The 60,948-nt window shown below is 39.5% G+C and overlaps 8 protein-coding genes and 1 long non-coding RNA gene across 13 annotated transcripts in view; 5 read left to right on the top strand and 4 right to left on the bottom strand.

The window, feature by feature from the left end:
- The first annotated feature begins 318 nt into the window (after positions 1 to 318).
- On the top strand, positions 319 to 17,934 carry epn1a (epsin 1a). 5 transcript variants are annotated; one of them, XM_085423175.1, is made up of 15 exons: positions 344 to 389; positions 1,130 to 1,179; positions 1,337 to 1,382; positions 4,782 to 4,942; positions 5,221 to 5,322; positions 5,701 to 5,859; positions 7,174 to 7,302; positions 7,633 to 7,753; positions 7,858 to 8,015; positions 8,182 to 8,253; positions 9,446 to 9,529; positions 10,758 to 11,037; positions 11,676 to 11,840; positions 12,076 to 12,318; positions 15,860 to 17,934. In XM_085423175.1, exons 5-15 carry the CDS (start codon positions 5,254 to 5,256, stop codon positions 16,324 to 16,326), a joined length of 1,947 nt encoding a protein of 648 aa, XP_085279301.1. In that variant the 5' UTR covers positions 344 to 389; positions 1,130 to 1,179; positions 1,337 to 1,382; positions 4,782 to 4,942; positions 5,221 to 5,253; the 3' UTR covers positions 16,327 to 17,934. The 5 variants fall into 5 exon arrangements, with proteins under 5 accessions (XP_085279299.1, XP_085279303.1, XP_085279301.1 ...); XM_085423176.1 differs by lacking the exon at positions 344 to 389 and adding an exon at positions 396 to 617; XM_085423173.1 differs by lacking the exon at positions 1,130 to 1,179 and having other exon boundaries at positions 319 to 389.
- A 4,278-nt stretch (positions 17,935 to 22,212) lies between these two features.
- On the top strand, positions 22,213 to 26,706 carry LOC146659234 (uncharacterized). The gene is made up of 10 exons (XM_085423185.1): positions 22,213 to 22,513; positions 22,662 to 22,694; positions 22,791 to 22,880; positions 23,292 to 23,363; positions 24,035 to 24,137; positions 24,217 to 24,269; positions 24,377 to 24,455; positions 24,677 to 25,173; positions 25,373 to 25,566; positions 25,675 to 26,706. The coding sequence occupies exons 1-10, from the start codon at positions 22,301 to 22,303 to the stop codon at positions 25,817 to 25,819; spliced, it is 1,479 nt and encodes a 492-aa protein (XP_085279311.1). The 5' UTR covers positions 22,213 to 22,300; the 3' UTR covers positions 25,820 to 26,706.
- Positions 26,707 to 29,059: 2,353 nt separating this feature from the next.
- On the bottom strand, positions 29,060 to 32,793 carry LOC146659233 (uncharacterized). The gene is made up of 6 exons (XR_014913787.1): positions 32,563 to 32,793; positions 30,950 to 31,859; positions 30,585 to 30,681; positions 30,101 to 30,211; positions 29,486 to 29,652; positions 29,060 to 29,153 (listed from the first exon to the last, which is right to left on the bottom strand). It is a non-coding gene; the product is annotated as an uncharacterized LOC146659233 (long non-coding RNA).
- Positions 32,794 to 33,047: 254 nt separating this feature from the next.
- Positions 33,048 to 38,676, bottom strand: foxj2 (forkhead box J2). The gene is made up of 10 exons (XM_085423178.1): positions 38,332 to 38,676; positions 37,653 to 38,018; positions 37,466 to 37,540; positions 37,274 to 37,366; positions 36,543 to 36,701; positions 35,953 to 36,454; positions 35,702 to 35,863; positions 35,508 to 35,609; positions 34,006 to 34,341; positions 33,048 to 33,688 (listed from the first exon to the last, which is right to left on the bottom strand). The coding sequence occupies exons 2-10, from the start codon at positions 37,974 to 37,976 to the stop codon at positions 33,576 to 33,578; spliced, it is 1,866 nt and encodes a 621-aa protein (XP_085279304.1). The 5' UTR covers positions 37,977 to 38,018; positions 38,332 to 38,676; the 3' UTR covers positions 33,048 to 33,575.
- Positions 38,677 to 38,813: 137 nt separating this feature from the next.
- On the bottom strand, positions 38,814 to 41,856 carry isoc2 (isochorismatase domain containing 2). Its single transcript, XM_085423182.1, has 7 exons — positions 41,722 to 41,856; positions 41,426 to 41,538; positions 40,938 to 41,062; positions 40,636 to 40,848; positions 39,998 to 40,068; positions 39,762 to 39,879; positions 38,814 to 38,950 (listed from the first exon to the last, which is right to left on the bottom strand). Coding segments are annotated over exons 2-7 (594 nt in total). The 5' UTR covers positions 41,427 to 41,538; positions 41,722 to 41,856; the 3' UTR covers positions 38,814 to 38,884.
- atg12 (ATG12 autophagy related 12 homolog (S. cerevisiae)) lies at positions 41,787 to 46,493 on the top strand. The gene is made up of 4 exons (XM_085423184.1): positions 41,787 to 42,015; positions 44,116 to 44,252; positions 44,360 to 44,422; positions 46,281 to 46,493. The coding sequence occupies exons 1-4, from the start codon at positions 41,925 to 41,927 to the stop codon at positions 46,338 to 46,340; spliced, it is 351 nt and encodes a 116-aa protein (XP_085279310.1). The 5' UTR covers positions 41,787 to 41,924; the 3' UTR covers positions 46,341 to 46,493.
- A 119-nt stretch (positions 46,494 to 46,612) lies between these two features.
- LOC146659229 (germ cell-specific gene 1-like protein) lies at positions 46,613 to 53,586 on the top strand. The gene is made up of 6 exons (XM_085423181.1): positions 46,613 to 49,156; positions 52,234 to 52,416; positions 52,548 to 52,595; positions 52,704 to 52,856; positions 52,997 to 53,108; positions 53,209 to 53,586. Exons 1-6 carry the CDS (start codon positions 48,961 to 48,963, stop codon positions 53,579 to 53,581), a joined length of 1,065 nt encoding a protein of 354 aa, XP_085279307.1. The 5' UTR covers positions 46,613 to 48,960; the 3' UTR covers positions 53,582 to 53,586.
- Positions 53,587 to 54,965: 1,379 nt separating this feature from the next.
- Positions 54,966 to 57,995, bottom strand: rcvrn2 (recoverin 2). The gene is made up of 3 exons (XM_085423183.1): positions 57,469 to 57,995; positions 55,490 to 55,601; positions 54,966 to 55,101 (listed from the first exon to the last, which is right to left on the bottom strand). The coding sequence occupies exons 1-3, from the start codon at positions 57,847 to 57,849 to the stop codon at positions 55,013 to 55,015; spliced, it is 582 nt and encodes a 193-aa protein (XP_085279309.1). The 5' UTR covers positions 57,850 to 57,995; the 3' UTR covers positions 54,966 to 55,012.
- A 2,377-nt stretch (positions 57,996 to 60,372) lies between these two features.
- LOC146659227 (uncharacterized) overlaps positions 60,373 to 60,948 on the top strand; it is a 2,626-nt gene continuing 2,050 nt past the window's right edge. Inside the window, exon 1 of the mRNA XM_085421847.1 lies at positions 60,373 to 60,629. The gene's annotated coding sequence lies outside the window, so the exon portion shown is untranslated. The remainder of the gene's footprint in view (positions 60,630 to 60,948) is intronic.

Raw genomic sequence — 60,948 nt, 5'->3', positions numbered from 1 at the left:
TATAGTATCAAACAGTTTTCTTTTCTATTAGCCACACAAAATCTTTTTTTTTAATCTCTGAGAAGTCTGGAAAACGTGGAACAAACGTCTCCCAAATCAAAAATAATGACAAAAAAGAGGATGTGAGTTCTTCCCTTTGACACAAAATGAATATTAAAGAGGAAATTTATCTCAGATGTAAAAACGTACCCCGTATTACGTATTAAACGGTAATAAACAATCATTTCGATGTCTCTTTATTTGAGACTTTCATTTCATCTCAATTAATAATTCATGAGTCTCCTACTACCATCACAGGAAAACAAAGCTACAGGGGGTGCGGTCTTTCCTGTAGGCGAGAACGGAAGCGGAAATTCGGCCATCTCCTCGTACATTCAAGCTACAGCAGGGTCAGTAGACATTTATTTTAGATATTTATTGTGCCGGGTTGTCAGCCTTTTTCGACTCTTGAATGCGTGTATTCAGTAGTGTCCCAAAGCAGGACGTGAAGCTGGAGCTCATACGGTCTGTCAGTCATGTAGCGAACTAGCAACAGCTAACTGCTACCAGGCTAGCTGGCTAATGTGTCCGAACAGCAACAGCAGCAAAGTGATTTCTTTTATCAGTCAAAGTGGCAGGTAACCTTCACCTTTTTATCGATTTTGGGGTAATTCAGCGCTGGGACAGGAGCGACTCGTTCTGTTTAGTTACCCCGCTTTTTTGTGCCTAACTAAACCCCTCCGTGCACCTGTTAGTACTACACCCAGACTTTTTGATAGCAAAGTGATCGCAAACAGTTTCGATTAGCTTAGCTGGGAATAAGAGAGTTTGGTGCTCAGCTTTAGTCGATAAATTAAGCCTCTGCGACATAAAAATGTTCGCTTAATACCCGTATGTGCCATTTTACAGCGGGCATTATCGTTTGCTTGCAGCTAGAAAAACGTTAGATGACAGTTTGGTTGCTAACATGTCATTTAGTTAGCCTGCTATCTTAATAGGTGTGACAGGGAGCTCAGCATCTGCCTGGCAGGGTCGTTAACGTTATCTGGGTGGGGGTCACGTCTTCGGGAGGCTGTGCAGTGTTAGCTGGATATGAGTGATAGGAGGAATAAATCAGTTAACACTTATGCCTGCTTTTCGCCTTTTTTAGTTGGCTTCAACCATACAATCCATCCTTCATATAGAGCAGCTTCCTGTGACGTGAGTTATGAGTAAATAAACGCTACAGCAGATCGTTTATCGCTTGTTCTGTATGTGATATAAGTGAGAGATCTGTGTATTTTTGGCGCTTGAGGCTGATAAAGTGTGTACTGTAGTGCTTCTGATGAAACTTTGTGGGGGATCTTTTTCCCTTCAGTGTGGCTTCAGACTGACGATATCCGAGAAGAGGAGCTATATAAAAGGTATGTTATGTCACTTATCATGGTTATCACGGATTAGCTGGCGTGTCTGAACTTTGGCACTGGGCTTCAGGAGTCTCTGAACTGACTTTTGCAATGGTTGCTTTCTGTTCAGTTATGCAACATGCTCTCATGTTTATCTGACCTACAAATCTGAACCCCTTATAGCTGTCAGGCTCATGTAAAACACTTAATGATCTTTGGAACGGTTATGTTTTTCATATAGTATCCAAACTAAAGGCTTTAAGTTTGTGCCATTTAAAATCCATTTAAAATGTGTAATCGAATGGTTTTCACACAGCTGAAATGGTGTGAATGACAGTTTTAGCTGTGTGGTCAGATGAAGGCATTTTTGAACGTGACACTGGGGCCAAACCATCCTAAATCATCCAATTGTTAAGAACATTTTCTGCTCAACCTTGTCCGATGTGCCTGTCTTTTTTTGTACATTTTCACTGCATTTTTAATATTCTTTGTATATTTTAAACCTAACCTGAGTCATACAGGGCAGTAGGTCTTGAAAATTAAGAACGTGCATGTATTTAACAAAATTTTCTCAGTTGAAACTCTGGAAACTATAAATTTACTATATTTGGATTATGAATTAACTAACAATTTCATGTCAAAACAATATTCTACACATTTCATTTTGTGTAATTGTGAAATAAAATTATATATCACTCAGAAATTATTAATAGTTGGCTTTTGCAATGTGATTTTTTTTTTAATTTTTTTTTTTATCAGTATGTGAATAAACATGGGAATTTACAAGATGGCTTTCATTTTCCCCCTCCATATTTTAGTTAGAAAATACTCTGTATTTGTCTGAAATTACAGATCCCGATTCATCATTTGATATAGTAAATTTCAGGTATTTATCTTTAATATTTGCTGAGGTATGCTCATTCAAACATGGTCCCAAATTTCAAAGTGTAAGCTAGAGAAGTATTTCATATATTAATATAAATCCAAACTTTGGACCATCTCATTTTTAGGGATATCTGCGATGTTCGAGCAGAAGGCCCACTTTGTTTTGTGATGGAATGACCCAGCAGTTTTCAAACTTTAAACCAGTGTTTATATCTGCAGAAACTAGCCTTTATGTCAGCTAAAATGGTGTGAATGACTGTTTTAGCTGTTGTGTCAGATGAAAGCACTTTTAAGTGTGACACCTACAATTTTTTTTTATTTTATTTTTTTGGTCTCCAGTAAGCTCCACAAACATGCAACTTAGTAGTCGGAGTTTCTCTCAAGATCTGGTTTTCAGGTGTGTCTTGCTTGTGTGGCACAGCGTTCACATTTGTTAATACCTTACAGAAAATAAAGGCCTATTAACATCCCAGTCCAGCTGAAGCTATAAAAAAGTATATTTTTTTGTATTTTTTTTTTTCCTCCTAACAGTTCTTGATCTTGAAGTGGTTGTATGTGTTTTTCTCTATACAAAAAAGTGATCAGTTTTACCACTGTGCAAATTTGATCCTCCTCACTCTCAATCAGGTCATTTCATGTCAACTAATGTAGTACATTTGAATTTCATTGGTTACTTCTTGTGCAGTTACAGTAATCATTTTTTTTATCCAGCCACACTATTTGGGAACCACTGGTTTAAACATTGTCAGCAGGTTGATTTATTACTGCAAGTTACAACTTATTTTAATAAGTAACAAGTAGTCAGAGCTAAAATCTTATTTTTCTTTCGTTCTTTAACTAATCTCAAGTTTGTAACCAGCATGCTGTTTGTAGAAGTCAGTTTCTTTACTTTATTGGTTCAGTATGAAGAAGGATCTGCTTGAATCTGGAGAAACGGAAAGAGCGGCAATGTTTCTTGCCAGTGCTGGTTTGCCACCTGGGGGAAGGTCCTCATACAGTGGGTGGGGAAAATTTGATATTTATTATATTATAAAGGAAAGACAATGTGCTTCCTTTATTTTGATCTGTTTTATTGCCTTTATTCAGTTAGATCCATAAGTGTTTTGAGAGTGATAGTTTTTGTAATTTTGCCTCTGTTCACATCAGAAAAGTGTAGCTAGCCCCTTCAGTGCTTCTGTCGGTGTCCAAATACTTATGGACCTGACTGTATTTTTGTGGCACAAGCTGAGGTAGCATCTGTTACGCAAGGAAAATGCAGATTGTGGCAGTGAGAGCTTGCATCTGGTCAGCAACAGTGTTTCAACCTGATGCGTGAGCAATCGGATACTAAAAAAAGCTCAGCAGGTAGTGAGGGATGTGCTGTTGATCCACAAAAATCATTCTGCGTGCCTTTTTTTCTTTCTCCATCAGCAAACAGAATAAGTCCATGGTTTTTTGTTTTTTTTTTCTTAGACCAAATTCAGGAACTGTCAGTGGTGTTGCAAAACAGAAACTATACGTTATTGCACCATAAGGTTTCCCACACTTGTGGGTATCAATCTCTTCGAATTAAAATACTCATTTAAAATCCGTCTCAAGTTTATAGTTTGTTTTAACCATGCGTGTCATTTTCTTGACATCCATACGTGACTCTGTCTCTGATTAGTGTCAGCACTGGTTGATGATATGTTGTTTTTAATAATCCGTGGTTCTGCTCTTGAGGCCTGCAAATATGGGTTCAAGATTAAAGTTTGTGGCAGTGTAATGATTAGAGTACCTGAAGTTAAGTAAACGGATCCCTTCTAAAATATTTATCTTAGTGCAACTCTTGTATAAATTTAGTCTGGTGTGAAGCTGGAAGTTGCCTAGATGTTTAGATGTGAAAACTAAATTATTGACTTTGTTAAGGAATCAAGGTTGAGGAGCCAAAATGGTTTGCCTGAAAGTGTGAACGCCATCTTTTTCTGTAAAATCGCATCCAGTTAAATTCACTGCTACATTTCTGTCATAAATTTACTTTGTTTTCATTCACGCTTTCTTGCTCTTTTTACTGATTACTTTTATTTTTTGCTTCTAAAGATGGAATTTAACATTGTCAGTAAACATTATTTATCAGTTTGGCCTGGGGTAAATCTTCAAAGAAGATGTAAAGAAGAGAAAACAGACTTTAAAACTCACTGAATAATTATTTATAGTTAGATTGTAATGTTTCTCTTCACTTGACAAGTAAATAAAAAGACAACCTGTATTAGCTTTCAGTCAGATGGTCATATTTAAAATGACTGCATTCCTATTTTTAAGCTGTTTGCTCTAATAAGAGAAAAAGCTTGTAACTGATAAGTTGTGTCTCTGTGAAGCATGTGTGGATCAGCAACAGATCATGTGATATTTGTTGCTGAATATCTCCTTTGTCCTTTTGTTTTTTAAAATTTTTATAAATGGTTACTTTAGATTTAGTGACAGATTAAGTTTAAGGCTGCTTGCTGTGCTGTAGCAGAAGTATCCAAGTCACAATGCATTTACACTTACATTAATCTCAATCCTGCTCCCTAGTTTTCATCCCCCTTAGTCTGTGGTTTTGGGACCCAATGTTGCCACGGGAAGAAACAGACAAACCGAGACAAAGCACTCCATGAATGAGTGGCAGCCAAGATAGAGGAACGGCAATATACCAAGAGGAGAGACCCTTTTCCTGCATCAGTCTTGTGTAACAGGTGTGCATGATATTGTCTTTATTCCTCGTTTGATGCTGATTTGGGTTACCAATGCCATCTTCCACTCACTGATTGTTCTTCTTAAAGTCTGCTGCTCTTTCTTTCAGACTCTTGTATACGCACACTTCCTTACGAGTATTTCAAGTCTTCATCGTCTTTCTTGCTGGTTGTTTTATTGGTTGTAAGTCTTGTTGATTTGTGTGCGCTGGAAATAAACTTGTATTATTTGTATTGTACTAACTATACTTTACATTTCGTCTTGCCCATCTGCTGTTCAGATTTCAACAGAGCTCAGTGGCCAGACCGTTGCCATGTCGACCTCATCGCTACGGCGACAAGTAAAGAACATCGTCCACAACTATTCAGAGGCTGAAATCAAGGTTGTCTCTTGGCTTCTTAGCTGGCTTTTCTTCTTCTTCTGTTTCATTTTCTGCACACATTCCCATTTTGTATCTAGGACTTAAGTGTAGCAAATGCATCTCTGCCACACAGATGATGAGATTATGCGGATTCCGATAATCTAATATTTCTTTGGAGAACCTCCTCACTCTTCCCCTTGTTATGTAGAGAATGAGCTAATCTAATCATATCGTACCCATTCATTATTCTCTGCAGCTTGTGATCTGATTGAATTTATTTTGTTACTCAGAACACTGTGCACCAACATGTCACAAAGTAATGTCTGAAATAATTCCCATCTCAGTCGGTTTGAGTGGAATAATTAATGGTTTATCCCTTTTGTGTGTTCTTGTGTCCAGGTTAGGGAGGCAACGTCGAATGACCCATGGGGCCCCAGCAGCTCCCTTATGTCAGAGATCGCTGATCTTACCTACAATGTCGTGGCCTTCTCGGAAATCATGAGCATGGTGTGGAAGCGCCTCAATGACCACGGCAAGAATTGGAGACATGTGTACAAGGTTTGTGAGTCCAGAAGTGAAGTTGGGGAATAACAATACAGATTAAACACAAGACCGTAAACACAATGGGAAAACTCCAAAATATAGCATATCATTATCTCATTATTTCATCCAAAGGAAATAAAGCATGCTACTTAAATTGTGAATATTTAAAAGTAAGTTGTTTGGAACAGTTCATCAGATATCTGGTTTAATAAAAAGGGCGAATCTGGGACTTTGCAGTGTGCAACCTTTTTTTTTTCTGCATATTTCTGTCTTTTTGCTTAACCGAGAGACCCAAAATGTTCCTGCAAGTATTATTTTCATACTAATCTCGTGGTATTTACACACACAGAGCACCACTGTGACTATTGGTTGACATAGTATTTATGCCACCCCTCCTTCATTAGGTGCCTTGGTAAAAGCTGACAGTGGCGAACGCAGCCTTTTTGAAATGTGTAAAAATATGGCACAATTCTTACAGACCTTTGGAAGGAAAGTGCCTCAATTATAGGAGAATTCATAGTCACAATTATTGTATTAAATAGTAAGATTACAATTAATTTTTGGTTTTGCAAAAATCGACTGACTAAACGTAAAAGAAGAATGTCTTTTATACAAGTGTATTTCCATTAACTTTAATTCAACTGAAAAACTAAATAAAGAAATAAATGTGAACCAAACTAAATCTGCTGCCTGGCTGGAAGTAAATGTGGACTTTTATATAGAGGTTACAGTAAAGGAAAGGAATGTCCAAAACAGAGTGCAGCATAATAATCTTTCTATCAGAATCAGCTTGTGTTAATAAGTCGTGGAAACCGAAATTAAGGTTCACCTAATTGCACAGCCATAGTCTTTAAAAAACTGCTTGGTAGACACATCACCCTTAGATGTTTTGTAGTTTCAGTGTCTGCAAGTGCGCTGCTTGGGTCCAAGCAACAAAAAGTCTCCCATCAGACATTTTGCTTGAAGCTGTGTGCAGTTCTGTTTTCTTTTCTTTTTTCTTTTTTTATGACTGCGCAGGTTTGTTTACAGGACATTACCAAAGAGTGCACTACCTATGTGCCCTTTAAAAAAAGTTTTCCAGGAATAACTACTTATCCGCAATGTCTGAGTGTCTGCAGCAGGGAATAATTGCCACCTAAAAAGGTTTGGGGCTTTGGATGGGAATCCATGGCGTAGTTATGTCTGTAGTACAGAGATGGTCAGTAATTATGTGCGGGATTTAAAAACCGAAAGCTCAAATATTTGTTTTTATTTTTGTGTGTAAGATGTTTATTTTCTTTTTGGGAATTTTTGTATTTGAAAATTTACAGTTCTCTCCATTTTCTCTAGGCTATGACTCTTATGGAGTACCTGATCAAAACTGGTTCAGAACGTGTTGCCCAGCAGTGCCGAGAGAACATTTACGCAGTCCAGACCCTCAAGGATTTCCAGTACATAGACCGAGATGGCAAAGACCAGGTACACAGACACACCCATGCATTCAAAGCTGAATGGAAAGGAGAAGTCAGTGGTGATTAAAGTCCACGTTTGTGGAATGCAGGCGCACTCTGTAAAACGTCCTTGACTAAACTACAAGCAGCATGTTTGACTAGGTGTCTCTGACCTGTTGTGCAACTACACAAAGCCAGCCATAAAAGTTTTATTGGTTGTTGATAAATGAGCTTTGCTTGAGTTAAAACATTTTTTAAATCAATACAGTATGCTGTGTAAGTAACTGCTTTTATACTTGATTTTGTATCTGTTTTATGTTATGTATTAAATTAACAGTGGTTCGCTTTGTTTTTCCAGGGTGTGAATGTTCGAGAGAAAGCCAAACAGTTGGTGACGCTGTTAAAAGATGAAGAGAGACTAAGAGAGGAGAGGATCCACGCCCTGAAAACCAAAGAGAAGATGGCACAGACCTCCAGTGGTGAGACACCTACTCTAAGTAGTTAACAGACTGATCCAGTGGTCACAGTTGCAGTATTTATAAGAGGGTTTGGTCCCTTCTGTGCATATTTATCTCCACTTTAGCCTCCTCAGCCCCCTCAGCACCCAGCCTGGGGGGCAGCCTGTCGCTGGGCTCACACTCTGGGGGTGCTGATAGTGAGCAGGCTTGGCCACAGAGCTCTGGAGAAGAAGATCTGCAGCTCCAGCTGGCTTTGGCTATGAGTAAAGAAGAGGCAGAGCAGGTAACACCAAGTAGACCTGTTGAGCTAAGCTTACTGGTCCTTTACTTCAGATAAGTTTGCAGTCAGTCTAATGTACACGTCACTTATGTACACAAAGGCTTTACAAATATTGTACATGCAGCACACCTAGCTTTGCTCTCACCATTTAACCCCTGAACTCCCCCAGAATAGCACGGACCCTCTGGAGGATGCAGAGCTCCGCTATGCACTCACACTCAGCAAAGAGATTCACCAACAGGTCAGGGGCAGAGAGTGTGTCCAGCTGGCTGGAGAGCCAGTCATCAACTATCTGTCTTTCTGTCAAATGGAATTTCTCAAGCAAATGTCAAGTATTGATCGATCAAGAAAAAATGAATTAATGCTCGTATTTGCAGTAATCCTGTTGCAGTAATTCAGTTTAAAAAGTCGCATCCTAAGAGGCGCTTTTCAGAACCTCATCAAGATGTGTTAAAACTGCAAGAAAAACGTGCACCTAACAAATTAATCATCTGCCATCTAGAATTTGCATGTCACTTGCAAATATTTGCCATAATTTATTAACAATGAGTGGCTTGCAAGTATTGATTATTCTTTCTTTCTCATTGCCGTCTCTGATAGCATGCACTTAACCCTAGTCTTGATTTGAAACATTTCTTTCCTAACCTCTAACACCCTCCTGCTGTTGTAACTTCCTGTTTCTGTGTTTACTGAGTGCTAACCTTGTTTGTCTGCATCAAGTGTTTGCAGTCCTGCACTTACTGTAAAACTAGACTAGTTTAGCCTTTCAGATTTAATGTTAATGTTGCTTACTGGCATTAAAGACGATCTGTTGTCTTGCAGATAAGTCTGTGTTATGCTGTCAGTCCTCAGTGAAATGTGTTAGAATAAAGGTGGCAATAGGCAGGATCTTAAGTTGATGTTCAAGATCTCCATCTGAGCTGAAATTAATTGTTATTGATTTCATATAAAAGGCTTTCTATTTCTACTATAAAAGTTTTGTCCTTCAGGTGATAAAGAAGCTCTGCTGTGCGCAGCTACCGAACTGATACCATTGTTGGTGCAGGCAGTTAAAACCCACACAGCAGTTGGAGTATTCACCATGGCAGCATTTGATAGCAAACAAACGAACCACAGCTGCTTTTGCACCTGTATCCTCCCTCTCAGGAGCCGTTTTGCCTACCCATGTCTAAGACATCTTCCTGCCACCGTCTTCAGTTTTAGGATGCCGCGTGACAGCGCTTGTAATCTAAATTGTGTTAAGCTGTGTAAAAATTACAAGCTCTTCACACACATTGTGTGAACAGCCTTATCTTTTGCCTTTGAATCATGATTAAAGGTTAGGGTTTCCTCTTTCGCTCATACTGACCTTCAGTGTGGATTTAATGAATCTGTGCCTGTGGTGCGTTTTTGGAGTTTGCTGATGGATATAATTGTGTGTTTGTGATTGGCAGGAGGAGCGGCTGCGCAGAGGTGATGACCTGAGACTGCAGATGGCTATTGAGGAGAGCAAGAGGGAGAAACCAAAACCAGAAGAGGTGGGTGTTTTTGTTTTGTTTTAATGAATATAGATAAGCTGCATTGGATCATCTGCTTTACTTGGGTCTGTGTGTGTCTCCATGAGTAAATTCAGCTTTGTTAGCTGTGTGTCTGATTAACAAAGTGTGACTTGACTTGAAGTGAAAACTTTCAGATACTAAAGGTGTTGGTAAAATACAGATGGACTGTTCAGCAAAAAGAAAAAAGCAGATGGTACGTGAAAGCATTATCAGGTGTCTTATTTGACTTCATGTGTAAGCAGTGTTGCTAAGGATTCAAATTTGCATGAAGCTTGGAAACACAATGTTTTCATTGTACTGGGGAGACACATTGTGCTCCATAAAACGCACAGTGCGTAGATTTTATCATGACTGATGCAATAATCCGCTCGTTCGTAAGAAAGCTTTGGGTCCAAAGCTACTCCTCAGTGTTACACAACCCTTCAGGTCTTTCAAGTTTCAGAGCTTAAGACACATTAATCATTCTCTGAAATGTGAGATACCTTTGTGCTTTCATTCAGTTTTTTTCTCCTCTACAGTAATAAAAATCAGTTCAGCCGTTGCCAGAATTTTCCACCAAAAAGGCATCTTTGTTGAGACTGCAGATGGTCTTCAAAGCATAACTAACAGCTATTATTATTTTTAATAATAAATTAATTAATATTTCTAATTTTCAATTTTCTCCTTTATCAGAACACTATTATCTAACCTCAGAATGTCACCTGAGGTTCTACTCCCCTGATCCTTGGTTCATACAAGCCAACATTTGAGATTATCCCAATTTTATTCATGTAAAATAGTTGCTTAAAAAGACCAAACACGCATAAGAAAAATGGAAGCCTCTGCAAAAACAATGGAGAGGAAGAAGGCCTTTAACCGCCCACACAGTGAGCAGTTTGGTTAAGGCTTACTTCCCTAAACTATTTGGAAAACTAAACTTTTGAAACAAAGATTGAAATCACTTTCATTTAAGTCCCAACTCAAGTAATAAATAATTTTAAAAATGTGCAAAAAACAGCGAAAGAAAAGTTGGTGCTGACAGAGGAGAGATGCCAACAATTCTCCTTCTGTGGTTTTACATCTCATCAGCACTATTGATGAATGCCCGAGAGAGAGAACAGGCTAATAAGACTGATAGAAAATGATAAATGTGCTGGCATAGTGAACCGTGTGTAATGATGTCCATCAGCTGTGCAAGCATTAATTCATTAAATGTTCTCTTGTACAGAGCGCTCTGATGGAGCTGAGTGCTGTGGACCCCTGGGGGACCCCTGCTGCTCCTGTCGTGAGCTCCGCCGGGCCCTCACCTCTACCCACAGTTTCTGCCTCTGCCGCCTCGGGCCCGTGGGGCACAGCCACCACAGATCCATGGGGGGTAGCATCACCCACATCCCCTACAAGCTCTGATCCTTGGGGTGGGGGAGCTCCGCCTGTTATAGCTCCTCCTCCAGATCCATGGGGTGAATCGTCCAACAAAGTAAACAACGTCGACCCCTGGGGAAGCTCAGGTAAGGATCTTCGACCCGTGGTCATGTTTGACCTCTGTCGGCAGTCAGGTGGGTGGGACTGTACTTGTTGCTGGTGATTAAAACAGAACCTTGTCTCTGTGGGTGAAAGAGGATGTGGAGACTTTTTCTCCCCTTCACTCCACGGTTGCATTTCCCCTCATACATGTCACCATGCTGTCATAGCTGATCTTTTCATCCGTCTATACATGCTTTCTCTTTGTAGTGATGAAAGCAAGCATGCCATTCCCCCTCTGTGTCTAAACCAGGGATTTTTATCCTCTTGTTTTTACTCAGGACTGACTGTGGCTGTCTCAACCAGAGCTTTCTCTTCTCTTGCCCTCTGTATGCCTTTTTCAGTTATTTATCTATTTTTTTATTTTATTTTTTTTTTTAAATGTATAAGGTTGCTTCTTATCTCTCCTTTACCTCCGATAAGTTTCAGATTATCTTTAGGAGTAAGTAATGTGGCTGTCAGTTGCATCAGTCCTCCTGGAAAGTTAACAATGGAGAGGTTGAGGAGAGAGAAACACCTCTGTTGTTGCCCAGCCCAGCTTCCTGTCCCCGCCTTATTGTGAGTTGTACCTGTAAGGTGTTGTGTTAACCCTCCCCTCCCTTGCGTGTCCTTCCCTCCCCTGTAGCTGTGACCCCCCCCAGTGCTGACCCCTGGGGTCCTCCATTGCCTCCCAGCACTTCCTCCTCCGGGGGGCCAGTAGACCCCTGGGCAAAGGACGGGCCTGTCCCTGCCTCTGACCCCATCACCTCTGACATCTGGAGTGGCTCCGCCAAACACACTAACGGCACAGGTACATTGACACTTAAAACTACGTGAACTCTCACATGCTCGGGTTCTGGCGCAAAATTGTAAACAGAATTGACATATTTTGCACACAAATTTCCAAATGCATGCACTCAGCAGCTGTCCTGTCTAACATTTCATCCTCCTTTGTGTGAGTATGTACTCGGATATTGTTTTTTGCTGTTATGAGTGCGTTTTTAAGAGTCTGATTTACTCTTTCTGCTCCTCATTACCTCGCTTAGGAGATCCAGAGCAACTAGGATCTTCAGGAGCAGGCGCTGACAGCACAGGCTCACCGGTACCCTTTGACCTGTCCTCTCTTGGTTCTTCACTTCCTGTTCGGAAGACTCCCGAGTCCTTCCTGGGCCCCAACGCAGCACTGGTGGATCTCGATTCTCTGGTGCCGTCTAAACCCAAACCCAAACAGCCACCGCCTCCCTCTATCTCGTCCTCATCAGCACACAACCCCTTCCTTCAGAACACAGGTTAGTTACAGCTGAACTTCATGAGCTCGACGTTTTGTGTCCAGAAAGACAAATTCAGTCTCGCTGAATTCCTGTGACTCGTATTTAGGGAGAGCCTGGAATATTCATGAATTTCTGTAAGCATTTATATGAAAATGACTGACATTAACATGAAACTGCTGTGTAATGGGGCTTTGCAAACTTTAGGGGCGTACCTTTTATCAGCCTATGGAAGCATTTACAGAAATTGAAAAAGGAAAGAAAATCATTGAGTTAATAAATCAGTAGAAAATATATAACTTATTTGTTTAAATGTAAAATTAAAATTTGAGTAACTGTAAAAGTAAAATGTAAGAGCAAATGTTTGCGTTTCCACCTTTATTTTGTGGGACTGAAACAAAATATGAGTATTTTATTTGAAAGATGAAAAATGAATTTAAAACATGCTTGTCAGGGAAATAAAAACAAAATGAAGATGTAAAATGATTATCACAGTGGTTTCTGATTAATTTGGTCGATCAGTTTACTAATTCAGCTCCCGTCTCTTCATTTTTATTTATTTATTTTTTTTGCATTTGCCTCACTTTCATGCACATGTCACAATATCATAATATCTGATCAACATGCAGAAACCAGGCTGAAGTCCAAAATATTGTTTTGCTTTTTTGTTTGCTAAAATTTTAAAACTTCTAGGTTAACATGGCGAAAATTGATTTAATCTTCTCTGCGAGATTTTAACTCGGAGATGTCAAACTGTCTCCATTCTTTTATTCATTATTGTGGTTTACAAATAACGTTTGTGGCATTTTCTGATTCGATAACGAGAAACTTCTTCTTAATCACAATCCACACATCGTTACCGACCAAACACAGACAATAATGGCAAAAAACACAGAAGTTTCAGAATGAACTGCTCTTTTAGAAAGTGCAATGTATTAAAAATTAATTCCATAAAACGTCTGTTAGCAAAGCAAAGACAAAACGCAACCCTTTTAATTGTATGTGCGTGCCATATTCACATTTAGTTTGTTTGTTTTTTTTTAAAGAAAACATTTTCTTAATTGCAAAAAATATATAATAATCTCAAATACTGTGAAAGATCATTGCATATATATCTTAATATATCTGGCTATGTGAACTAAGCCAGTAAAAATGTATCTTTACTATGTCTTAAAGGCTTTCTGATGTTAATAAGGATGATGTTATGATATAGACCAGGGGTAGGCAACCTTTCTGATGATGTGTGCCGTCTAAACTTTCCTCAGAAGTCAATGTGCCATATGATTGCATTAGCAATAAATTTAATAACGCTCTATATTAACAGTTTCACACTATATAGAACCACTTTGTAAAATTATATTTGTTTGTAGATGTTGGCAGCTATCAGCGAATAGTTATCAGCTATTTTGAAACAAAAAACAGACACTTTTTATCCATAACAAGAACTTCATAACAGCAAATGAACTGTACAACAGAAATGCAAATGCTATTTATGGTCTCCTCACAACAATGATAAGAAAAATTAACTGGGCCAATATGGCATGTTTGTTAATGCAGAGACACACATGTTAATGTGATTTCTGGTCTCCCACTCAGAGACACAGGTCTCTGAGTGTCCAGCATTCAGACGGCTACCTGAGGACACTATTCGTGTGAGAGAAAATCTGCTCACACAGATACAGTATGTAGAGCCAAAATCTGTCAATAAGACCTCTGCAATGTTCTGAAGACAGTTAAACCTGTCAGGTAGTGATGTCCAGCAGGTGAAAATGCAAGTTCCATGAACACGCACAGCTGTGGATTCCAGCTGCGTTCGTAGTTCTGCAAACTTTGACCCCCACAGAGTCAAGCTTTCCAGTTCAATCAGCTGCATTTCAATGTTGCATTAACTGGCATTAACTCAGCCAGTTAATGCGAGACAAATCCAGCTGCTCATTAAAGCTTTCTGGTTTGATCAGAAAAGAAAACATTGGTCCATACACCTGAAAGTCCAGAAAACCTATTGTGAATTCTGTCTCAAGTCTACGGAGGTAGCCATGTATTTCCATGGTGCTGATGCTGCGCTGAGCAGACAGCTCCTGAAGCTTTTGAAGTGTCAGAATGTGGAAAGCTAGCAACGTCCCTCTCACCGGTAGGCTATGTTATTTTTAGCCAATTACAAGTTGAATCTGGTAGTTGGGGTTGTTAGCTAAGATACCATCAATAAGAAGCGGCACAACTACTGTGTCTATGTGAGCTAATTTGCGATGTGCACCGCTGGTCCGGCCATTTATTTGAATGCACCTTCTCAGATTAATTCACTGCATGTCGTGCCCAGGGCTGGACTGGGACAAAAAACAAACGAGAGAAAAGCTGATCACTGATCAGTTTCATGATTGGAGTAGCAACAGGAGAGGGAGGGGGAGAGAATGAGAGAAGAGGCAGCTGTGCAGCGTATAGACCCAGAATAACTCCAGCTTTGTGTCTTTACGGGACAAACTTTGTTTCTTTTCAGCTCCATATGAAACGTGTAATATTTTCTCTGAATACGAGACGATTCTGTTTTTCTCTACTAACTAACCTTATGAATAAAATAAAGTTCACTATCAGTAACATCATAGCACCCACCCAGCTGTATAGAAACTCAGTCATGCTAGCTAGTACGCAGTATGAGTTATTGTAACTGACGGTAAAAAGTAAGCCCAACGAAAATAAACTACACCTAAACTTGGTTTATATCTGACCCAGATAGACTGCAGGTCATAACTTCTTATCGGAAGTTCAGTTCACCTGACACTCGGACCGGCGGCCGCCTCGGGTCTCTCCTCCTCCTGCTTCCCCTTTCGCTCATCCACCTGCTGGCCTCTGTGGATCCTCTGCCACAGCAACCACCAAACAACTGAGTTATTTTTACACATCGGCCAGCATCTGGCCAATCCACCACCATTCATTGTTTATGCTGTTACAAAAAAATAATAATAATCGGCCCATAAAAATGAAAAATCACCATTGACCCATCAAGCAAATGTCCGGTATCCCGATGGCCAGTCCACTTATGGCCATGCCATCAGTTAACCCAGCTGGCAAGCGTGCCCAGGGTTGCCGACCCCTGGTATAGACGTTAATTAATATTAACAATAATTCACTGACCAACCTAACAACCCTCGGGTCAGTTTAATGGCTCATGAAAAAAACTTTTATTTTTTATTTTTTTTAAATATTAATGCAATCTAAATAATATTTTTTTTTATATCATTTCACTTTCAATCTGAAAAATGTTATGAAAGCCTTGTAATGAATATGGTCTAGTACACCCCTGCCCCCCTTTAGACTCACTCTGTCTGCTGCAAGTTGTTCCTTCCATGTAAAATATGACAGCTGCCGTCAGCCTTTAGAAAGCTGTATTTGTAATTTAACCATTCTGATATCAGACTACGTTAACAGATCGTCTGCATGTTTAATACAACTCCACAGCCTCCAGCTCCACATTAAACTGTGCCAATGTTAATAATAACATTAAATTAAAAATGTGTTAGACGAGTGAACTTTGATTTATCCCGTGTACGTGTTTCTTCTGTCCCAGGTTCATCTCCTGCTACTGGCATGGCAGTGACTCCGGGCAGTACCATTTCCAGTAGGGGGGTTTCTCCAACACCTGCATCATCCAACCCTTTTGGGGTGGCTCCTCCTATGACCTCCATCTCACCTCAGCCCTCCTCACTCGGCCTTAGCGGCCTCCGCACCAGTCCTGTGCCTCCCAATCCCATGCTGGGCATGGTGCAACCAGGAATGGGCATGGTGCCAATGAGTATGGGAATGGGGGCTCCGGGAATGGGCCTGGGCATGATGCAGCCCAGCCCCATGAGCATGCCGTACAGCGGGCTCTCCCCAATGGCACCCCCAGGCTCAGGTCTGATGGGACCCGGAGTCGCACCACCTCCTCAGCTGATTTTGGGTGGGCCCACAGGACCAGGAGGGGTGATGGGTGCTGGAGGATCAGTGGGAGGTGGAGGAACGACGGGCACAAGCACCAACCCATTTCTTCTTTGAGGAAGTGTCACCACTACTTGGCTCACCTTTCAGCCTCCTCTGTCATACCTGCTGCCCCCTTCAGTCACCCCCCCCCCCCCCCCCCCCACCACCAATGCAATTTGTGTCCAAAAAGAAAAATGTCTACATCTCTATATTTAAAGAAAACAAACAAACAAAAAAAAAACGAAATCAAAAAAATGTTTCATCTTTTCCTTTTTTGAAAGCATTATTTCATTTCAGAATAATTATTTCGTTTATTTAGTCCTTTCATTTCACGGGTTATTTTACGGGTGGGAAATAGAGATCTATTTATTTTGTTTTAATTCTGTTCTGTATCGTACTTCATGTATTTGTTTTTGTTTTTCATTTTTGGTCCTTTCAGTCCTGTCTTGAAATGAAGGTAAGTCTGTGATACCTCGAGGCTTTTTCAGTAGTGTCTCTATTCTAACATTACTGCACTGGGAGAGAGGGAGGATGAGGAGACAGCCACTAACAAACTGGACAAAGAAACTGTTGTACCTGCCTCTTCCTCTTCTCTCCCTCTAGGATGAAGACAAACACTGAATCACTGAAATGAAACGAGTGCATGAAGAGCTATTTTTAATGAACTGTAGACTGAGATACGGGCTGAACAACCTGCATTAACATTTCAGGCACAATGTGGTCAAATTGTTTCACTTTTAATTTAATGGTAAATGTAATTTATTTTTTCCAACTTTTTGGGAACAAATAAACAAGGAGGATTGTGTGATGATGCCATCTAGATCAAATGCCTTCCCCCCCCCCCTTTTTTCCCTATTCTGCTTCTTCCTGGTTACTGTAGAAAACCTAAAGAGCTCTGACATCTGTGATCCAATGGGGGGAGGGAGGGAGTGATGTTCGTTGAAAGTGTGTGTGTGTGTGTGTGTGTGTGTGTGTGTGTGTGTGTGTGGGTGGGGGGGGGGGCAAAGTGCGAATGAGAACACAAATGCTCATTTTTGAGTGTGCAAGTACGCAATTGTTCAAATGTTCATGTCTTTGTATGTGTCTGTCTCCATTTTTCCCCCCCCCCCCCCTGTCCAATCTCATTTCAGTGACTCAGAAAGGAAGAATCCACATTGATTATTTTTGCTTTTGGAAGTTGTAATAATAAGATGTAATGTGGGGATTTCAAATGAGGTGTTGTAAGGGTCACCTTTGTTTTTTTTGTTTTGTTTTTTCCCTGCCAATCATATTTCACACTCTTCTTTTCAGTAATTAAAAGCAGTTTTTCTTAATCACACATTTCATATGGGATTCCTGGCATGCAGGTGTCCTAGAGCAGCACTGTCCTTGTGTTTCATCCCCCTTTCCTTTGGAGAGGGACGGCAACTGATGCTTCTTTAAAAATAAGAAATAAACAAAAAAAGACAATTATTTCAGCAAATGGAAGGAGATAAAACTGGGACTCGACAATATGCTTTTCATGCTGTTCTTTTAATTTAGTTTGATGAATTTATTGTTATTTTATATCAACAAGAAGAATATCTCTTTTATCGGGTAAGGTGGAATTTTGTGTGGTGTTGACTGTGAACATTCACATTTGAAAAGTAAAATGGAAAAAAAATCAGAAGAAATTTATGAAATAAAACAAAAACACGAAATGTCTTTTGCTTTTTCGTTCTTCCAATGTGACTAAAATCTTGTTTCATTATTTGAGTAGGAAGATGGGAAATGAGTGCATTAATGCATGTAAGGTGAACTAGCAAACACCGTCGTAGTTACATGCGGCTGTCTTCTTGTTTGATGGCAGATACTCCCTTCACCCTGGCCAAAAAGGCTAAAATGACCAAAGAAAAAGTGGAAAACAGTTAAACATGAGAGGTTTTTGGACAAAGTTTGTTTTTTCCATTGTTTAAGCACTGCTTCCAGCCAAGAGTGATGCCATAAATCCCCTATAGCTGCAGAAAAGGCTAACATTGTTATCTTTTTACAAAAAAACAGCTGAACATGAGAGGTTTTTGGACAAAGTGTGTGTTCTCCATTCTTTAAGCACTGGTTTAAGCACCGGCGTTTCAAAAGTACCGGTTTGGTACTGGTATCGGATAAAACCTAAACCATACCCATCCCTATTCTTGGATGGATCAGCTGAAGTCATGTATCTCTGTGTCAGGTCTTTGCTGGATTTTCGCCTGTTTTTTAAGGATATGACTTTTCAGATACCATCCATCATCCACCATTTTTTAGGCTTGCTACTTCTTTCTTTTGTCCAGTTTCCTCAGATTTCTTTAAGAACACACCATGCCAAGTAGTAAAATAGCTCTGTGACTAGGGATGGGTACCGGTATTCGGTGCCATGATGGCACCAGTTCTGACATAAACGGTACTAGTAGTAACCAGACCGAAAAGCAGCGCACATTTCGGTGCTTTTTTCCCCCCTGAGATGTCAAGGATAGTAGGCGGGCCCAGGTACGTACGTTATTTTAGAGCAGAGCTACAGATTAAAAATGCCCAAGGCGAAGCGGTCAAAAGTCTGGCTGTACTTCACAGCAAAAGATGCAAACTCAGCAGCCTGCAACAAGTGCTTTAAGCTGATACTGTGATACTGTGCAAAGGAGGTAACACCTCAAATCTGATGAGACACCTGGCGACGCATAGCGTTTTTTTTAAAAGCCGAGAAATGTGCCGTATTTGATAGCTTGCTGCCAGACCTCACACCGAGCACATCTACTGCGGGTGTGGTGCCTGTTATCGGACCCGGAGTTAGCAACATCCCCCAAAAACCTGAAGAGGAGAGTCCTGGCCCCTAGCCCTGCCAGTGTAGCAGAAATGATGACGGATGATGATGGCAGCAGCAGCCGTTCTTCTCTGCGTGAGTAGCTTAATGTTGTTCGTGTGTAATTTACGCTGAGTAGGTTAACCACGTTATTACATTAATGCATGTAAGGTGAACTAGCAAACATCATCATAGCTACATGCGGCTGTCCTCTTTTTTGATGGCAGATACCAGAGGTAGGACCAAGTCATTGTTTTGCAAGTCTCAAGTAAGTCTCAAGTCTTTATCCTCAAGTCTCAAGTCAAGTCTCAAGTAATGTCAGGCAAGTCAGAGTCGAGTCTCAAGTCACTGGTGTAAAAGTCCAAGTAAAGTCACAAGTCTGAAATTTTGAATTTCAAGTCATTTCGAGTCTTTTAAAAAAAACGAAAAAAAGCATGTTGCAGTTTTATGCTAAGTGTAAATATTAGACCATGTAATTTTTAAATCTGTGTTTTTCTCAACACATGACAAAATAGTGAACTTAGAAAATATACACAAATTGTGAAATTGCACCTCTTTAAAATGCAGCTCAATTAAACCTAGCTCCAAGAATAATTTTCACCGACAGTTCTGAGATAAGCTGCATGTTATTCTTGGATGCGGTTGTAGGACTGGCTTTAAAATCACATGACAAAAATATCATACACATTAAAAAAAACTGCATCACCAACGTAGCCTGGACAACATTTGCAAGTTAGATGAAGTCAGCTATCTCATCTTAGCATATTTATATGCATATTTATAATCATACGGTTCTTGGAGTGAGTGCATACACTCATGAAGTTTAGTAACTTCCGGTCACTGCAACAAGCCCAGGTACAGTTTACCGACGGATGGGTACAGGACCTTGAAATGCACCGTGTAGAAAGTAAAGACCATCGTACGTATCATAAGTTTACCAGTCTCACAAATCGTCGTCATAAATACACATTCGTTAACCGTTTATTAATAGGACCTTTGAGCTAAATGGTAATTAATTAGCAGTGGAAATAATTTTTGGTAGCATCACAGAAATGTAGCAGTGACAATAATATTGTATGCTGTAATCCTACTGTGCAATTAGTGATACAAAACAACTGTTTTATCCTGTGAATAAAAGTATATGTTTTTGTCAATGTACCATAATAACAGAAGCGAAACGCAATATTGTGTCAGGACAATTCACTATTTATGCACAATAAACAAAGGAGCATAGCGCGACCATTTCTGTTCAGCGCCAGACTTGCTTGTATATCACCAATTATGTTAAAAAAATGACGTATTAACTACAACAGCAGACTGACCTTTGTGTAAATGCTTGGAGCAGACTAACATGTGAGCTGGAGTGTTCTGGGACGTTATATTTTGTCTTTGAATGGCTGCAATCCAGTCGCCTCTTTGTTACTTCGGAAACATGGCTCGAACAATTTCTCTTCAACGACATAATCCGATAACAACCGATCTCTTTACCCGTCGGCTTCCCGTGGCTGTCATGCGACCGGCTATTGCAGTTAATAATACAACAGCTTCTTGACATTTTTGTGTTTCTTTTTATCGCTGTGTGACTGATTTTAATTGAAAGCCTGCGTGCGCTAGTACCGCTTGCCACGAGTTCCCAGAATCCTTTGCGGTTCTATCCGTGAATGACGTCACATTTTCAATCTCTATATAATATGCATGTTAAATTTTATATTTGGGGTAAAATATCAAGTCTTTTCAAGTAAACCGGTTCAAGTCCAATTCAAGTCCCAGGTCATTGGTGTAAAAGTCCAAGTCAAGTCACAAGTCTTAGAACATTTTTTCAAGTCAAGTCTAAAGTCATAAAATTAATGACTCGAGTCTGACTCGAGTCCAAGTCATGTGACTCGAGTCCACACCTCTGGCAGATACTCCCTTCACCCTGGCCAAAAAGGCTAAAATAACCAAAGAAAAAGTGGAAAACAGCTAAACATGAGAGGTTTTGGACAAAGTTTGTGTTTTTTCCATTGTTTAAGCACTGCTTCCAACCAAGAGTGATAGCATATAGGCCCCATAGCTGCAGAAAAGGCTAACATTGATATCTTTTTACAAAAAAACAGCTGAACATGAGAGGTTTTCGGACGATCTGATTTCCTCGTGTCAGCATTGTTCCCACATCATCATAATTAATGTTGTTCCAGGTTCAACATTGCAAGTGACCAATCACCTTCTTGTGACGTCATTCCTTTGCGACTTCGAAATACCCGCCTTCGATTATTTCGAAATACAAGTGAAGAAGCGAAAAACCGCCGCCTGTCCGCCGAATTTGAAGTCAATTTAGGATACTTTCCTTTAATAAACGGTAAGCATTATACATATGTTCCTCACTTGGCTTGCTGTTTGTTTGCTAGCGATAGGCTACTTGACGACAGCATTAGCTAACCAGTGTTCTCTAGACCAGCGTTCCCCAACTTTTTGGGTGTTTCGTGGCCCGGGGGTTGGGTCAGGCAAAATTGCAGTAGCTTCCCTGATCATTTTACAAACATAAATGAAGAGAATCTGGACTAAAAGGCCTAGACTTATGGTTGTGTGCTGAATCTATGAATCAAACTATCACCTGGAAACATAATTAACTGGTCCATAGCTGTGAAACTGGACATGAGTTCTTGATTCTATGGAGATTAACAGTAATCCAGAAATTTACAAATTTGTCCTGGTACATCGCGTAAATGTTGTCCCAGGGACATCGCGTAAATGTTGTCCCTGGGACATCATGTAGAAGTTGCCCTGGGACATCGTGTAGATGTTGTCCCTGGGACATCGTGTAAATGTTGTCCCTGGGACATCGTGTAAATGTTGTCCCTGGGACATCGTGTAAATGTTGTCCCTGGGACATCGTGTAAATGTTGTCCCAGGGACATCGTGTAAATGTTGTCCCAGGGACATCGTGTAGATGTTGTCCCTGGGACATCGTGTGATAGCTTGTAAATAATGGAATGAAAATTATTGATTGTTATTAACTTGTGAAAAAGAAGTGTAACAAATCCACATGTTATGTTCTTACACCCTTACAGAAACTGTGACTCCTTCACAATGTCAGGTAAATGTCAACTCATGTTGAATAATCAACCAATCAAGCCTTTTATTATCACATGCAATGTTACACGTACAACTGCAATGAAAATTTCACTCCCTTCTGACCATACATATATTGCTTAAACATCACATTGGGAAGACAGGTCGGAAACAGTTAGGAAGGTCAGAAAACAATTTAATTAATAGATGAGGGGAGAGGAGGAGAAAAAAGAACTACAACCAGACAAAGCTCCTAGAAGACTGAAATGGATGATGGTTGCAGCATGCAAAAAGAAAATGATATCTGTTGACTACAGCATATGCTTTCTCACAGATTACCTTGTGGGAGTAGCTGGACCAAACTCTATTGGTATTTCAAGTTTGAAATCCCTGTTTGACCAGACTAACATTTCAGATGAGGTACCTCTTGACATAAAAATCCTTTTATGTTGTCATAAAACTAATGTTAAATTCTGCTTTAAATACACTTTATTGTACAATTTACTTAATGAATCGTGTTCCTTAGTTCTGTTTTTATTTATATGTATTTATTTATTTGTTTTATAAGGTAATAGATGGCCTAATCTATTTGCAGTGTGAGGTATGTTGAAAAGCTTGTTTGATCATAATGACATAGCATGTTTACGTTTTTTGTAATGTATTTGAAAACATAGGTGTATTTATGTTATTTTTATAGAATTTCCCTCACATTTATCCAATACCAAGCCAAATCACTGGAAAAATTTTGGATGGGTCCACAAGAGCACAAAGTGCATACTTTTTGAAGGTATGACTTGGACTGTGGTAACTATGTTCTTATCACAAAGGGTTTATAAGTTGACACTATAAACAAACAGCATTTTCCAAAATTGAAGCCTTGTCAGAAGAACCTGAAAAATACCTTTCTGAAACCTTTTCTGTGTAAAGACTTGTTCAAAAGCAATGCACACAGATTAAAACATTTCTGTCTTGGCCAACTGATAAAGAACACCAAAAATTGAGTGGTACGTGTTGAGTCTGTGGTCTTGATTTGTTTCGTACACACTATAGAAATTAATTAATGTAAACCAAAAATGACACTTTCTATATGTTTGTGTATCTGCAGAATTAATTACAAGTCTCACCTGACAAGCTTTTGCAGTTTTGCAGTGTCATTCTTGACAGAAAAACATACTTGTCACATTCTTTTTATTTCCAGAAAAACATCTTTCAGATGTATGAGAAATTGATTGGAGCCTGTCTGGAAAACGGCAGCCACTGGACCTTGTTTGTAAGTTGCACAGATTTTGCACTCTCTCTAGTGCATGATACTTTTCAGTGTCCCTCATTAGGAAAGCTCAAGGCCCAAGCCTACCATATCCATCTTTTTACAAAACAGTTTTGTGACATACCCAAGAGGACCATAGTCTATATGAATTCATTTGGCGAGTCGGAGGTCAGAAAAAGTGCGGTGTTGAAAAACTGGAGGTAATTAATTAACATATTTAACATAACATATTTAATTTAATTGAAATCATTACCGAACGTGGTTATTGATTTCTCTATATGCTTTTTATTTGTAATAACTGCGATCTCTCAGCTCATTTGCTTCAGCAAGAGGCTGCGCTGGAGAGTGGACATGTTGTCACATGTGAGCCACCCACATCAACAGGATGGGAACTCATGTGGAGTGCATGTCATAATGGTACTGAAAACTATAGCTTTAATCTATATAAGTAATGTTTACATTTTTGCCTATTCAGTTTTTAAAGCCTTAGAGGCAGGATGGTAAAATCTAAATTTTTTTTGTAGATTGAACCATTTCAGCAGTAATGCTTTGCTTTGGTTGCTCTGTTTTTTGTTTTTTTTTTTCTCGGGGGGTTAAAAACAAACAAACATTTCTTTGTTAATCTAATTCTTTTTGTTCTTTTTTTTTTTTTTTTCTTCTTCGTCAATTATTAGTTTGCCCAATCTCTCATTGACGGTAAAACACAAGTGGAGGAGTACAACACTGAAATCACAAAGCTCAGGTCCCGACTTTGCCACTACTTATTTTCCTCAATAGGTAAAGATAAAATTAGCTGCCTTCTTTTTCTCTAACATTGGAAAATGTAACTTGTACTTAAACAAATTATATTTTGCAGATCGAACTAGGAAGTGCAGTCAGTGCTGGTGTGTGATTGCAGCCAAAGACCGGGTACACTATGACATGTCCTTAGCCATATAGATTGTTTATATAATGGACTTTGTTCATTTGTTTTTTGTTTGTTTATTTCTTCTTCTTTTTTTTTTTTTAATTCACAGGTGCAGTGCCAGAAATGTGGTGCATACAAGCACATGCGTTGTTCAAAGTCTGTTTGTGGCATCTGTATCTTCTGTGAGAGTAAGTCACAATATAACTAAACAATGTCCAAAAATGTTTAAAGTGAAATTTTTTTTCGTAATTTTGCCTTTGCACACCAGGACTGTGTAATTAAAGTGGACGTTTCAAGATCCAGTTTTTACACAAAACTATTTTAGACATAACTGTGTCGTATTGTGGGGATTTCCCTTCACAATTAAATTGATATAGTGCTGTTTATATCATTCTTCTTTATGTAACAGCACAGTGCAGCACAGCAGAGGGAAAGGAGTTGTGCAGCATAGTGGGTGGCTATACAGGAGGAGCAATAGAAGTAGCCAGTGAAGAATGTCATCAGGGAAAGCATCAGGCAGCGAATGACAAAGGAAAAGTTCCTAAGGGAGAGAACATCTGCAGCAAATCGACAAGTAACAGTGAGATAGGAAGACTGACAGTCAGAGATGAAGGTACACAGACTGAAAGAGATGAAGGTACACAGACTGAAGACAACGAAAAAGAAGCAGAAGTATACGGCACAAGTCTGAGTACAGATAATGCTGCTGCTGATGATGTTGACAGGATCGATGCAGATACAGAATTCCAAACTGATTCAGAAGGAACTAGTACAGTTTACAGAGTGCATGGTCGCTTATCTGTACCAAGCTCAAAAAAGAAAACCTACACAATAACAGAAGACGAGATCAAGCGCAGAATCAACGCAGAGAACATGTCAGTTCATGTTTTCAGAGGTTTGATTGGGGTAGGTATACATTTCGTGATTTTGATGTCACCTGAAATAAATCCGGGTTACTCGTATCAATAAAGTGACAATGTGGCTGGAAATTGTGCATTTGCTGCAACATATACACAATTACACCATGTAAACAAAAGCATTTAACTTTGTGCGCGTGTGTGTGTCTCTCTCTGCTCTTTTGGTGTTTGCACTTTTTCTTTTTTAGGGCCGTAAAGCCAAACTGCCCGCAATGATTCTTGACAGGCCTAAGAAGGCCAAAACTAAAGTAACAGTGTTTAGTGTTCTGAGTGAAGAGGAGGCTGGGGAGCTAGCCCTCGGGTTTGCCGGAAGATCGGCCTGCGATGTCACAACAGACATGGTCTGTAAAGGCATCGACCATTCAAGTGCTGATATGACAAAGTAAGTTAGTAAAACAATATGAAAGTTGTATCTTTTTTGGTATTATTTGTCATTTCCCCGTATTTGGGTTATTGGTGTAACATTGTTAATCTTACTTTCTAATAACAGACAGACTCTTCTCAAAATCCAACACAATCTTAAACATGAGCTGACTGATTCCTCAACCTTCAGTTTGCTGACACACACCTTTGGCCCCGCTGCACTGGATTCTGTCATTTCATTCCTGTGTGAAAAACTTGATCTTGTCTCTTAAATAATGAAACCTTTTGTGTCAGGGGTAGACATTTGTTCAAACACAAGTAAGAGAAATGAGACAACTGCAGACCGACTCAGAGAGTAATTAGAAAACGTGCGCACGGGTGAATGTCTCTGAGAAGACACACACACTGAGCGCAGGCTTGGTTCTTTATTTATAGTGAAAGTAAGTTACATAGTACTTCCTCTTTTAACTGAAAAGGGAGAGGTCAGGCATTATCTCAGCTTATCTGACCTTGCACACATACTGAAAATAACAATGCAGAAGTATATCATGCTTATCTGACATCACACACTAAGGTAAGGAATGCATTATGTTCTCTTTAACAATAAGCTTGGTTATGTGAAAATATATGAACACACAAAATATAAGGCATACTTGGTTAGAATATAAGGCACACTTGATTATATTGTATTATAGAGATTTGGTTATAATGTATAATGTAGAAAATCTCTAACATTTTGTGACTTTTGTTTGTTCTGTAAATCAGAATCTTGAAAATTGTTCATTGTTGTTCTAAGTTTGTGTTAACTATTTGGCAAAAATGATTGGTTCCTAATCCAAACAGCATAATGACTGTTCTAACACATATCTTAAAAATGCTACAAAGAAAGAAAATTATCACGTTTCAATATGAATGTAATTGTGTCACACTCGGTTTGTAGTAGCTTTCCTGTTTTATTTTGAGTTTTGGTATGTTTACACTGTTATTTTTATTTCCCGTGTGTTCGTCTTCCCTTATTAGTTTTACTGTATTTAATTAGTCTGATTTAATAACTTATAATTATTTACTTTCCAGTGTGTATATATGCTCCTCGTTTGGATTATTGTTTGTTTGAGTTCTGCCTGTCTTTTCTATTAAAGATTTGGACTTTTGGACTATTAGTGGACCTCGTAGGTTTTTATTCTGTTCAATTGGTAATTGACTGGGTTTAATTTAGTGGCCTGGAAAACAGGCCGGAGGGGTCTGGTCATTTTAACCCCCTAAGACCCGAAATCTTCCATGGCATGCATTTTTAATTTCTCTTTGATATTTGGGCCGATTGGAACCCGATGAATGTAAAAAGAAAGAATTACCAGGTTTTGTTTTTTTTACCTAATTTTTGTTTCTGAGAAAAATGAGAGCCACATATGAGGACATTAATTTGAAATTGCGATAGAACAGTTGCAGTATAATGTCCTCATAACTGTATATCAGGCACTTGTTGATCAAGATTTAGTATTTTGGTCTAAATAACCCAAAATGTGATGTCCACATGTGTGGACGCCAGGCTGGAGTAAAGTGTTAGAGCTATTTATACCTATGTAAACTTTTATACACTGGTTTTTACCTGTCTTGTTTCAGAAAGGTTTAAAAGGGTGATGTCCACAGTTTATTTGTTTATTTATTTGTTTGAATTCAACATATTTTATTAAAGTAATTGAGCTTGAACACAGAAAAAACTGAATCAAATAATCATAAAATCAAATCACTTGCACTATACTGAAGTCTAATCTACTCTGAGCTAATGCCGGTTTCCAACACTAATGATCGGGTGAAGGAGAGAGATGAGGGTGTGCACGGCCACTGGTGCTCTTATCCCTGTTCTTTGTGATACAATCCAACAGGAAAGCAGTCAAACCCTTGGACATTAGCCAAGTTAACGTTCACAAATATATACACACAGAGGAACTCTGAGCCCCAATGTCAGCATTAGCACAAACATGCCACTTCATACCAAATCTCAGTGTGAGGTCAGGTGTTAGTCTCATTCCATTATTCTGGCTATATTTTCTTACTCATTACTATTAAACTTATACTTAAGACTAACTATTAACAAAATCACACCCCAATAACTCTGTTATTACACTTTGTATTTAATCATAAAAAGGCTGGCTGTTGAAACCTTTTACTTCTATTTTGTATGAGCCAGGATTCTCAACAGCTGATACTCTATGTCCAAAAAGTGACAGGTATCGTTTTATGGAGCAAAAAACTTAAGAGCGCATATTTTATAAATAATACCAACAATTACAAATGCAGACCTTTAATAGTTATAAGTAATCCTTTATTTATAATGCATAGCAATATAAAAATAGTAACATATGAAAATATTACAATGGGCACAGATGAATTTGTATCAAAAACAGCAACCAAGCCAAAGTAATGAATAACACACATAAATAACAACTGCTTGAGAGACCAAACAATTTCTTTTCATCTGTTCCTTGGCAGAAAGTTAAGACAGCTATTCAGCTTTAGGTTTCAATAAACAGAAGTAATGGATGCAGTCCCTTTGAAATGTCACACAAAAGTCTACTTGTGCATATACTTAGCTTTAACTCTTCTCTTTTTTGTTTTGTATTCCAAAAGGTTTTCATTTTCTCCATAGGATGTCTCTCTTTCAGTGGTTATCGACTGTTCACATTCATTTTCAGACTGCTGGAATGTCGATGCTGGCCGAACGTTTCTTGCTAGAATACAATGGCCTAATTTTGCGTGCATTATCTGTCGTCTTTATTTCGTACTGGCATATACTTTTGCCTACTTGTTTTGTTTTTAAGACATTTGTATGCAGTTCATCTATCATTGCAGTAATACCCTCTGGAATGAATGCCCACTGTTTAACTGTGTCTAAAACAGCATTTAGTTTTCCAACTGCATCTTCTGTGCATTTTTTGTCTGTGCTTTCAACTACAGGAGTGTCATTCAAAGTTGATAGAGGACTTTTCAGAGAGTTTTTCATTTGTTTAAAATGGCTACAAGCCACCTTCAGGCAAGCACATGTGTTATAGTGAGAGAACGTACAACAAGTGCACTGAAGTGTTTCAGCCGATGCAAAAAAACACAGATTTCCAAACAAACTTGGCATTTTTATCACTTTCAAGTCCTCACAGTGTACAAAGTAATGCCTTTCTTTCACTGCAATTCTTGCCAAGGTCTGTTTCCATGTTTGGATAGATGTCATTGTCAGCCTCTGCTAATTTTGCAAGTAACACTAGATGCTTGCAAAGAAGTCCTCGTAAGCCATATGTACAGTTGCAGTAGGACTCAACAGGGCAGACATCATACACCATGTCTTCTCTTGACTCAGATGGGACTTGATATGCATTAACTCGATGGCTGTTCTTGACTGTAATTTTAAGAGCCCAACCACTTTCCATCAGTCTTGAAGCAGAGTCTGAAACTTGAGACAAGGTGTCAGCAAACCTGTTTTTCATGCGGCCCACATCTTGCAGGGTTTTTATGACTGAGAAGTAGTCAGCCTTCCCTAGGAGCACTTCAATCAGATCATCCAGACGCCTATTCTTGTAGCCAGATAAAAACTGGTATTTCAGGCGGTGGAAAAATCTGAAAAACAGTTATTTGAAATGATTAGTAACTGTAATTGAAGGAATTTAAAGTTTTAATCAAGACTGTATTATTTTTTAAAAAATTGGAATACCTATTGCGCACGTCTTTTATAAAGGAATGCTCTGTGCCGGTTTAGCTGATTTAGGCAAATCCACCTACTCTGTTTTTTGTTGTGATAACATAAAAAACGCTGCTAGAATTTAAAGGATTTGCCTAAAACCTGTTCTGGCAATGACATGACGAACCTACTCAGTTTAGCCTCTTGGATTAAAGCATAATATCTTTTTTTCAGCAATACAATTGAATGAGGTCAAAATAATAAATCATACCTTTCAATCACATTGTTTGTTTCAGAACGAGCGTGACTGAAGCGACGGCCGTAGTCACACCACATGTGGCCAATGCCTTCCCAGTGCTTCTGAAAATACTGGCACACCAAAGGGTATTGCTTAAATGTCTGGCAGAACTCTGCTGATGTGGCTTTAAAGTCGTCCTCCTAAGAGAATTGGATGCAACAGAATATATTTCAATCCATTTAACAGACCTATTGAAATCTTTAATATTATGTATTGAAGCCCTTTTCCTTTTATTGAATAACATTAAGAATTTTAAGTTATTAATAATATGTCGTGTTTTTGTATTAAGAAGCAATTATTTCTTCCCTTACAATGGCTAAGAAGGAACACTAAACCTATAAGCATATTTGGTTTCAGCATCTGTCTGTGAAAGAATCCCACTCACAAGTTCTACTGCACAGTGGGTGACACAATGATGTTCTGCACAGCTTAAGTACTTGTTTTGATAAGCAAGATAAGAAGCCAGTTTTAGAAATTGTTTCAAAAATCTATTTTGTATCTCTCTGTAACTTTTTTTAGCAACTGAAAGTTATTATGCTCTTAGTGTAATCAAGAAATCAAAATGTGAAATAGATAAATTACACTTACAGATGTGCAAGCTTTCAGCTTACAAAAGAAAGAAATGATTTAATTTCTCTTTTGGGTGTTAGAAAGCCCATGGACCCCGGACTCTGATTTTGAAAGCCATCGATTAACAGCCTGTGAATGTAAGAGAAAAAAAGTTAATCTGGAGAGAGAGACAGAGGAGCAGCTGTACAAAAAGCATAAAAGAAAGCTGACGTCCAAAAATAACTTTGTCACTCACTGGACAAGAGGACCTGTGCATTACAGAAATCAACCAGGCAAACATATTTTTAAATGTCAAAAAGAGCTTTGGGAAGCAGCCACCAGAAGATGAGTGCACTGTGGTCTTAAATGGATGGACATAGTCACTCAACATTTTATCCCTTTATATTCATTAACCTGAGTAGGTGAATATCACAATGAGGCAAATCATAACAACAGGACCCTGTTGTAAAAATGTGTTTCAGGTGCATCTTAGACAACGTGAAAAGAAAACAATGTGGTTTACCTGCAAGACATGGTACCAGCATAGAAGGATAGCTGACTCTGGAAAAACCTTCTGCAAAGCATTTATTTCCACAAAGTCTTTGTCAACCATAAATGCTCTACAGAAAAAAAGAAAACACTAAATGAGATTAAACAGTATGAAAATGTTTTTGCTATCTCAAAGCACCACTTCAATGCCAAATTAAACATTTCAACTCACAAGTAGATGTATAAAATACTGCATACAGCCTATAGGAATAACTTTAACAACTGGAAAGGAAAGTTTTTTGCAGCCCATGCTGCAGCTATAGCATTAGATTCTGGCATGTTATAACTTTTTTGAAAAGGAATTATTTCAAAATTAATAGCTGTCAATGTATTATTTACCTCGGGGAAGTTGGGAAATGCTCACAAACTATTCCAAGAACAGTTTCCAGGGTTTTCTGACTTTCGTTGCTGACAATAGCATAGGCCACAGGGACTCCATGCCCATGATCATCTCTTACAACAAGTGTGAATAAGGGAAATGAATACTGGTTAACGCAGTGCGTGGTGTCAACAAATACTAACTGTTTTGCATAGTTCTCCATGTTTGATTTCATTACAGGTGTCTGCAAAACAATCATTAGTTCTTGGTCAGATGTGTATGGTTGATAGAAGAGAACATGTTCTTGATGTTTTCCATTAAGTAAGGTATGTACACTTTGACTGTCTCCACAGTTAAAGTGCTTCTTCCTCATCATGCAGGTTCTAACACTGTCAATGTCACGTGGTGTGACAAAATGCTCTCTGTTGTGAAGATCTCTGTGTCCATGTTCTTTGGCCCATTTATGACATTCGGTTAGTATGATGGCTGGCTTAGTTCCAAGGGAAAGCAGTTCCTCAATCTTCCTCCTCAAATCACTGGAAATATTGTTGAAATGTGCGTCTTTTGGGTCCGAAGGATCATGCCCATCATGCTTATCATATGTATGCTGCACGATGACTGTGTGGTCTTTCCAACATTTGAGTACTTTAAATGAAACATAGGCCTTACAGCCCACTGCTCTGTAGCTGTTTCGACTTTTTTCCCCAGCTCTGATGCAGTTGAATTTGTAATAGTCTCTTTTCCTGTCTTTACCTGAGGCAACATTTAAACATTTATAATGTCCATGAAGGGTTAATGAGTTCAATTTTTCTAACACAACACTGAATGGGTCCTCCTGGCATTGTGACACATGCACACAAAGTTGTGTGTCTTTTCCAGTTCTTTTTTTTTCGTCATTCAGAACACTTCTTCTAATTATATCGTCCATTTCTGGTGGAAAAATAACGAAGGTTTAATTAGTCAATATTCATTAATTCATTTTAACTTGTTTTGGGGGTTTTTGCAATACAATGTAAATATTAAATATAATATTAAAAAAATATATATATAAAATAATATAAAACAAACAGGGGCTAAAAGAAGCTAAACTTTCATATGGTATGTCTCTGGCAACTTTAACATGATGTCCCAGGGACAACATCTACACGATGTCCCAGGGCAACTTCTACATGATGTCCCAGGGACAACATTTACGCGATGTCCCAGGGACAACATTTACGCGATGTCCCAGGGACAACATTTACGCGATGTCCCAGGGACAACATCTACGCGATGTCCCTGGGACAAATTTGTAAATTTCTGGATTACTGTTAATCTCCATAGAATCAAGAACTCATGTCCAGTTTCACAGCTATGGACCAGTTAATTATGTTTCCAGGTGATAGTTTGATTCATAGATTCAGCACACAACCATAAGTCTAGGCCTTTTAGTCCAGATTCTCTTCACTTATGTTTGTAAAATGATCAGGGAAGCTACTGCAATTTTGCCTGACCCAACCCCCGGGCCACGAAACACCCAAAAAGTTGGGGAACGCTGGTCTAGAGAACACTGGTTAGCTAATGCTGTCGTCAAGTAGCCTATCGCTAGCAAACAAACAGCAAGCCAAGTGAGGAACATATGTATAATGCTTACCGTTTATTAAAGGAAAGTATCCTAAATTGACTTCAAATTCGGCGGACAGGCGAATTGACTTCAAATTCGGCGGACAGGCGGCGGTTTTTCGCTTCTTCACTTGTATTTCGAAATACTCGAAGGCGGGTATTTCGAAGTCGCAAAGGAATGACGTCACAAGAAGGTGATTGGTCACTTGCAATGTTGAACCTGGAACAACATTAATTATGATGATGTGGGAACAATGCTGACACGAGGAAATCAGATCGTCCGAGGTTTTCGGACCAATTTTGTGTTCTCCATTCTTTAAGCACCGGTTTGAGCACCGTTTAAGCACCGGCACTGTTTCAAAAGTACCGGTTTGGCACTGGTATCGGATAAAACCTAAACGATACCCATCCCTATCTGTGACAGGCAGCAAGTAACAAAGAGCCTAAAGATGCAACTTAAATTGAGTTCTTTATAAGTTATGTGTAGGCAACACTGGTTCATCCCTTGAGTTTGGTGTCTTTTTAATGATTTAAAGGTCAGTGTTAAGTAGCTAAACCAAAAACAAAAAAAACATTCCTCTGAAAATGGTCAGGTACAAGGACTTGGCTGAAAACGAGTTATCAAAAACAAAAAAAAAGCAGCCAATGTCCAAAGAAAAGCTCTGAAAGACCTTCAGAAATCTTGGAGAACTACTGCTCAGGAGCACTTTTACAAAAGCCTGGCTCCTTGGAAGAAAAACATAAAAAGATGAGGTGAGGCTCAAGACCTTTACACAGTTCTGTGTTTTACAATCCAATAGACACCAGCCTCCCAACTACCTACATAGGATATGCTAAACAAACAGTATTACAGCATATGAATTTGAGTAATATTGAAAAAATAACTATTTGAACCTCGGGGGGCATTCAGTCATATGTGACAAACTCGATCCCATACTTGCTGTCAGAGAAGCTTTAAACATGTACAACAGAGTGAGACAGCTTCTGCAAAGAGTAGAGTATTTTCTCAAAAACATTTTGGGGTTTCCACACAGAGCGAGAGGGTCAAACAATCAGAGAGTCCCAGTCAAAGTCGTCCTGGATCTCCTCACTGTTGCTGTGCAGATTCTTTAGTGGGGGACGCTGTCGTGGCGTCATCGGCTGAGGATGAATCCCAGCTGAGAAGGAAAAAAAAAGAGGACACATGGACTGAGTATATAACAAGAAGGAAGTGAGAGAATGTCAAATCATATTTTTCTATCTAAACAACTTCTTTTAAACAGACAAAACCTGCTGTCCAGATTTATAACAATTTCTGTTCAATCTTAGGAGAAAAACTGTTTTTAATTCAGTGTTTCCATAAATAGCTCTCATAGCAGAAAAATGTCACTGATCTGGAAGATTATTCTAAAACAGGCTTGGGGAAAATATGAACCCATCCTGTCTTATTTCATAAAAGTAAAGAAGAAAATATGTTTTTAAGTCCAGGTCTCACCGGCTGTGCTTGCAGGCTGTGTTAGCTGTGGTCTCTGAAGACCTGGTCCCTGCATGGGCAGAGCCCGCCGCGGTGGTTGTGCACCATTGGCAGGGGGAGCTATTGAAGAGTAGGGAAGGGGTGAGGGCTGAGTGAGGCTGGAGAGGGTAGGGGGTGGGTTGAAGTTAAAGGCTGGTAAGGGTTGAGGGGCACCAGGGGCTACAGGGGAGTTATTCCCAGGGGTGATCATGCCTTTCTGAGTGAAGAAGCGGTTCAGAGAGTCGCAGAGGGAAGTGAAGACCGCCGGGTCCAGAGCCCAGTCGCAGAGCTCTGCCTGTCTCATGCTCTGAACAAGGTCTGCAAATATAAAATGAAACAGCAGATCAGAGCACGAAGGTCCAGTCTGTGGCTTTTTAAGAACAATATGAAACATCACAGGTCTTTCTTTACAAAATACAGAAAAGCTTTCAATGGATTGGATTGATTGTTTAGTGTGCATGATGTGCTTGTCTAACTTCTAAAGAGTCAGGCCGCCCAAATGACAATAAAAACACTGGAGGAATATAGCTACGACAACTCTTGTTTCTTGGCTTAATAATAACTTGCACACAGTCTGCAGACAGCCATTTTTCACAGCAGCCATTTAACATGAAACAGCCTTTCAGTCAGGTTGAAGTCTGACTGAACCTTGGTTCTTCATTCATAAGCTGAGTTGTCATGTTCTTTTTAGAGGGAAGACTCTTTCTCCTGGCAGCTCTTCTAAACAAGCCATACTTGTTCAGTGTTTTTCAGATTTTACAGCCGTGAACTTTAACATTTAACATCCTGAGGCCAGTAGAGCCTGAGATGTAGTTCTCAGAGTTCTTGAGTCTTGCACCTGGGGGGGGGGGGGGGGGGGAGGGGATTTGCTGGGACATCCACTTCTTGGAAGTTTGTGAGATTGACTGAATGTTTGATTAGGATCAGTTAATCAAGTGTATTTGATTAAAAGTGTAGGGATGATATTTATCCTATGGAAGTTGTAAATGTGTGCATGGTTTTTCAGAGGACTCTTTGCAATCTTTTGTTTTCCTGCCAATGTACGTAGCACTGAAACATGTCTGTGTTTAACCACTATTTCATGTAAATGGTCGCAGTGAAAGAGGACTGTAATCTAGGACAATAATTACTTTTACTAATCAGCTGATCATTTCTGAAAAATTGCCTAATCTCCTTTTTATAGGCCTGCTGTGAAATCTTCTAACTGCTCGCTTTATGTAGCCATCACTCCAAAATACAAAACTAAATACTTCAGTGTTACATGTGACAAAGATAAAGGTGAAACCAGAAAAGACTAAATAAATAATAATAATAATAATGATTAAATTAAATGATGAATTAATGATCAAAATGACTGAATTCCAATCACTCTATTAACTGGCTGATTAAACATTTTTACCCATGTCCTCACGACTCTAAACTCCACAGATCTATGAACCCTGATGATTGATTAATGTGCCCATTTAAACAAGAACAAAACAGACCTGGGTGACCAGTGAGGTCTATGTTTGCCCAGTCTAAGTTGCTGGCAATGCGGAAACTCTCCTTCAGAGAATCTGGGTTACTGAACCAGTCAGCTGGCACCGCTACAAGTGGAAGGCAAGAAGGCAACTTTAGAAGCATTGAACTTTTATACAGTTTATGCATTTCTGGTTTGAGAAAGTCGCATGAGACTTACTTAATTGTGAAATGCGCTCAGTGTCGGCAGGATGTGCAGCTGGTGCAGCCAATGCAGGTGGTGCAATTTGTGCGGTTGCAGGATGGGGGGACATGGGTAGCAGAGTTGGAGTGTGAAGTGGGGTAATGTCATTATTTGGGATCACCAGGGGAACTATATCCGCTGGAAAGAAAAGAGGCAATTCCTTCAATCCATCTATGCAGAATCTAAACTGTACAGTGTCAAAACACAGATACACACATGCCACTTACACTGCGAGCCTCCCCTCTCGCGCACTGTCCTGAACAGAGACTTGAAAGACGCATACAGATCAAGTAAGTTGAGCTCGTCAAAGGTGAAACGCAGCAAGGGATCAGTAGGGGGGTTTACTGAAACGACGGGAGGGGCGACGGCTGATGATGGGACAGTCAGTTCGGATGAGTGATTGGGTCCCGAGACGATGCAAATGGGAACAGCTGTCGGATCAGGCGCGCAGGAGAAAGCGGGAACAGACACAGGGTCTGAAGTCACAGGAAAAGACAGCGCAGCGTCAGAGAAGGAGGGAGCAGCTGGAGACGCTGTAGACATGTTGGCAGGAGCCAGAGGTGTAGCAGAAGCAGGGGGGATGGAGAAAGTGGGGCCAGGTGGGTGAGAAGGTGGGAAAGAAGTGATGGATGACATAGGGGCTGCAGGTGGGAGCACCGCTGATGGCGAGACGGATGGATGAGGGACAGGGAGACTGGAGACAGAGGTGGGCATGTAGGGAGATGGTTGCTGTAAAGATAAGAATAAGGTGTTATGAAGAGCAAGGTGTTGTTTAATTAAAGTAAACCTTATAAAAGGAGTGAGAAAGTGACTGTACTTTGCATGGGGGAGGAGAGAGGGAGGCAGACTGTGGTGACTGCTGCTGGATGCCTCCAAGTGACTCTGAGTTAAAGAGCTGTTGGTCTGTGTGTGAAGCTGATTGAGGCTGACGAGGAGAGAGCCCCGTCTCTGCTTTTAGTTCCTGCAGTTGAGGAACCTGTAACAGCACAGCATAAATACTTTCAACAGCAACAAAAAAAAAAGTTGTCAATATCCTGCAGGCTAATATATATATTAAATGTTAAATAAGACTGAGCACCTCCACTACAGCCAGAAATTACCTCCTTTCAAAAAAAAAAAACCAACTCCCTTTTGGCTCTCAGCTTTTATCAAAAAAGAAAGTTTGCTCAGTCTAATCTTAAAACTAGAGATGCTGTTTGTCTCCTAAATCCAAACTGGGAGTTGGCTCCACTGGGGAGGGGCCCGGAAGCTGAACTTTTAAAGACCCGGGGAAGCACATTGGTACACTTCTTTTCATAGGACGTAGCCATACCAAAACTGATATCTTAGTCCATCTTAATGTTCTCACACATTGCAAATAATGGCATAATTAGAAAAATGTGGCGGTTTTAATAATCTGCCACATGCTTGAGGTTTGGTTAAGAGTTTTAAGCGTTAATGGGCTATAATTTACATCTGTGTTTGCACTTTATGTGGTCTCATTATGTATTTGACAGGTGGAGAATAAAGGTTTGTCACAAAAAAACACCCCGAAAACCAAAAACATACATCCTCTCTCTCCTCGTCCTCTTCAGGATAGGAACGTTTAGGTGCCCTCACTTGATGTCCGTCTGAAGGTCCATCCATTGTCCAATAGGAACCCTGGAAAGACACCACAGGTTTGTGAACTCATGCTCTTTTTTTTAAACAGTCATCAATCTCAAATGATGAAAACTCCAACAGTAGGTAGAAGTAACTCACCTTGCCAGGGTCGTTCTGCGGTCGAGGAACTTTCCTGAAGCATTTATTAAGGGACAGATTGTGTCGAATGGAATTCTGTTGGGAATGACATGTGTCAGGAATGTCCAGTAAAGCAGATGTTACACTGATTACACTTTAGTGACATATTATTACTGCTCGCCCACACTGATAATATGTTGTAGCTTACTTTCCATCCGCGGCCCGCCCGGCTGTAGTAGGGGAAAGTGTCACTGATCCAGGTGTAAATGTCATTTAAACTCAGTTTCCTCTCAGGTGCAGCGGCTATTGCCATGGCGATTAGAGTAGCATAGCTGTGAGGGGGTTTCCCTTTACAGTTAGAAGGGGAGGGGTCCGGCACTGAGGGTAGAAAGTCTCCTTTCTCCCTCCCTCTGTCTTTTTTCTTTTCCTTCTCCCCTCCTCCTCCTCTCTCTTTCCCAGAGCGCAGGCTGCTGATTCCCAGCTGGGGCAACCAGTCAATACTGGTAAGACTGGAGTCCAAGTCAGAGGACATTTTTCAGTTTTAGTTTGTTTTGTTTTTTTCTCAGTCCAGGCTCTGAAGGATCAGAAGAGAAAGTACTGGATCAACAAGTCTTTTTACATTTTGCTTACTCTGAATATAGTAGGCAGTCAAAACACTGAGCACTCCCACAGAGGATTTCCCTCTGCCTGTAACTGTGTCAGCAGTCCTGTTCCTGTACTTCCCAACTAGCGTCTATTACACACCAGTAAGTTCAGACAGAAGACACTTTGTGCTGCTCGGGAAACTTTCCACTCACCAGCAAAGCCATAGCATGACTATAGGTACATATGTTTGCCAATTCCAACTACTTGTGTTGTTTTCTGAGAAGGAAGAATGACTTACTTACCTCTGTATGGTCACTCGAGGCCCAAGGCCTTCAGAAGTGTTAATGGCTTATGTTGTCATCAGCTGTGCACAGCTGCTAACAAACTGCTGTACGTCCTCTCCTTCAGGTCTCTGTCCTCAGCATGTCGGTCCCCGCAGGGCTGCAGTCATACCTTCGGCTAGTGAAAGTTTGTGTAACTTTGGAGAAATATACACACAAAAAACTTATCCGACAGCTTCCTTTTTCGCTCTCCCTCCCTCTCTTTGCTTCCCCTCCCTTTCTGGTTTACCAGAATTACGTCACTCACTCCTCCTCCTGCGTGATATCACTCTATGCACCGCCTCTGGGAGCTGGTTCCACCTCTTTACTCTTTCACCAGCCTTTTCTCTGCCTGTCAGGTTCTGGTTACAGATAATGCACCTGAATTTTCCACTAAGACAAGTCCAAGCTGTTATGCAAGGTACAAGGGTCTGATTCATATACACAAACACACACAGAGCAGATTTAAAGTAGCAGCATCGCTTTATTGGTACAGCTCTTTACAGTGGGACACAATGGTAGGACATGGGTCTCTTTACAGAGCGCTGAAGAAAGCAAGGAGGCCGGTGTCAGGAGACGGATGCGCCAGAAGCTTCTGAATCTGTCAACACAGTTTACGACGTGGGTTAGTCATGTAATCGTATAAATTTTGGCATGTTCACACGCGCAAAAACAGGTGTCTGATTGCTGCACCCTTTACAACAAAAGGTCAGTGGGGATAAGTCGCAAATTATTACCACTCACAACAGCTTATTGTGTGTGTGTTTGTGTGTGTGAGAGAGTGGGGGAGAGCGTGCATGGGCCATTTCTGTTGCACCTGGTTTTTGTTTGTGTTTTTGTCTGTTTTGTGTGACTTTAATGTTTAGCTCTGTTTGAATTTTCCCTTTTTTTTTTTTTATTCAGCCCCTGAATGCCAAAACATTATCTTATGCATGTCTGAGCATAGACATCATCAAACATTTAAACTGACATGCTGTATCACTGCAAGAAAAGAATAAAGTAATTTTGAATTTGATGATAGCAAACTGTCTCCAAAAAGCTGGGATGAGGGAAAACAAAGGGTTGGAATTAAAACAGCTGGAGGAACATTTTGCAACTAATTAGGTTTACTGGCAACAGATTGAAGTGTATTTCTTTTTTCTCACCAAAGAAAAGGATTAAAAAAAACATTAAAGGAATTTGTGTTAATATTGTAGTTATTGTGTAATTACTTTAATAATGATGATATAAACACAGAAATGTGTATTTTGCTCATTTTTTTGTTTGGTTTTCTTTAGGGGGTTAAGCCTGTTCAGTGTCTGTTTTGTACATTGACCACCAACTGTTTATGGAATCTAATATGTGTTGACTGAATAAACTAAGCTAAACAATACTGAGTCAGGAGGGCGACAGGAAGCATCTGTAGCAGGTACCTCCTTGAAGTTGGGGTGTTTGGCATCTTGAACCAGCTGCAGCAGAACAGCCTCTGTGGTGGTGAGGTATGCTCCGCTCTGTTTCAGTCGTGACAGAGCAAACAAACGATCCGTTTGGCTGAGGGAAGTGAAAACGTTATAGTAAAGTGCACATGTAACTTCCCCAAGGCACACTCATTCCGTGTGTGTGACATCTCTTACTGCAATGAAAAAATACTGTTCAAATACACCGATACCTTCTGGATGACACGGCGTCAGCTACAATATGAACCTCTATCCCCTTCTCGAGCAGATCAAAAGCTGTGCACTGAGCAAAAGACAAGGAGGAAAGTTTTCTATTTGTCAACTAAAACTGCAAACTCAGTCAAACACAGTTACAAAATTACATATTTATGTTACTTAATGACAGTGTAATAAATTAATAATCACCTAACATCATTACCTCCACCACTCTGTTTTTGTGATTAAAACTTAACACTTAGCCGACATTATAAAGATACAATATCTTGCATGCATCCAAGTGCACCTTAAATTATTATATTTATGTCATTTCTGCAGGTCACAGATAAACTGCTTGTTGCTTCTTTTGTGGAACAACTGATAAGACACATACTGATGTGACATGCATTGTTTGTGCATGTTAGAGAATCCAGTTGAAGACTAACGTCTCCATATAATTGTCTCCTGATAACTACAACTATGCTTCGCATATAAAATATACATTTGAAAAATATGAAAGAGTTGGTGCCTCATTGAATAATTGTATGCTCAGAATAACAGATACTGAATGTCACTCTATTCAAAATACCCAAGTCAATGGAAAGATTTTGTTTCGTTTTAACGGCGCAGATGCTGAATCCCATTTGTGTCTTACAGCGATACAGGCGTGAGCCTCTATTCCACACAGTATGGCTTGTTTGGGGTTCCCCAGGGCCTCCAGCTCCTTCTGCACCTCCTCTATCATCATGGTGAATGAAGTTTTAGCATGGGCCTTTAGGTCCTCAGCTCCCAGCTCTGGTACTGTGGGCCCAAGACCTTTAGGATATTGCTCTGTCAAAATGGGGGGGATGCCCAGGATACGACTGGCCTGTCAGAGAAGAGGAGAAACCTGGCAAATCTGATTCAGACTCTCCAAATTATTCATCCTCGACAACTGTGCTGATGAGGAGAACCAACCTGGAGCAGTCTGGCTGCATTGCTGACAATGTTGGTGAACTGGAAGATGTTGGGTCTGAACTTCTCCTGCATATCGCACAGGAAAAGCACTGCATCCTTGGTGGAGAGCCTGCCAATGTTTGCCACTACAAGAGCAAGGTCACAGAAGGCATTCAGGTAGATTTAATACCATCTTGTACTATCATCAGAGAGATTTGAAGTAAAATTTATAAAGGTGAAACTTTATAAGTTTTATAGCTTACAACTGTAGCACAGCTGCTTGTTGCAGTCTTTAACCATTATTTGGACAATCGTAGACTCTAGCTAACCTGTCAGCATGAGTCTAAAATGGTGCGTTTTCTTCCTTGTAGGACATTATTTCCTTCTTTGATATTGCACTGTTTTGATAACAAAGGCACCAGTGACAACTCAAAAATAGCTAGACTCAAAGGAATTTGCTAAGATCATGGCTCGTTTTAGCGAATTAAAGCATAAGAAATGTCACTTACTCTTGTTGCTTTAATAGTCCAGAGGTGAGGTAGAGAGTAGTGGGTAACAGGCTGAAGGGGACTGCAGAAACTTTAACTGTCAGGTTAAAGTATTATTTCCCATGTGACGTCGCCTGTGTAAACCAAATAAAATATTTACATGTCTTACTTGTAATAGAAAAAAGAACGACCGAATTTAATATTGCAGACAAAATTGCGTATATGTAATCATATTAACTAATAATAAATAAGTATATTTGTTATTAAAGAGTTAATATATTAGCATCTATAGTCGGATGTAAAAAATAAAAACTAACCTAGCACGAAGCTAAGAAGACCACGGAGTTCAACTTCGGCTTCAGCCTTTCTTTGACAGGCGCTGCCTTCCTGGGAGCGATTATTGACCAATAGTATTGCGAGCTGTAGAGATTGACGCTTCTTTTGCGCCAATAGCCGCCGCTGCTGAGCAAACGTTGAGGTGGTTGGAAACCATAAAGTAACCCGGAGTGGTGAACCAAAGATGTCTGACACTGCAGAGTCCCCAACAGAGACGCAGAAAGAAACACAGCCGCCGTCAGACGACTCGACGACAAATGACGAGAAGAAGAAAAGTAAGAGAGCGGAAAATAACTTCTCAGTTACGGGAAAACAATTGTGTTTCTGATGACTGTTGCTAATGCTAAAGAAAACACATCCGGATGTGTGACGTACAATATGATTGACAGTGAAAGTCGGCCACTAGGGTGGAAGCATGTTCTCTCTTCAGCCAATAAGCGCGTCGTTTTCTAGCAAGTGGTACTGCCGGTTTGGGGAACAGCTGAAGCTAATGCTAATAAACATTACATGTATTTTGTATTCTTATATGTTACATAGTTCACAGAAAGTCTCTGTTTTGCCATATTTGATCAAATATACTAACCAGTCGTCTCAATAGCAACATATTCTGCGTGCAAATGCAACGAGGATCTTAAGGAGCTACACTTGGCTCAAATCTCTTAAAATGTCACAAAATCCATGGAGCTGAAAATCTGGGATATGTTAAGAAGAGAACATAAACTAGAATATATAAAACTTGCATGGTGTGCCTACGACTGTGAGTTTAAACCTAATAAAATAGTTTATAGAGTCGAATCCTGGACTGCAAAAGGAATAACAACAGCTACTACTGATCTTCTGATCTACACAAAGGGGAAATTAAAAGGCTTTGAAAGATTGATATCACTTTATAATATGACCTCTAAAAACATAACTTTTTCTGTTGGCTCCCGATGTGCGATTACTTTGAACATACCACTAAAAATAGAACATTCCATCTCAATTCATAATTTTTTTTTACATTTGCTGCTCAACTGTCTCCATTTGCCTAAAAATGTTAAGCTCCAAAGTTTTCATATATATACAAACCACTGCTGTTAAAATATTAGCTTCATAAATCAAATACTTTTAAAGATATATTTGTTTTAATAAATTGTCCATCAATCCACTCCCAGGATACTCACTTAGGCGATGTTTGAACATCGAAAAACTATAAAAGATAAGCCAGATGTTTTCACTGGCCTCTCTTGCCATAAAAGTCAGTCAATATCTGTAGTTTGGGACTGATCTAAAAAGATCTGAATATTTCCTTGTTCTACAAAAAACAATTCAAGCAGTTCAAAGTTCCATACTAAGAACATACTAATGAAAGTAATAATAATAGGTAATAAGAGACAAACAGCAACTATTTTTGAATGATATATAGCTAATGCAAAATAAAATGACTATAATACTTTTTAACATGAACTTCTTAGTCACAAAAGGGAAGAAAATGCTACTTTCCTTCAACCTTCCTGCTGGATTTACCAGAAATATGAGTAGACAGTCTAATGAACAAAATTAGGAGTTTGCAGATGTTATATCAATTATAACTACGGAAATAACGTTAAATATATGCATATTTTTCATTTTTGAGACCTACTGCACTGGAAACATTCAAGAGTAAAGAAAATAAGAAAAGTAAAGATAATAACTCACTTAACCTGCGTAGTTTTGCAGGACTAATTTGCACAAATACCACAACAGAAATTTAAATTAAAATGAGGTAAAGAGACAGCTTAGTCTGTATGTAGCCAGACATCTAATTTCAATTTTGCAATACCCTGCCTAAAATTTAATGAAACAAATGAATGAGGTCATAGTAACTTATAACTAGATTTTAGTAATTGAATTAGATCTGGGTGTTGAATGTTGTTTATATTACTATTAGAGGTTATGTTTAAGCTTAGGCACTGTTTGGGTTTTTTTTGGGGGGGGGGGGTTCTGCCCTTCAGAAAAGCTGATGTGAAAGCACACGAAGACAAGAAGTTAAAGGCGGTTATTATGCACATTCCACATTAAACACATCACAAAAAATAACAACACCTAGAGCAATATGAAATGTGTTTGATATTTGTTTGATATTTCACCAAAACACTATTGGGGGAAAATATTACAGTAACATTTTTGAACTCTGTGCAGCACTGGCTTAGTTGCATAGGTAGATGTTTACTTGGGATGAGGGTTTGCCTTTACAGTGTTTTTGTTTTTCCACCATGGTATAATGTAGTGTCTATGCATCAGTGACTGCACCTTCCCAGAAATTCCACTGTAAATTCAAGTTGAGATTTGCCTGTGCCAGTCGGCATTGCAACAATGTTGAATAACTTTCAGTTTTGTTTTCTTCATTTTTATAGTCGATGTGCTGTTGAAGGCAGTGGGAGACACTCCTATAATGAAAACAAAGAAGTGGGCAGTGGACAGGGGGAGAACAGTACAGTCTCTTTCACAATTCATATCTCGCTTCCTCAAGCTTGATGCCAATGAACAACTAGTAAGCATGACATTTTTTTCTACCAGCTTGTTAATTTTTGAAGTCTTATAATGGACATGATTTAAAAACCAATTATGAAAACTAAATCTTTTTTTTTCTTTTCTCAGTTCATCTATGTTAACCAGTCTTTTGCCCCCTCACCGGATCAAGAAGTAGGGGTCCTCTTTGATGTGAGTGTAGTTTTAAATGGGGCAGCACACACAGACATACAGTTTATCAACAACATTATGTTCCCTGTTGTTTTATTAATTTAATAGCGCACAGTCTGGAGTTACAGACCGAGTTGGTCTTCACTGAAATATTACATCAGTAGCACTAGTGTTAGGCAAGTATTTAACTGGGTCCAAACTTCTTTGGACACTTCTTTTTGCCTCTGTACATCAGCTCAATTAATTTTTAACTCAAACCATCAAAATGTGACTAAAGTGCAGACTTTCAGCTTTAACTCAAGAGTTTTTTTCTTTTTGTTTTTGTTGTTTTTTTAATACAGAATCCATTGTCAGAGGCGCAAAATTAATTGGACAAATGAACATCATTTTAAATATAAGTATTGTTTTTAGTAATTGAAAGAAAATCCTTTGTAGTCAGAGACTGCCTGAGCTCTAGAACCCAGAGACCTCACTAAATGCTGCGTTTCCTCTCTTAAGCGTTTTGACCTTTACTGCAGCCAGTTGCTGCTTCATTGTGGTTCTCTCCACAACCAATAACTGAAAATCTGCTCTATCAGGTTGACATGAGGCCACTGACATGGCTATTGAAGTATATCTAATTTCTTGGCCGTGAGAAACTCTTGAGTCGCTTTTGCAGTACGTTTTGGGTCATTATCCATTTGGACTGTGAAGTGCTGTCTGCACAGTTTTGAAGCATTTAGCTGACTCTGAGCAGAGAGTGTAACCCTGCACACTTCACAATTTGTCCTGCTCCTTCTACCAGCAGTGACATCATCAGTAAACACCAGTGCCCAGCTTCCACTGGCATTTCCTCCACCAGATAATGTCATATGCTTCGTGAGCTGTTCTTTCCTTCTCCATACTTTTCTCTTCCCATTGTTCTGATACAAATGAATCTAATCAGACCTTCTTGTTCTTGAGGGGTTTACATGTTATTGTAAAGCCTCTATATTTCTATTCATGAAACGGTCTCTTGCTTGTGGACCTGAACAATGCTACTGCTTTATCCACTTGAGTTGTTGTCTGTGTTTTTTCAGGCCATTTGGTGTTGCCTGACCAGATTCCTCCCTTTTTAAGAATGAGCCAGATTGTTAACTTAACCACTCCTAAAAAATTTTGCTGTCTCTCTGATGGCATTACTTTGTTTTTCCAGCCTAATGAAGGTTCCTTTACTTGCATGAAACTACTGTTTGGACATCTTATCGAGAGTTCCAGTTAAAGCTGCCAAATGCATGTTCAACACTTGGAAATAACTCCAGATCTTTTATCTACTTAATTTGTTGTTAAATAACAAGGGAACCTGCTTCACCTGGTGATTACTCTGGAAGTCTTTGTATAAAAATCATTGTGGTTCCTAGGCAGTTAATGAAAACTTCTGTTGAACCCCTTAAACTAATGCTGGACATCTGCACTTCAATCACATCTTGTTTTCTTGATTTAAAATCCACTGTGGTGGAGTATAGATGCAAAATTAACAGAGGGGAGAAAACGGTCAATGTCCAAAAACGTATGAAACTTCTAGACCTAACTGTTTCTGCAGGTTCAGCCTGTGTGACTGGACAGGTCATGCAGAGCTTCTACCAGCAGAGGGTGCAATAAGAGACAAGCCTTCTGTGACATAATCTTAAATCCTTGAGCACTGGTAAATGTCTTAACAAGTAACAGTAAAAACGTCAAAGTCTAGATCAGTGGTTGGCTGATCACCTCTCTGCTCTCACTGCTAGATCAATATCTAGTTAAAAGGTCCTTTCTGATGTCACAACAGCAGTTAACACTGATTTTAGACTTTGTTGACAGCTCACTCCTGTGTTTGACAGTTTAACTTCAACGTTTGTATTCCCGTCTTTTTGTCTTTCAGTGTTTTGGAAGTGATGGCAAGCTGATTCTACATTATTGTAAATCTCAAGCCTGGGGTTAGCTGCTTTCTACAACTACATTTTCCCTCCTATCCCCATCCTTAACTTCAAAACACGACAACATAGTGTTGTCTTTCCCCTTTGCTGTTTGCTGTCTTACAGGTTTTTTTGTAAATACACTGTAAATAAATTATTGTGTATATCATAAAAGTCTTGACACTGTTCTTGTTTTTTGTTCTGTTGCTAATCTGGGGAAATGTACATAAGGTACTATAATGTTAATAAAAATAATAAAATAGAGCTGTAATGCAGTGGAACTTAAACTGCTGCTTAAAGTTTAGGGAGGGTTAGTGAAGGCCACCGCTGAAAAGGGACAGACATGGGAAGAGAGGGGGCACTATAGTAACAGATGGACTTAGAGGGATTACATGATTCAGGGTGGGTTTGTGTCATAAATGACCAAGAAAGACAGTAAAGGGAGTAGAGTGGCTTGGAGACAGACATGCAGTCACTCCATTGGTTCGGATCTCCATCGGAGGAGGATTACACGGGGCTTGCAGCCGGAGAGGTAAGGGCCACTGATGCTCACACTGGAGAAGGAAAGCTGATGCACAGAGAAAAGATGAAGAGAGTAGCAACAGAGAGGGTATTCAAGATGGAGCAGCTGAACTAAAGTTATGAACGAGCTTTTTGATTAAGGGCTTATGAAGAAGGCAGAGAAAAACCACAATGTAAGTTCACTGCAAGGCAGTGAAATATGTTTTATGATGGACATGAAAGACTACAGAGGGCGAGAACAAAGTCTGGTAGGTATTTTACTTATTTAAAAATAATTTGTTCTGAAGTCATTTGTGGATTCTTCATCAGCAATCGCAAAAACATAATTTCTTATTTACACATAGCAAAAAAACGTCGTTATTACACTGAGTGTTCAATTAAATCTGTCATTTGTGAACGAAAACTGAACGAGCTATTTTGGATGGACGTCTGCAAAAATTGAGCAAGCTGGAAAATGATGCATCAGCTAGTTACTGACGCGTAAAGGCTGAAAATATTTATTGTCTTAGCAACAGTCGACATGGTAAGGTTCATGCTAAGAGTAACCATTTCAAACATAATCTTATAAATATCAATACTTGGTCACTGGCTGCTGTTAAACCATCAGTAATATGCAGAGGTAGACTTTCACACAGATTATCAAGGTGCTTTGTGGGGTAATTGTTTCAGTGCTGAATGAATTAAACTGGCATCTCTGTGATGGTGTGACGCACTGAGCGGTAATCTAAACAAACAGTGCTTAAAAGATGTGCAGTTCTGAAAGGACATAATGTACATCTGAGAATAAACGCAATGCAAGTATTTAGGAAAGCCTTATCTCTGCTGAGCATTGGCTTTAACTGCCTCAGTAACACTCCAATGGTCATTAAGCGTATTATCATACTGATGGAGTTTTATTTCCAGCAGTACAGATGACAGAAACCATGCTAAGGGATGAGTGATGTGCTACATTCACCTGATTTAATCTGTGTTATGTTTCAGGGGCTGTGAGCTGACAGGGGGACATTGCATGAGAGAAAGATTGGCAGCAGACATGGTCAAAGTGTACTTCACACTAAAACACACCTAACAAAAACAGATTAAAGCAGATTTCCAGGGATTACGTGTAAAATTTCATTTAGATCTCTGGCTTATCTATAATTTCATCAAAAAAGTAATCTAGTGTTTTGCTCCCCTGCATCGTGCCTTCCACTTAAGGCCCACAGTTTATAATGAGCGGCAGGCTCGGGCTTGAGTGCGTTAATCAGGAAGCACAGAGATGTTAGCCGGGGTCACAGGAAAGTACACATTACTCAGCCTTTCACAACCCCCCTTTAAACAGCTGGAGGACTTATGTGACTTCAGGCAGTGATTGACAGTGTAAAGCTAGATTTCATTATATGGGCAATTTCCTTTTACCCTCTGTTTTCTTTTTTATGCTCACTTGCTCTCAATTTCATTTAACTTTTTTTGCAAAATAATAAGTTCAGGAATCTATTTTGATGTCCTCTTTAGACATACAAGTTTTATTAATAAATTCTAGTATTTGTAGATGCTTTTTTGATACAGTTGAACTGATCTAATACAGGAAAAAAGGGCTTCGAGTGTTGATTTCAGAGGACGCATGTCTGTATCTGTTCCCGCAGGAATCAATCGCTCCTCATACTGAAGAAGTCAGGGCAACAAAGAGTAATATCCTGGAATCCCTCGGTTCTCTCCCACTGTGCCCAAATCATCCACCTAAATCTCCTCTTGTTCATTTTTTTGTTCCTTCTGTCCCTCTTTCCCACGTGTATCAAAATCAGAGCATCTTGTCGTGCTCCCTGCTCTCTCTCTTTCTTTATCTTCCTTTCTATTAATCCCACTGACTTTACAATATCGTTCCCCATCTGTTTTCTTATCTTCTTTCTTTACTGTTACATCACGTTTTTATTTGTTTTCTTTTTAAACCTGGCCGCCCATAACCTCTTAAAACCCCCACAAAGCATCTGTCCCACCCTCTCAGCTCCATCTGTGGCTGTTTTCATACCTTCTGTCCTGCTATTCGCGTGTGCCTTGTCCCGTTCTGTCCCCTGTTTGTCTTACTTTGACCTTCCTCTCTCTATATCTGACCCCACCCGTACCTCCATCTTCTCCCGCGTGGCCATGCTGGAACGCATGTCCCGTCGCTCTCGCTCCCTGCTCTCCCTCACCTTGACCTCTTTGGCTCTGGCCCTCTCTATCCTGGCTCTCTGCACCTCCTACTGGTGTGAGGGCACTCACAAGGTGGTCAAGCCCCTCTGCCTGTCGCCTGTCAAAATGAAGAACTGTGGTCAAAACAACAGTGAGCCTTACACCACAGGTAGGAAACTCAACATATCCAAAGGAGTTCTGTATTTATTTACTGTTAATGTATTGTACATACACTTACAGTGTCATCGTCAAAAGGAGTTTACTCCCTTCCCGATTTCTTAGTTGTTTGGATATTTGTTAAACTTAAATATCTCAGATCAGACAAACTTTAATATATTATACAAAGATAACCAGAGTAAACACAATGCCGTTTTCAGATGCTAATTTCACTTGTTAAAAGCTATCAAAACCTGAATCAAGAGATCATTTAAATAGCTCCTGTCAATAAAGTGAAGAAGGCTAAAAGATCTCAAAAGCCAACACATTGACATCTATCAGTCTAGAAAGGGTTACAAAGCAATTTCTAAGGCTTTGGAGTGCCAGTGAACTACAGTGAGATCATTATCCACAAATGGAGAACACTTGGAACAGTGGTGAAGCTTCCCAGGAGTGGCCAGCTTACTAAAATTACTCCAAGAGCACATCAGCGACTCATTGTAGAGGTCACAAAAGAACCTAGAACGACATCTAAAGAACTGCAGGACTCACGTCTCTCAGTTAAGGTCAGTGTTAGTTCCAAGTTCCACGGAGAAAACCTCCTGCTGACCAAAAAAACACAAGGGCTCATCTCTCATTCGGCAAAGAAAAACTTTAGATGAGCCCCGAGACCTTAGGGATAATATGATGTGAACTAATGAGACAATGGTGGGACTTTTTTGAAGGTTTGAATCCTGTTACATGTGGAGTAAAACTAACACAGCATTTCATAAATAGAACATCACACCAACAGTCAGACGTGGTGGTGGTAGTGTGATGGTCTGGGATTGCTTTGCTGCTTCAGGACCTGGACGGTTTGGTGTAACTGATGGGACAATAAATTCTGCTCTTTATTAGAAAGTCCTAAAGGAGAATGTCCGGCCATCAGTTTGAATTTTTGCTTATGCAGCAGGACAATAAAACATATCAGTAATGGCTCCAAAAACCCCAAAACAAAATAAAAGTTTTGAAGTGGCCTAGTCAAAGTTCAAAATTCAATCGTGGCAAATGATGATTGCAGTTTTCGTTGCCAAGGGTTACACAACTAGTTATTTGATTTAGGGCACAATTACTTTTTCCACATAAGGGCAGGTAGGTTTGGATAACTTTTTCCCTTTAATAAATTAAATCATCAATTAAAAACTGTATCCATTTTTATTTGCTCAGGTTATCTTAGTCTAATGTTATTATTTGTTCGATGAAACATGTAAGTGTGACCAAAATGCAAAAAAAAAAAGAAAAGAAAAAAGAAATCAGTACGGGACAAATATTTTTTTCATCGCATTGCTTTTTGGTAACCTTTAACCTTTTATCGTGTACCTGTTTATTAAGACTTATGCTTTTATGATCTGTGAGTCATCATATTTTATAGTATAGTTTTGAAATAGCATCACTAAATCTTTAGGGCGTCAGCAGAAATTCAGTGTCAAAGTGCATCGTCCTTTGACCTTTAGACATTCCATGAAATGTGGAACCATGTGGAAATGCTTATGCTTCATAGTAGTGTTCAGGAGTATTTAAGAACATCAGGTTTTGACTTGGACTAAAAGAAAAAGCAAACAATCAAATCGGAGTCGACTTCTGTGCTGCACAGAAGTTGGGAAAATACACTGGTGACTAATCCAGAGTCTGCTGCATCACGTTCACAGACATGTCACAATTTGCTTGTAACAGCAAAAATTCTTGGATTCATTCTTGTGTAAACAGTTGTGATATTATCTTGGCATTTAGCCACTTGAAGAGCCTGGGATGATTTGAAAGTCTTAACTGTAAGTAGAAAGGTACAGCCAATCATAGCCACAGCCTTATGATACACCTTCAAAAGCAAACATGCTGTCTTTCATTGCGTTTTATTGCAGTAGGTTGTATAATCGCCAACGCAATACAATAAAATAGGATTTAATTAGGGATTTCTATCATTTATAGACAATAGATAAGATTTGATTTGATTAGACAGATTTGTCAAAATAATTTTAATTTTTTCTGGAGCTTCTCTCTGGTTCTCAGTGTTCAGGAACGCTTCATGTAAAGCAGATGGAGGCAGCTCTGCTTGAAGCAAACTCCATCTGCTTCATCTGAAGTAAACTCCATCTGGGGGAAGTTTGCTGAAAAGAAAGCTCTGCTGAAAGGAAAAAAGCTCAACAGGTGGAGTCTTAGGTAACACTGTTATGTGAAACCACGTTTTTAAAGTTTAAGATTGAACCTTCATGCCTAGGTGCTTTTTGAGGCTATGCTTCTATCCTAAGTTAAACAGTATCTAGAGAATTCAAATCTGCTCCTCAGGCACACTGAGATTGTTTGCGGTGCTGGATCGGCTTACACAATAAAGTGGATGAGGCTTTCTGACACTGAACTGTTAGAAAGCAATTGTCCTTGCTTTTAATCTCCTTTCCCCCCAATACCTTTGTTCCACAGTGTACTCAGTTATGGCTTAGTATTAATCTGTGGGGTGTGAGGTTATTTCTAAAGGTTTCGTTGTTGACAGCTCTTATTGCATATAACAATCATCTTTGACACTACACGTGCTTTGTGAACTCACACAGAAATATTTCATTTTTACTATGTACAGTGCGTCCATTTAACTCTCCCTTATGCTTCTAAACCTCAGGACGTGTTTGGCACATCATAGTGAACACTGACAAGACTGCATGTACACAGAGGCTTGCTGATTTTGAGGCACTGGTATAATTAGCAGACTTGCAGGACTTTTGTGTTTACCCCTAACCATTCTCTTTTTAACGACACATACTTTTACATGCTTACCCCTCAATTTGATACCCGCTATTCTGCTGTCTAACTCCCTCGTCATTTATATGTTCTCACTGCCTTTTCTTGCATTGTGTGTTTGACAGTCAGTGGATCCGCTGTTAATACTCACGCCTCACCAACAACATTTCCTGAATTTGTTAAATGTTTGCATCATATGGTGAGAAACTACATGGAGACAGAACGTACCCCTAGTGAAGGCTGGATTATACTCTGACCACATTAAGAATGAGCAGGTGCAGAACCGAACCTTAAATTTGCTTTTTTCCACTGTCACCCTCTCAGAGAGTCCCACTCAGAACCCATACAACCGCACGCTATCTCCAGCCAGGAGAGAGGAGCTGGCTAAGATCAGACAAAGGCAGCTGGCCAACGCTGTCCACTACATATGGGAGACGGGCGAAGACAAGTTTGCTTTTAGATACTTCCACACGGGCTTCTGGGAAAGCTGTGAAAAACACAGTGATGGTAAGAGGCACACCTGGGCAGTTCATTTTTTTGGTTGCCGTTTGGTTTCAACTTGGATTGTTAATCAAAGCTGATGTTTTTCACTTTCAACTACAAAACTTTATCCTTAAATCATGACGTTTTGTTGGCAGGGGAGAAGTGTCGCAGCTTTATAGACTTAACTCCAGGAGAAACTCAAGGTGAGATGTGAACTGCTTAACAGTCTCCTGCCTTAATATTGCCATGTTGCCATTTGATTAAAAGTTAGCTTGTGACAGTGTGCTCACACTGTTGTTGACATGTTGCAGGTGTGCTCTGGCTGTCAGTTGTTTCTGAGTTTACATACATCGGTCTGCTGGGAATGGGGTTCTTACTCATGTGGCTGGAAGTCTTGTGTTCCCATAAAGAGATGCACTCACTAAAAATCAATGCCTATGCAGCTATCTGCACTGTGTTATCAGGTCAGACTCAGTCTAATGCTCACTTTTACATTATTTTGTAACCCGCGTGTGCATATTCAGATATATCTATTTTATTGCATGTTCCTCTGATCTTTCCGGTTTATGTTGGATTAAGTTTGTCTGTTTCACCTCCTGTGTAGGTCTTCTTGGGATGGTGGCACATATGATGTTCACCACAGTGTTTCAGATGACAGTAATTGTGGGCCCCAAGGACTGGAGGCCTCAATCCTGGGACTACGGCTGGTCATTTGCGTAGGTGCCAGATATGATTTAAGCTTTCGTCGGGACTTAATGTTTCACTACAAGCTTGATATTTCTCATCTCCTAACTATGTTAAATTCCCTGCTCCTAGTCTCGCCTGGGTGTCCTTCAGCTGCTGCATGGGAGCTGCTGTCGTCACGCTCAACTCATACACAAAGACCATCATCGAGCTTCGCCGCAGACAGAGACTACGTTTAGAGGAAGCCAGAGCCACCACTCACGCTCCATCCTATGACGAGGTGGTCCCAGGGGGAGGGCTCTACTCTGTCAGTGGCCTATTGCAATGTCCAGATGGGATGATTGATGTGGCGTGGGCTCCAAATGGCAGCGTAGTCGGAGTGAGAAATGGGGATGTACCAACTTTGGTTTTAGTAGGAGGCTGTGGCCCTGAGGGGTGTGAGGACTGTGAGAGAGAGATGGATGAGATGGGGGAAGCCATGGACCGAGTTGATTCACCTTGTTAGCGAATCAGTAACACGTATCAACTGAAAGGGCTGAAAATCTGAAAAGGAAAGACACTTTAACTAAGGTGGAGAAGGTCAATGTAAGCAGACACATCCTTTCTTTCTCGTCGTCCACTTTGACTCTCTGTGAACATGGGATGTACTGATTGGGCTCAAGGTCCAAAGAAATCCACACATATCAAAACGCTAAGCCTACAACGTATGTATCTGTGTATGTATCTCGTTCACATGCAAGCCTGCATTTTTCTGGGTATTTCTCAGTGCCTCATAGTAGGAAAGAAATGTATGACTTTGTTTGCAAATGGAAAGAAATGCTTCCTCTATTCTATTGTTTATATATTAACTTGAAAAGCATCATCTTAGCGATCACTTCGTTTCAGAGGACGATGCGTGTATTCCTGAAAGAACAGCACGTTCTATAGAGAAACATGCTGCTCATAAACATGTTTCCTTTTTTAAACTTCTTTGGTCAGAAACTTTTGAGAGACAAAATTTTTTAATGCAATTCATGTATAGCAGAAGCTACCACAAGCACAGCCTCTCTGGAGATGCACAGACAAACCCATAGAGATGGAAAGATTACAGAGATTTTGAAAAGTCTGCTCTCTGATGTTGAACAGAAGATTATGTGTAAACCAGTAATCCCGAGTTGGATGGAAGGGAGGAGGAATAGAGGGAGGAGAGTGAAGCAAGAGGGGAGCAGCATGTGGGGGGGTCAGGATGAAAGTTGGAAAGAATTGCCTGCACACACTAATATCTGCAACACCGAGACACCAGTTTCAGGAAAACAACGCTCTAAAAAACTGCATTTAGCTCCTGTCATATACTATGTTTGAGATAAAATTGTATAAGTACTGAGGTTTTTTTGTTTTGTTTTTTTACAAAAGTCAAAAACAAGTAGTTAAATTTACCTTTAATTTTTGTAGGTTATACATTTGAGGTAATCCTGGATTTACTGTCAGGGATTAATACAACTGAAAAAGTAAAACCTAAAGTGAAAATTTTATCAACTACCAGCATTTTAATATGCAGTATGTTTCTAGGTCAAAGGAGATTTAATTGTTTTCCAGGAGAGATAAGATAAATAGATTTCCAAAGCCCAGATGAATGATAAAATCTTTAATTTTTTTGTACAAGTGAGTAAATTACAATACTGGAGGACATTTCAAATTTCTAAAAAACAAGAAAAGCATAACAAGCTAATAATTAAGTATGATACTTAATGTGTATAAGTATGTGTAACACACAAATGTACAGAAACTGTAGGAATGCTTATTTACAGAGGGGCCGAGAATTTAAGGAAGAGGACGGAGAAAACATCTGATACGGAGAGAGAAAGAAGAGGGAAAAGTGGGTTTTTAAAAAAAGAAAAATAGTTTAATAAAAACTGAAAGGGGGTCCAAGAGGAGAAATGTAGGAATGAGAAGGGATTTAATGTTTTATTGGTTCGTAATGGATCAGACGCATTGCGTTCTCATTTTCGATCACTCCTGTAATGAACTCTCCTTCAGCCAGTCGATCTGTGAAGGGAGGAAAAAATAAGGAGTTAAGACGAGAAACGTATAAGTACAAAACAAGCCAGGAAAGTGAGATAACACGAGGATGGATTATTGTTATCTAAACAACATGTTCTTATCTCGTGTGCTTGGTACACAGTAGCATGTGATGTATAACTTAAGATGTTTTTGGGCCAATGATTTGTAATAAAGCTTACGTGACACAAGTGATCCTGTAAGTGGAGACTTGCCCCCAGGTGGATTAATACTTGTATTACTGTTAAGCCAAACAGCTGATTGTAAAATGTAATCTCCCCCACAGGATGCTGGAACATCAGCTAAAGAAAGGTAGCAGAGGCTTCCATTGATATTATCTCCCTCTGAGCAGAAGCACTACCACTACACGTCCTACCATTGTCTTTCTTTTCAAAGCAGCCCCACAGCTTGTTGGCTCTCTTCTCGGGTGTGTTCTCATCATCTGGTAGTTTGCTGAGGTCCTCTTTGGGGATCAGCTTAAACAAGGCCTGAGAGGGGGTTGGGTATAAGATGGAAAGTAATGCTGCATGATTTTTCTCATCACCAGCACAGTACATAAAGCAGATGGATACTGACCAAAGAATATGTAAGCACTAGTAAAACTGAGGATGCTAACAGCCTTCTTCAGTTAATTTATTAATGTCTTGTGCATATTTGGAGTTACTGGTATTGTAGTGAAAATATGGAGGCCAGTATTTTTTTTTTATAGTTTTTAAACATAGACTATTTATACAAATTGCAAAATCCTTTTATTACAAATACATAAATATTCAAACAAGCTACAGCATTTCATAGGGCAACTCTCCTGTCATCTCTCAGACAGTGGACTGAATGACTAACTGAGTGTAAACCTCCTGAGTGTGCACTTTAGGTTCAGGCCTTTAAGTTTGTGTCCCACTTAGAGAGGGAGCACTCATCTCCCACATTTAAGACACCTAGATTAACATGGATTAGTGCCAAGACTCAGGCCACAGGCCAAACACCAAGATGTCATCTCTTTTCCCTGGACTATCCCTCAATCTCGCCCCTGCTCTGATGTTATGGTCAGTACAGTTTAGACTTCAGACTGTGATCTACGCTGACAGACATCAAGGTTGTGAAGTCATAAAAATAAAATTAAGCAGCTGGTTTCCTTAAAATAAATCACACTTGCAGTCTTTAAGGATTTGTCTAACATGTCAGAACAGTGTACTTGCGGGCTGGTTTTGAGGCATTTCCACCTTTTTCACTTATGTTTTCTAATTTAACATATTATTTATACATTACGTAAGAATACTTTCTGGAAAATGGAGGCGGTGTATCCTTTTACCACACAGTAAATTTGTATTTGTCGACCTCTACCTCAGTGTTTTACAGACCGGAAAGAATCTCATCTTATAGTAAGTTTTTGAACTGCTATCGGGGCTTTAAAATGCAGCTATTTTATGCAGTGTGCTGTAAACATGGTGCTTATGGACTCAAGCCAGTTGGCCAGGAATTCAATCCCATTACAATGCCAGCTGGATTCTTGGCTCATCTGTCTAAACCGCTTACAATTCCATATCATTTGTCTGAAGAGAGAATATAGAAAAGTGTAAAACCTCCATAAGTTTCATAACATTTATTATAGTACAGTCTTCAGTCCACAGTGGCAGTCTCACAAGTAAAACAGCCGTGGATTAGAATCGAGATGATGAGTATACTCTTGTTTAGGAGTGGAACTTAAGAGTAGCTCTGCTCAGGAGTAGGGCTCCCTATATTGTCTGCAGGCTAAACCTGTAATCGCCAAGATTATCAGGAGTTTTAGGCTCAAATAGACTGGCTAATAGGGCTGCCAATTAAGACTGAGACCTACATACCATGAGAAGAATAGTAAATTCTTAGTTAACAGCAACACAGCTTTAATGGATTTTGCAGAACGTGGACAAAATAAGGAGATAACCTAACAAAATAATCCATTAATAATGCTAGTTGACCTAATGTTACAGAGTTAAACCAGTTAAACATAGAAAAAAAGCAAAAACATTAGATTCAATAACAGGCATTAATGTAAGGTTTTGCGTTATGTTGCCTTATGTCAGTTAATCCAATAAATTTAATCGGACATCTCCGTTCCCTCCTCACTGAAACCACGGCTGAGAGAATAGCTTGAACTTCTGATTTACAAAGTTGTTATAGTGAAAGAAAAATAACACTTTAGGTTTTTGGGGGCTTGGGGATTAATAAAAACCAGAATAAGAAAAAAAGATCAATGTTTAAAATGAATCTCTTTCTGACGGGATATGAGTTAACATTAACTGCTTGCTGTCACACTAGAACCATTAAAGCCACTCATCCATTCATCAATGTCGCTTTTATAAACTGAACCACGCTCACCTGGCATATTTCTTTCACTTCTGCCTTGGTGATGTATCCGTTCTTGTCTACATCAAACAGGGAGAAGGCCCACTCCAGTTTTCGGGTTGTCCTCCCAGTGGAGGTCATATGTAGTGCAATGATGTACTCCTTGAAGTCTAAGGTGCCGTCATCGTTGGTGTCAAAGGAGCGAAACACATGCCTTGCGTAGCTCTTAGGATCACTGTCAGGGAAGAAGCGCGCATAGATTTCCTCAAACTCCTCTGGTGAGATGCGTCCTGATGGACACTGCTTCTGAAAGTTCTCGTACCACTGGGAGATTTCTTGCTCAGTAAATTTTGTGGTGAGCTTCAGGTCCTCCAGGATCTCCTTTGATATCGCGCTACTGGTTGCATTTCCCATTGTAGTTTCTTTTTAATATCTTTGCAATGTGTTAAACTGCTTGGCTGGGATATGCCACTTGATAGGCTTTCTTCTCTGGTGTCAAATGACTCTTCTTTTTCCAAACTATTATTGCTTACTGGCTTGATGTCTTCTCTCGATGTCAAAAACCAAGCAGAAATCTGAAATATAATTTTGAATTGTGATATAATTCACTTAACTTTAAATTAATAACAACTTGCTTGTTAAAATGTGCAAAATGTGCAGAAACCTTACCAGTGTGTTGTGTGAGCAGATGATGGCTGAGGAACCGAGTGTCTCTCTCGACAGTAAGACAGTGAAAGATATAGGCGGGCGGGGAAAGCACATCCTACACGAGTTGACTAGGTTAAGTCTGTTAATGCGGGATTTAAGGTGGATGAGCATTTGACCAAATTGCAACCCCAGATCCTAATTTTATCTATTGTCTGTTTGAAAAGTCCAGAAAGCTCTAGTGTACGTTTATACCCCTGCTAAATTACTTATGAACTCTGGCAATCAATTTGTCCCTGTTAGTCTTGTACTCACTAATTTACTAGTACTAAATTGCTGAATATGAACCGATAAACAGAACTTTAGTGCATCCAACTGTAAGTTACAGTTCACTCTGGGAGCCAAACGTTACTTCGGTAAACTCACCAAAAAGTGAGTAGGTGCTTTCTAGCAAACTGTGAACAAAGCTTCAGGTGGGTTTCAGAAAATTCTGTCTGCTGTTTTAGTTATGACCTTCAATAGGTTTGATTGAGCACTGAAAGCCACTCCACCATCTGTCCAGGCAATTTTAACTCCCCCAGCAACCCACGTCTACGTCCAATCCCACCTGCGCCCTTAATATCCCTGTCACTGCCGACCCCGTCTGTGCACGTCCTCCTTCCTGTCCTACAGTACTGCTTTCCTTTGAGTCACTAGTTTAGGTTTATATTACCTAGCTAAACTTTGTTTTGTTTTTTTACATGTTTTTTTGACTGTATGAATTTCTTTAATCTCAACATTAATAGTTGCGGACATGACTTACATTCTCTTTTCTCCGCCATAAGGTACTTTCATGTTTTAAAGGCTTACTGAACTGCACACTAACAAAACACACACTGATGACTTCACTTGAATTTTTTTCTGATAGAAACTCTTTTCTGTCTAGTCTCTTGTAACTCAGCTCCGATTTACTTTTTCTTGTCGTTTCCATATTCATTGCCAACAGCTATGTTCTCATTGGAGGCTATCAGGTATTATCAGTATAACAAACTCACTTCATGACACTTTGGCTGCCACATTTACGTCATTAGTCTGTTTACTTTGTGTCTACTTTAATTAGAGCGAAAGTATTATCTTGATTGTCTTAGGTGTTGTTTCAGACCAACATAGCATGTGTAAAGGAGACTTCATGAGTTATGCACACGTATAAGAAACACACATAAACACCAGAGATGAAAGCAGCATGCACTTATCGTATTTAGGACATGTATTTCCCTGTATGATAATCAATAATTCATTTTTTATGTTTAAACTATAATTTGCTAACTGGATTAGTCAAGCCCCGCCCTCTCCTACACAAGCCAGAGAATAGCCAATTACCCCCGTCTTCATCCTATAAGGGTGACGGTCAACTGAATTACCCCTTCTCTACAGAACAATCCCTGACATGTGATCTCTACTCTTGTTTGGGCTAATTGCTAGAGCCAGAACGAGCAAGGATTTGTAGCTACTCTTGAGATGTTTTTCCACTTGGGGGAGAGAGTGCGTAAAAATATCGGTAACATGGGCGTTTGGCATCTTAGATTAATTATGATTCTGTCAGAACTTAATAAAGAAGTTTTAACATTGCTTTGCAACATTAAATCTGTATTTCTTTCACAGGCAGGAACACATGCACATACAGTAACATAAACAATGAAAACTCGAAGGTTTATTTGTATCAGAAAATAACATGACTATAAATATCCACAATTAGGTCAGTGACAACCTACTTGGCAGCATTATATGGTATTAATGGGCTGTATCAAGTGTCGCATGTGTTACAGCACTGACCTGTGAAACGTCAGTACTGACGTATTCTATAAATCTGCAACACTTAATGTGTCAATGAAGGATCAGCCTTATTAATTACTATCTACATTTGGTAACAGATCTCTGAAACAAGGTTGTCTTGAAGTTAATCGTTTATAACTTGAATTTGTGTTGACCTATAGTTCTGTTTTAATATAGACAGGCTCAGGATTGAAATTCCCCAATAACATTTCAAAGTTGAGTACGAGTATAAAGTTTGAGATGTAAGAGCACTGAGAAAATAATTCGAGAAATAGGAATGCCAAACAGGAAAACGTTTAAAGAAAAAAAAAAACAATCTTAGTCCAAACAGTGCCTTGGTGGGACGCAACTCAAATCTTAAGACTGAAAGCAAGAGGAAAGGAGGAAGGGAGTTGTTTCCAGATAAATATCTGGTAATGGCTCATAATGACGCGTAATGACAGACGACAGCTTCCTACTAAACACAAGGAAAGAGGGGAACAAACATGCTGTGACGGAAGTCTTGATGATTGCGTCCACAATTTTGCAAGGCCTCGAGTAGGTGATGTATTTCAGAAAAGCACTTTGCCGCTGGCGCCCATTTCTACACCCACTGTCCAGAGAGAAGTCAGGAGTGCCTTTAGTGTCTAATCATAGAGAGTTTCATATTTAAAAGATACTTACTTTAAGACTTTATTTAAGGACCTTCACTTTTATAAAGTTTCCTCTGACGTCTAAGCTCCTGGATCAAGACTGAGGTAAGAAATGTTACACTTAAAATGTAAAAAAAGAGAAAAAAATTGACTTTTTTGGCTGTCTAAAATTACAAATATTAACAATTCATTTGGCTTTCTAGAATAAAAAGCTTTTATATCCTAATATTCAGGTCCACTCAATTAAAAAAGTAAAGAGTTACAGTTACAAATACTGGTAGAAAACCTGACGTGACAAACGCGTGTGTGAAAGGTTGTTTCGATTATCAGATTAAAACAATGTCCAATCTTTAAAAAAGTGTGTACTGAGCTAGTTTACATTTAATTCACTGAGCCTGCAGTGAATTGATCGATGCATATTATA

This window comes from Rhamphochromis longiceps, linkage group LG11, assembly GCF_057381845.1.
Source record: "Rhamphochromis longiceps isolate RC_006_pf linkage group LG11, R_longiceps_female_GT1.1, whole genome shotgun sequence".
Taxonomy (NCBI): domain Eukaryota; kingdom Metazoa; phylum Chordata; class Actinopteri; order Cichliformes; family Cichlidae; genus Rhamphochromis; species Rhamphochromis longiceps.
The sequence above is the reverse complement of the archived record's forward strand: the minus strand, read 5'-3'. Positions and strand labels throughout refer to the sequence as shown.

What these genes read in the sequence shown, in the direction of transcription:
- LOC146659234 (XM_085423185.1), top strand. Translation starts at nt 22,301, where the DNA reads ATGAGGGGAGAGGAGGAGAAAAAAGAACTACAACCAGACAAAGCTCCT. An exon ending in AGACTAACATTTCAGATGAG is followed by an intron (nt 22,514 to 22,661) that starts GTACCTCTTGAC and finishes TTGTTTTATAAG; the next exon opens with GTAATAGATGGCCTAATCTA. An exon ending in CTACTTATTTTCCTCAATAG is followed by an intron (nt 24,138 to 24,216) that starts GTAAAGATAAAA and finishes TATATTTTGCAG; the next exon opens with ATCGAACTAGGAAGTGCAGT.
- rcvrn2 (XM_085423183.1), bottom strand. Translation starts at nt 57,849, where the DNA reads ATGGGAAATGCAACCAGTAGCGCGATATCAAAGGAGATCCTGGAGGAC. An exon ending in AAGTGAAAGAAATATGCCAG is followed by an intron (nt 55,602 to 57,468) that starts GTGAGCGTGGTT and finishes ACCCCCTCTCAG; the next exon opens with GCCTTGTTTAAGCTGATCCC. An exon ending in CTTTGAAAAGAAAGACAATG is followed by an intron (nt 55,102 to 55,489) that starts GTAGGACGTGTA and finishes CTCCCTTCACAG; the next exon opens with ATCGACTGGCTGAAGGAGAG.
- isoc2 (XM_085423182.1), bottom strand. An exon ending in AGGCTCACGCCTGTATCGCT is followed by an intron (nt 40,069 to 40,635) that starts GTAAGACACAAA and finishes TCTTTTGCTCAG; the next exon opens with TGCACAGCTTTTGATCTGCT. An exon ending in GACGCCGTGTCATCCAGAAG is followed by an intron (nt 39,880 to 39,997) that starts GTATCGGTGTAT and finishes CACTTCCCTCAG; the next exon opens with CCAAACGGATCGTTTGTTTG.
- epn1a (XM_085423173.1), top strand. Translation starts at nt 5,254, where the DNA reads ATGTCGACCTCATCGCTACGGCGACAAGTAAAGAACATCGTCCACAAC. An exon ending in ATTCAGAGGCTGAAATCAAG is followed by an intron (nt 5,323 to 5,700) that starts GTTGTCTCTTGG and finishes TCTTGTGTCCAG; the next exon opens with GTTAGGGAGGCAACGTCGAA. An exon ending in ACCGAGATGGCAAAGACCAG is followed by an intron (nt 7,303 to 7,632) that starts GTACACAGACAC and finishes TTGTTTTTCCAG; the next exon opens with GGTGTGAATGTTCGAGAGAA.
- LOC146659229 (XM_085423181.1), top strand. Translation starts at nt 48,961, where the DNA reads ATGCTGGAACGCATGTCCCGTCGCTCTCGCTCCCTGCTCTCCCTCACC. An exon ending in CTGTGAAAAACACAGTGATG is followed by an intron (nt 52,417 to 52,547) that starts GTAAGAGGCACA and finishes TTTTGTTGGCAG; the next exon opens with GGGAGAAGTGTCGCAGCTTT. An exon ending in TATCTGCACTGTGTTATCAG is followed by an intron (nt 52,857 to 52,996) that starts GTCAGACTCAGT and finishes CCTCCTGTGTAG; the next exon opens with GTCTTCTTGGGATGGTGGCA.
- foxj2 (XM_085423178.1), bottom strand. Translation starts at nt 37,976, where the DNA reads ATGTCCTCTGACTTGGACTCCAGTCTTACCAGTATTGACTGGTTGCCC. An exon ending in TCTCTCCTCCCCCATGCAAA is followed by an intron (nt 36,455 to 36,542) that starts GTACAGTCACTT and finishes TTATCTTTACAG; the next exon opens with CAACCATCTCCCTACATGCC. An exon ending in TGAGCGCATTTCACAATTAA is followed by an intron (nt 35,610 to 35,701) that starts GTAAGTCTCATG and finishes TTCCACTTGTAG; the next exon opens with CGGTGCCAGCTGACTGGTTC.
- atg12 (XM_085423184.1), top strand. Translation starts at nt 41,925, where the DNA reads ATGTCTGACACTGCAGAGTCCCCAACAGAGACGCAGAAAGAAACACAG. An exon ending in AAATGACGAGAAGAAGAAAA is followed by an intron (nt 42,016 to 44,115) that starts GTAAGAGAGCGG and finishes TCATTTTTATAG; the next exon opens with TCGATGTGCTGTTGAAGGCA. An exon ending in TTGATGCCAATGAACAACTA is followed by an intron (nt 44,253 to 44,359) that starts GTAAGCATGACA and finishes TTCTTTTCTCAG; the next exon opens with TTCATCTATGTTAACCAGTC.